Here is a 56,885-nt window from a genome sequence, read left to right on the forward strand (position 1 = left end):
GTGTATTGAATTTCTTTTTTCAAGTTTTCTTATTGTTATTAGGGACTTCGTTTTCAAATAAACAAAGATAATTCTTATTTAAAAATTGAACTGAAGACATATATTTAATATTTTGTTTTTCGATTATCAAACCAAAATCTGATTGCTGCATTGTTACCTGGTGTAAGACCATCTACCGTGTAGATGATTTTCCTTTATACTTTAATTTTTTATTTTTATTTGTAATTTTAAATTTGGAAAATAGACAAAACCGAAACATTAGACAGTACGCATGAGAAGTGCTTTACGATATAGAAATAAGAAGATGTGGTAGGATTGCCAATGAGATAACTATATCTCAGAGACCAAATGACGTAGAAATAAACAACAACATGTATGGGCCGTACGTTCTTCAACAATGCGCAATACCCATACCATATAGTAAGCTATAAAAGGCTCCGTTGTGACAAATTGCGATATAGAAAATCAACGGCCTGAATTTATATGTTTAACACAATAAACGATAAAAAAAATATGACAGACAAAAATATACCATGATCCTTGTACTGGTTGTTTCTGATAAGCGTCAAGGTTTGAAATGCAAATTAGTACACCGGATCATACTGTAATCATTTCAGATCCCCGGACGAAGATAGAAAACAACGGGAGCTAGATGGACTTCAAAATTAAGCAATACAATGTGTTTTTTCTATTATATATACTTCAAATGAAACGTAATTAAAAACCAATCCAGTAGTAAGTAGTATAGGACATGTAGGATCTATGAAAGTGGCCAGATACAGTTACTGATGTCAAATAGTGAAGAAAATGAGTAGTAATGTATTTCATATCCAGAATGCGCACAATTTTAAACGTTGTATTCTATTAAATGCTTCTGCGGGTTTTTTTTCAAAACACCTTTATATAGTAAGTTACTTACTTGATGCTGGGCTGTGACAGATTTTTGTGCTTTCTATAATTGAGGAACACATGTAAAAGTTGTAAAACTGCGAAAATACATTAATTCAGCGACGATTATAATAATGAGAAAATAAGAAATAAATGCCATCACTTTTGAAAATTTTAGTAATTATTTTTCCAATCAGGAAGTTTGATAGCCAATACAAAAATATATGTTGTGTTTGGAAAGTTAATGATGCGTGTTCATAATTTAGTATCATAGTATCAATTCAATCAAAGAAAAACAAATGGCTTCATTTTCTCATGCTATATTACATACAATTATTAATCATGAACATGGACAAATATTCCTTAAGTAATGTTGAATTTATATGCGTATTCTTACTCAGACGGATTTAATTTCATATAGAAATGATTGCATCATGGAATTATAATGTAAGCTTTCTTATTATCGTCTGTTGCCTCATGAAAAGCTACATAAAAAATGTGCTACCTACATTATTCTTACATATTGGGTATTTTTAAAAGCCTTCTATGTCCAAAAACATGCCACGGTAAGTTTCAACGAGAGATAACTAACTGTTCAAATCAAGCTATCTATTTAAACAAACGCTTACCTGTATTATTGATGGTTAGTACTATTCCTGTAAAAGGTAAGATAAACTTTGAGAATGCTGTACTTTACACAGAAACATATTACATTAAGGAGCAGCAGTACTGACAGAATTATAAGTATATAAACGTTAAATACTCAATCCCGCGCAAGACAAAATCTTTTATGTTCACGCTTGAAAATATACAAATTATAAATCTTCGAAAAGCATTAAAACAAAATTCACACTAAGTCAATACCATAATTGATAACCTTTTCAAGAAAGCATCTTACACTGGGTACAAAGCATCTTACACTGGGTACAAAGCATCTTACACTGGGTACAAAGCTCCTATCCAAACAATCATCATTCTTTGATAATGTATTATATTGTATAGTATTATCTTCTTCTCTTACGTTTGTTTTTTAATCTATCAAAACATTATTTTAAAGTGCTTTTCTATACTTTTTTCTTAAATTTTATTTTCTTTTGTTCGTCCATTGATCGAAATTGAAGATGGAAGATTGATTCTTATTAGATAAACCCTGCAAATGGTCATGTACCTGTCCGAATTTAAAGTTAGTGGTTGTATAATGTCAAACCTGAACTTTTATTTATGTTTTTCTTCAATTTTTTATTGCTATTTAGAGAATTTGGTGTTGATGGCATACTTTTTATTGCACAAATGGGTTTTTTTTTTTTGCATATTTTGTTTGTTTTTTGGTTGTTGTTTTTTTGCCATGTGGCATTCTCAGTTTGTTTTCGACTTATGGGTTTGAATATCCCTTTAGTATCCTTCGCCTTTCTTTTGGAAGTTTCTGTTTAAGTTACCCAAATGTTTCTTTTGACTTGTGACGATGTAGATCCAGGTATTTATTATTGTAAAGACTCCTGTCTATTGTTAAATATAAAATAAATACTAATAGATGTAGAATTGCCAAATTGGCAATAACACAATTATTCACCAAAGGACGAGGAAATAAACAACTACACGTCATCGATTGACCTTTTGTTTTACAATGCTCTTCAACTTCGTATTTGATTTGAGTTTTAGGTAGACGAAACGCTCGTCTGGTGTACCAAATTATAAACTTGGTATATTTGGTGAGATTTTACAACTACTATGTCGATGCCAATGCTGGTGGACGTTTCTTCTCCGAGGGTATCAATTGTCGAGTAGTCAACACTTCTGTTTGTAATGAAATTTTATTGATACGGTCATTACTGTTACTGTTTTTACATTGTTGTAAAACACTAAGGATTTTCTTCTCTAAGGCATAGACTACCTTAGCCGTATTTGGCACAAATTGTTGGAATTTTTTGTTTTAAAAAAAAAATATTAAAGAAAAACAATTATGACAAACATAAACCAACGACAGCCACTGTGTTATAGTCTTCAGGCTTGGGACCTGCACTTAAAAAATTTCCCTAAAATTAGACTGTGGTCGAAAAGCACAGCATACATCAAACTGTACAAATCAGTTGGAAAGGGCTTGACTCATCAGAACGGTAATGAACACAAAAAAGGCTCTCAAAATGAGCATAGCTATCAGATTACTGTGTCTTCTCTCAGTAACTGAAAGCTATTTCAAATCCAATTCTAACTAACTAATGAACCTTTTTTCCTAGACTAGATATCAATCTGCACTTCCCTATGAATTAAGTGTACAAACGTCATAAGCAGCCTAAGCTACCCATGGCATTGTGCAAAGCAAGTTGTAATTATCAAGAGTTGGCTTTCTTATTAATCTAAATTATATATCCATTTATATTTGTTAAAAATAAAACTTACAAACCTATAAACCATAGCGTACACAGTTTCATAAGTATCTCCATTGTATTCTTGTTTGTCAAGATTCTATCTACATTCTACACATACACAGTCAATAAGGTTACTTGTATGACGAAGAAATACCAAGATAAGAGAACAGATAAACGTAAACATGTTAAATGATTCATTTCAGCCAGATGACTAAATTTGGACTTTCAAAAAAAAAGTAGATACCAAGGTATTATAAAAAAAAACATAAGATGAAGAAAAATGGACAAAATCATGAAAATTAGAAACATCACGAAACGACGAACAACAATCCATAAAAAATCTATGAATACAAAAGTTCGAGAAACACGGACCACACCATAATCCCGGGGTGTATACGCTGGAAGGTTCAGCAGTTCCTGTTTATTCCACTACATGCGTTAAATTGTTTAAACACGTTTTAAGTATATTGATCTCTAGATGTCTTTTCCTTTGTTTTTGTTAAGTGTTGTTTTTGTTCAGTGTTGTTTTTATTAATTTGTTTTTGTTAAGTGTTGTTTTTGTTAAGTTGTTTTTGTTAAGTGTTGTTTTTGTTAAGTTGTTTTTGTTAAGTGTTGCTTTTGTTAAGTTGTTTTTGTTAAGTGTTGGTGGATTCTGTAATATTGACGTATCTCCCACATCTCCTTTATTTAAAAACACAGAAGGAAAGGCATGATTTAACGCATGATTTAACAACAATCAATGAAAGATACAGATTGCTTGGAGTCTTATTCCCTTAAACTGTAGGTACACATTATCTGATCTATGAACTGAACAAGCAGAAACTATTCGACTTCTATTAGAAATTTATAATTTTATTTTCACATTGTGTTTTGTTAAAATATGGATATAAGTTGTATTTCGTTCATTGTTTCGTACATAAATCAGGCCGTTAGTTTTCTTGTTTTAATTGTTTTACATTTGTCATTTCGGGGCCTTTTATAGCTGACTATGCGGTATGGGTTTTACTCATTGTTGAAGGCCGTACGGTGACCTATAGTTGTTAATTTCTGTGTCATTTGGTCTCTTGTGGAGAGTTGTCTCATTGGCAATCATACCACATCTTTTTATTTTTATATAGACATTGTATCTGGAAGTTTTTATGCTTCATTAATTACATATAACAGGTGAATTGTTTCTTTTTTATGCAATTTCGATAAACAGTTGAAAATGGTTCTTTTCATAACACAATTAGCCCGAGAACACATTTCATTTCGTAGTGCATTTCTTTTAGACAATAAAGTCAAATTAAAAAAATCGCACCTGCTCTATCTCAAAAAGATTTTTACAGTGTAGTGTTCTACTATTGGGACAAATAATATCAAAATTATAGAAAAGTCTACCAGCTCTAACTCAAAATATTGACAATTCTATGTTAAGGGGGTCTAAAATTCAGTTTGACAGCTTCGGACATACTAGTTTTTTACATTTTTTAACTGGACCAAATCACTACTTAACATAAAGATTCAGCAACCTAATTTTTTAAACATATAATTCCATCCCCTTACTTAATATTTCATACATAAAATATAAAGAAATAAATTTGGAATGTGTATGAAACAAAATTGCAAGTTATACACTGTCCACACTAGGGACTCTATTAGTAGACAACGAAACCAGATATAATAAGAGGGGTATTAGTACATGTTTAATCACATCTTCAGAACTCTCATATAATTCTCAAAACCGGGAAGCACATTCTAATGATATCTCATTTATAAAAATATAATTGTGGTATGATTGTCAATAAAACAACTATCACCAGAGACATGACGTAGATGTAAGCAATTATAGGTCATCGTACGGCCTGCAACAATGAGCAAACCCCATACATAGCAAGTTATAAAAGTCTCCGACATGACAAAATGCAATTCTATTCAAACGTGAAAACCAACGGCCTCAGTTATGTGCAAAACAATAAACGACAAACAGATATGATAGACACCAAGGAGCGACAACTACTGAATTACAGGCTCCTGACTTGGGACAGGCAAGTATAAAAATGTTGCGGGGTTAAACATCTTTGCGATTGTTCAATCCTTCCTTTACCTAAGACACTGGTTTGACAGTACAACATAAACACAAGTAATCAAAGTACTGAAGTACTGAACATCGGATGACCGCAGGTTCTTGTGGATGGTCAAAAGCACATGTCACAGAAATAGATCACATCTCTATACCTGAAACTGAGGTTAATTTACAGAGATATATTTTTTTCTGATACAAGTTCGTGCATGGATGATGAATAAATGACAGGAAATTCAACCGCACCGTAATAACTATTATATTGTAGTGATACAAATCAGTATACCTGGGACTATTATACTAATATAATTATAGTCCCAGAGTATACTCTGGTTTGTTGTTATATATTATATTAATATTACGGTTGCATGTATATATAATTTTCATCTATTTGTATATCATTCTATTCTACTATTCTAATTATAGTGCAGTGCAAGTGCATGGTGGACACTCCTCTGTAAAAAAATCGATTTTTCTAAAAGATTGGATATGAGAAGCCATTCATATTGTCCCGCAAAACAATAACAGAGTTATCGGTCCTTGCCGGGAGTGTCGCAAAACGTTCTTGAGATATTCTTCCGTAAGCTTTAACACAATTTTTCGGTACGTGTGCATAGATATCATCAATGATTTTTTACTTTTATATATATAACTAACGACAACACATTTTCATATTATTAATTTGTGTTTTAATAAAAATATTTATAGGAGTATCCATTGAAAAAATGAATTTGAAACAAGCGATATGTAATGTTCTTTTGCACTAGATAATGACCGCGGATCTATAATTTCTATAGATCGGTTGAAAACCCAAAACTAATTTGCATAATGGAAATTTAGGCGATAGCAATACATCGAAATGACCTCACGGTCATCGCGATGTAAAAACTGTAAAAAATAAAAGGGAGTAACTCATCAGATTGACACAGCACAAAAATAACTAACAAAAAGATTACAGACATAAAGTACGGTCTACCGATCTAAGACAGTAACTAATTCAAATGCAATTACAAATAATAAATAAATCACTTTTCTCCTTATTAAAGTACACATCCAATGGATCTAGTGTAAAGACGTTATAACAGTCTGAAAAAACTTCATTTCAAGTGAGCCCGATGAAGGTTAATCATAAAAGTGCCTTAATTTATAAGCAGTAAAGTAAGAACCTTCGACTTTCAAAATTATGAAATATGAAGAGGTCTGAATTCCGAAGAAAAGCCTTCTGTCGGAAATTATTGTTATTTGTAAACTCCATTATTTATAACCTCTAAGACTTAATGCTTTATTTTAGTCCAATTCAAATTATTACAGATTTAACACAACATAACAAATCTATTTTAGTGTATATATTTTGGTGTGTTTCGTATTCTTTTAGGTCATGATTGTGTGATTGTTGTTTCTTTAATACTGGATAATAAAATCAGATCTTTGTATGTTCTCCCATACCTTAATTAATTTATAATTCAATGTTTGAAATATAAATGCAAACATATTTGATACGATGTTTCGATTGCAAAATAGAACAATGTACGCATTGTGTCATCAGATTCAAAACACAGAAGTCTTTGGTCGCCTTCGGTAGCTTGAATTTGGAATATGATCCGATTCATGGAGCTTTCTATACAGGTACGAGTGATATTTGTGTAAATGTAAGCTTGCAGCAGTTGGAGCAGGTGTGTGCGATAATCTATCTGTTGTTTCGTCGATTTGGTCTCTTGTTGCTAATTTCCATGTTCCCGGATAATGTTTTCGAAGTGACGGGTATTCATGTTTCATATAAGGCTGATTTCTAAATTCCTCCACTTCAAATTTATTTCGTTCTTCGTACAATTTCCGGTCACGTGCCCATATGACGGAATGACGAGCACTTGAAACAGTCGGTCTACGAACTGAGGTATCCAGACCAATGAATGTCATTTCACTTATAGGTTTACCAAAAACGTGTTTCCGTATGTCTTCTTCGTTTACTTCCGGCTGCAAAATATAAAAAAGATTTAAAAATATGTGGGATAGAATAAATAATAATACTAGTATAAGCCCCTCCCCTAAGCATCGATGTTGATGCATATAAGGCAATCGGTCAATACATATAGTATAGGGAATATTGTCGCAGTGCAACTTGCAGCAAGCTTTGGATTGTACTCGGGGTCGTGAAAATCCATGAAAATTACCAGCATTTTTTTCTATATCTTTCCTATTTGAGTCAAATGTCTCTTAAGAGCTCATGGTAAAAAAAACTCCAGCATCCTTTCTCCTAGTAATATATGTTTTATCATTTTGAATTGTGCATATATTTTTTTTTAATATGACATGAAACTGAAAATCAACTGAAAAATAAATGCAAATTTAAAGATATGAAAGGCAATATACTGGCCTTAAAAAATCATCTCTGATTTTTAACGATTTATCCTCATTTATGATTTATTTCAGTTGTGAAAAAAAACTTACAAACATATTATTAGCAACTGCCGTAAATAATTTAAAGCTTATCGAAAGATGATTAGGGTTGTGTCCAGTCATGAAATATTCAAAGTTGTTCCATCAGAATTAATTACAATACTGTATCATTGAAATACGTGATGAATGGATGATATGTTTTTCATGATGTATATTTAAATTTTTAATGAAAACATACCAAATCAGAATCTTTTATTTCTGCTTCAAGTACTGGATTCGGGAACTGGTATTTGATTGACTGTCTTCTAAACTGGTCGTATGAATCTCGTCTATCGTGCTGGATACTATATGACCTTGAACCTCGTCGTCGGTCAAGGACAATATCACCTCCAAAGGATACAGTTGCTGGTCTTTGTATTGCAGATGCCGCCATTGTAAAAATAATACTTAACTTGTATGCTAAGATTGTTCTGCAAAATAATAAGAATACTGCAATTGTTTGCACCTGTCTTACGTCAGGAATCTGATGTACAGTAGTTGGTGTGGTTCATAAGTGTTTCTCGTTTCTCTTTTTTATATAGATTAGACCGTTGGTTTTCCCGTTTGAATGGTTTTACACTAGTAATTTTTGGGGCCCTTTATAGCTTACTGTTCGGTGTGAGCCAAGGCTCCGTGTTGAAGACCGTACTTTGACCTATAATGGTTTACTTTTATAAATTTTGACTTGGATGGAGAGTTGTCTGATTGGCACTCATACCACATCTTCTTATATCTATTGAGTTTTTCCGTGGAGATGAATCATGTTCAGAAGTTTTTTTTAATGAGATTATTTGATTGGTTATTGCATAATTTTTGTGGCAAAACATATTTTAGAGAAAAAAAAACAGGTTGGATTCGATGAATGCTTTATACAAAACTTTTTCCTAAATTCAACGATTTTTTTTACAGTTTTCTATTTGATAAATTACATATTTACCGATTAAAGCTAAGTTTGAATATTAAATAGATTTTATAATAAATTGTGCTTAATTTAGTAAAAATCACAATGTATTTTTGACCGTACAAGAAGTAAATATAGAGGAGTTTGAATTTAACTTTTTTGAATAAATTTGCACTGTAAATGATTTACGAAATACTGAACATTTATAACAAAAACTTACCGACGTCTCTTGAAACTAAGACAAATTGAATATAATGGTTCACACTTCTTCACTTAATTAGTAATTATATTGCGATGGTCCTAGTCTTCCTATAAATAATGAAGTGGAACAATGAACGATTTTATCTTTAAAATGTTGAAATAAAGCACCAAATTGTTAAAGATTTACATAATTAGATATAAATTATCTAGTGCTTAATCATATTAAATGTTTACTGTAAATATGCATACTCATATGAAAAAGATCGTCACTGATGAAACATTTAATAAAAATAAATCATTCACAATTGAGTGCCAAAACGGCGTGATTTAGACTAATATGTCTGTCCTTGTTGACAATGTACTTTGATTATAGAATAATTAAGTCACTTGGTTAATCAAATCTATTGATAAATCTATCTCCCCCCACAATCACACGCCTATACACACACCATCACCCACCCCTCCCCTTTCCCCACAAAAAAAACATTATGAAGGTAGGTCAAAGAGATCGTTGATTTTTTTCTATTTTATTTATTCACAACTTTAGAGACTCGGTAGTTTTGGAGTTTAACTTATTGCTAGGACGCCTGTATATTCTTAAATAAAATTGAGAATGGAAACGGGGAATGTGTCAAAGAGACAACAACCCGACCAAAGAGCAGAAAACAGCCCAAGGCCATCAATGGGTCTTCAACACAGCGAGAAAATCCCGCACCCGGAGGCGGGCTTCAGTTGGCCCCTAAACAAAAATGTGTACTAGTTCATATAAAATGGACGTCACACTAAACTCCGAAACATATAAATGAACCGAAATTAAAAAAAAACATACAAGACTAACAATGGCCAGAGGTTCCTGACTTCGGACAGGCGCAAAAATGCGGCGGGGTTAAACATGTTATGTGATATCTCAACCCTCCCCCTATACCTCTAGCCTGTATGTTCCCGTCTAGGTGGCTTTTACTTGTTTTTGTCGTTGGGCTGCTGTCTCATTGACGTATACCCCACTTTTCCTTTTATTCATTTAATTGACCCATTGAATAACAAATAAGAAACAAAGTGTCCTACAAGTTATTTTAGTCAAGATACATTATGGATAATACAACAACCTCCCTACAAAAATAATTCAACTTGACCTATATGTGTTGCCAATAGACTTTAGTTAAGTTTTATGTTTTTATGGCTTACGGTTTTAGTATATCTTAAAACCATTATTAAACGTATAGGAATGTATCTACGGTAGTATAGAAAGCTTAACAGATAAGTAAAAGAGAGAGCTAAGCTCTGACGATCCTATAGCTAAGTGTTTTGTTTTATGTAAATAAGATAGCATAACAACCTACTAAATTTATAGTTCACTCTTCAACTTTCTTCATTGACTCTGGTATAAACTAGCATATTATATAACAGCATCATAAATCCCGTCAAATACAGATCTATATGTTATACTAAGGTAAATTTACTCCCAATTCAAGTTTGATTATTGAATTATTATATAAGAAGAAAGAAACGATTTGGGGACCAGAAGAATTTTGTAATCGTAATTTACCCATGTCTGATATGTTTAAATATTTAGACAATGAAAAATGCTAGTAACATATCCCATGCAAGTCATCAAGTTGCAGACTCAGACTTCGATTGAGAGCATTTTATATCGATGTCTGGCTATGTACACTTAACTACCTCGATGACTTGCACCGTTACATTTGGCACATGTTAAAATGTTGATCGTCTTTAGTTCTATTTATACAGGGAGTGTAAACAGCATGCATATTATCTGATCGTAGATGTATCGGAGTGTGCAATCTTAAAGGACGCCGTGCCAACAGACAGTTGATATGTCCGATAAATATAGAGGGCGTGTAAACATAAATACTTTTTATATGTTAGGATGGGAAAAACAAAAATATAGTAATTTTGTAAAAAAAATATTAGATAAATATTTTGCTTGTAATTGCGTATTTCTTATCTTACGCCATTAGTATAGAGTTAAGAGCTTTTCCTATACGGATTTTAATGGTGTGTTCTTTTATGTACAGTACTATTTGTCATTCAAAGGATTTAGATTAAAAAGGGGAAGATTTTTAAATCCCGAAGAATTAAATTAATCACACCACATGTTCATGAATTTGTGTGTCTTTCTTATGCAAGAATCTCTTCAGTGGTTACCATGGTTACCTTTTTTATATCTTAGTGTTCTTGACTTTTTTGAGAATTTAGCGTTGGTGTCGAATCAAGAAGTAACTTAATATTCATATTTGTTTTAGACATGCGAATTTAGAGCGTGGCATATTGTAAAAGGGCCAGTAATTTCTACAGATATGTTTCAATATGACTATTTGAGTATGAGTTATTTCCCTTGGCCGCCATTTCGTAGGAGTAAATTATTGATTTTCTTATTTGACTAACCAAATTGAAGCAATTCTGATAAAAGATCGTAGTGATGAATCAAGCAAGGCTAAAAGAAATTAAAATTGTTCAGAAAACAACTTTTTCGAAAATCTAGCAATCAGTATAACAAGTTAATTTTGGCTGATTTATGAAGGAGTTTGTGAACTAATACTTCCAACATGGCGACACAAGTTAAGTAGCTCTTGCTCAAATTGTGTCGATCGAAACCTATCTATTGTTGAGGACCGTTTGTTGATCCTCCTGATTGTCCTTGTTGGCTATTTGTTTTGTTGGTTGTTGTTGGGTTGTTGTCTCAGTGACGTATAAATCACATCTCATTTAGTTATTTCTTAAAACACTATATAAAAATAAGGAGATGTGGTATGATTGCCAATGAGACTACTATTAACCAAAGTTCAAATGAAGCAATTATAGCCAAAAGTACAGCCTTCAACAATGAGAAAAATCTGTACCGTATAGTCGGCTATAAAAAGCTCCGACATGAAAAATATGAAACAATTCATTTGAGAAAACTAATGGCCTAATTCATAACAAAACAATTGGCGAAAACAAATATGACAGACATAAACCAACGACAACCTCTGAACTACAGGCTCCTGACTTAGGACAGGCACGGAAATAATGTGGCGGGGTAAAACATGTTTGAAGGCGCCAACCCTCCCCTTCACCTGGGATAGTGGTATAACAGTACAACATAAGAACAAATAATAAAAATCAGTAAAAAAGTGCTTTTCTCATCAGATCGATACAAAGCAGAAAGAAATCTAACAAAGACACAGACCGGACGCGGTAGGGTATTTATACATCCCTTACAGCAACAAAAATAAAACACAAAGTATATATTCATATCAAATTATTTTCAGTGTCTTTAGACATTATTCATGCCTTTAAGATAAGTATAAAGGCAGCCGCACACAGTTGTCTATGATCACTGATGATCATTTGCTATGAATTGGTTAACCAGTTTTAGTTATTGTTTAAGAACAATATCTGTCTGAATGATTAAAATGTCGCCATAATCAATCTACAAGTGAAATGCTGCATGTTATTGCCTTAAAAGGGGAATTGTGCCTTTATTTTTTAATGTATTTCTACGCAGAGGTAAAAGAGGTCTCCCACCATAAGCATATTTGAATTTACATCTAGATTGTTTTATATAACTTGCAGGAATATAAAATTGAACGATTTGTACAAATATCTAGTATTAAAAATTTGACATCAATACTTGAATTTTCTCCCATAAATTACAGTTCATTTCAAAAAAGTAAAGAAAGAAAGATACTATAGAGACCAAGCATACAATGGAAACAATGAAAAAAATGATTACTCAAATACTTCTATACTCACTCACCGTTAATCTTTTCTAAAAGTAAGAGTATTTTTTTCTTCAAATTGTACCTTTAAAATTTAGTATGCGTGAATGGTTTATATCACTCTTCCTGACATTTGACGTGTTAATGAATACAGGTCTAAATTGTTAATTGGATAATTAGCTCATCCTCAGTATGGCAATCAAAAACGAATAACACTTCTATTTTTTGCAGACGATCATTGTACACGGGGGTCTTAACATGGATCTTGTGTACAGACGTGCGGCTGGGATTTCAAAAACACCCCTATTCGGTTTTCAGCATTTTTGTTTCAAAATTTTGTGTACAAAAAAAAAACATAGAATTTACTGGTAATTTTATCATAATATAGATGAAGAAAAGTTCAGAGAATTACAAATAATTTTACAATAACATCTGACTGATGAATTTACGCAGTACAATCGGAAACATAAAAAAAAATATTTCCATTATGCATTGCCCAGCGTAGATCAGCGTAGCCCTTTAATTAAGCAGTACATCCTGTTTAGTATTTTCATATCTATTCCTTTCTGATTGAGGATAATTGATATATATACGTCAATTGATAGTACATTTTGACGATCCTTCATTAAAAAAATAGGCACGTAAACACTGAGACTACTATATAATAATACTATTCTTTGAGCTAGGCATCGACCATTCATCTTTTGATCCTTAAACCTTCACTCTCCCCGGCCACACAAACACATATACATGTACACACACAGTCGATGCCTAAAGAAGCCAGAAGTTCGGTTCTGTTCATACTATCTAACAAAATTCAAGACTGAATTCATTTTTTCTGATATCCTGTACTGTAAAATTCCTACCTAAGGAATTTGAATAATTATGGTCATTACACATTGATCTGGAGAGTACTCGAAGTTACTTAAAGCTAGCTAATTGATTAATTGATTGCTAAACGTCCAGTGGCAAATTGTTTGTGCATTTGAAGGACAAAAAAAAATTTATAATTAATACAACAGGTATGTCCTGTAATAGGGGTCGTCCAGGATGAAGGTCTGGAAATTTGGAAATGCCATTGGAAAATTAGGGTTTATTGGATAGGGACAGAAATTTTGCCTTTCAGCAGACAACCTACAGACCCTCAATGAGATGTTGCAAGTGTTCTTAACGTACAGAGAGCGTGGCATTCTCTCTACACTAGGCATCGGATTTAACATCCCCATTCTGTCCAGACGTGACTGCGTATTTATACATCCCGCACAACCAAACGGACGCCCCACTTGCCATGGGTTTTATCGTAGGTCGGATGAAGACCAAGTTGAAAGCTAGTTGAAAGCCAACAACAACTAATAAAAAAATCATGCATCTAAGAATAAAATGTCAGGGTTTTGAGCATGTTGAGGTTCATTCATGAATTTGTTGATAGAAGTGAAATGATCTGAACCAAAGTTCTAATATAATGTACATACAATTCTACCCAATACTCCATTGAATAAGGATGATAGACTAGTATACAAATGACATTTGATCAGTAAAGAGGTTTGACGACTTCGCGTGCATCTACTTGTCATTAATTTTTTTTAATAAAGAAAAATATTTGTGAAAAAATTATGTGTAGGCACGTGCCTAAAGTGCCTAACGGCAGCTACGCCCCTTATTTAATATAATAATAATAATAACTACCCATTGACATTTTACATGTACCTTGGTGAAATTGAAACCCATTGACATATTTGACATATAAAAAAGGGACCCATTCCAGCGGTACGTCTGTGTATACATTTATACAGGAAAAGCCCCCCCCCCCCCCCCAATTATTTAATTATGTGTTTTTATCAGTTGAAAACTAAACGATTGCCATATAAATTATTTGATGCAGATGAAATGTAACACTGTCCCTGTCCAGTAATTAAAATTTCATAACATTGATTTTTTTATAAATATTTGGCGATATGAGTTCGCCTCTCTCTCTCTCTCTCTCTCTCTCTCTCTCTCTCTCTCTTTCTCTCTCTCTCTCTCTCTCTCTCTCTCTCTCTCATTCTTTATGTATCTGAAGCATTGATTCGATACCATATTGTTACTCTAAAGTAAAATGTTTACTCCTCCGAGGCACCAAGTTATTTGTATTTTGTATTGCCGTAATATTTAGGGCTTTGTGAGTTTTCAAGGTGATGATGAGGTAATACCTTGCCGGTGAAAACGGCAGAATGAGACGACGACGTAATCGTTGATAACTATAGGAAGCCTCGTCAGAAACAACATAGTGGGATAGTAAGATAAGAGGTGGAAGATTTCGATGGCACAATCAAAATTCATCAGTCGGAGAGAAACCGACAAAAACATGGCAATAACACGACAAAAAGACAAACAACAGATACAAAAAACATTAGTTCATAGAAACTAAAGGCTGAGTGAGCAACACGGACCATCACGAGTTATGACAATAAAATGGGGTCCCATTTGATATGCAATTCTACTAATACAGGGTCTTCGGGCGTCTTCAGATACATACATGCATGCAGACGCTGGTCAACAATAGGCAACTGGTTTACTTTACGGCGTTGAATTAATTTCAGTGGTCATAGACAAATACGCAGTATACTCATAACTAAAACGAAAAAATATGTTGGCAGGCGAATAATCAACAGCTGATCTGGCACGTCTGACCAGATGAAATGACTAGGACTTGATGACCCGAATGATTATGCATGTTTTCATTGTTCGTTTTCTGTCATGTTTTCAATTGTCACTGTTATTTTGATTGGTCGTGTTATGATGTCCTCTGGATTTTAATTTTCTTACGACCCTTTTTTTATCATAGTTTGGTAATTTTAATTGTGTTATAGTGCTTGGCAATACCATCATTATGGTCTAGAATATTTGTTCCCCAATAGAAATTGAAGATAAAATAATCATTCGTGTGAAATTAACAATATCTAGAACCTTGTAAAAGCTTTTAACAATGATTTTTTTTGGAATTTGTTTTGTTTTATTCTATTGAAAACTTAATGTGTCCATCCATAGTCAGTGCTTCTTGTATTGTCTTGTTGGTTTTTATTTATTTGATATGAAGATATTTTTCTATTTGTGTTTTTTTGTTTGTGTGTGTGTTTGATGTTGGTATTGTTGAGTTGCTGCCTCATTGCCATTTACCCTCACGTGTGTAACTTAGATTACAAGATATGAGTTACTGACTGTCTGTGCGAAGTGTTAAATTAGTGTTCAACATATTTCAAATAATTAAAGTCTTAAAATCGATTTTTTACATCTGTACTGACCTAATTAGTGAAAGTACAAGCAATAATTTAATTTACAAAATTTTATCAATAGGCAACCATATAAATCTACAAATATAGTTTTGTTTATAGGTTCGTCATTAAGTTATATGTCCTTCTTACCGTGAGCCATGTAGCAGTAGGCTTTCCCAGGTTTCAAGATGTTATTCCTAATAGAGATAAGTTACCACACTCATGTAAACCAAATTATACATGGCATAGCGTTGGGCATAGAGCAGACAGAGGCGATGGGCCATTGAACGATTTCGGTAAAGATTCCTTCGACTAGGAAAGGTTGGTGTAGATTATTAATTAATAATAACATTATATATATGTTTCACAAGAATCCGTAAGTTTAATTGGCTAACAACAATCGCGCGTCATTCAAAAATTAACCTTCATGAAATTTTACTTTCGTAATGACACGTGCTTCCACAAAAAAGTGCACTGGTAAATAAAAGAAAAGCTTGATAAAACTTTTTGTTTCATAGTCTTAGCATAAAAATGTAATTATAAGAAATGAATGATTCTTTTCGTAATTTGATAGGGTTGTAAAAGTGTTGATCGTGCATATATTTTTAGAATGAAGAGCAAATGTGATTCGGTCAACATTTTTAAACCCCAATAAATTTACAAACAGAAGCATTCATTTCTTAAAAGAACTTTTTTTCCGGTGTTATCATACTACACATATTAATGAATATTCTTTATGAGGTTATTTATGATAATGAACATTCTTTAAAAGAGAGGCAAAAGATATACAAAGGAGCTCTGGAAGCTTTAATAGGTTATTTATTTTACTAAACCTTCTTTAAGAGGAACCAAGTTCTCAAAATTTTGTGCTTGATCGAATTATTCTTAGAAATATTTTCAGGATAGTTGGAAACTATATTCCTTTTCTCATAAATAGAGAAGTACCCCCATTTCTCTCAAATAAAGAGTACAAATATCCCGTATCTTTATAAACAATATAAATAAAGGCTAAGACATATTTTGATTCATATTCATTTCATCACCGGTAATATATTCTTCTCTTGGTATACATGTAATACTTTAATTACCAATCCATCCATCCATCTATAAAATTTTGGCTTCAACGATACCAACATGTAACTTATACAACATTTGTTTATGCCATACAAAATTATTAAAAGAAAATTATGTTGTTAACTTATATTCTAATTTAGGTATGCATAAGAGCTGATATCGTGTAAAACTCTTTTTCTTTGGTGAACAACACACTTACCAGCAATCCCTTTGATAAAATCTGTATTGGGGAATTTCAAATATAAATTATGATATCCTCATCGATTCCCAGATACCATATGCATGTATATATGACATTCTATTCACAAATGTTATTAATCATATTCTTAAATTCATAACAGTCAACACAAAGATATTTTGTCAAAAGTGTTTTATTTTCAATACAAGTACTTACAAACCTTCATAACAAGCTTTTTATAGCTTACCATACTGTATGTGTTTTGTTAATTTCTGAAGGTCACACGGTGTTAAATTTCTGAAGGTCACACGGTGACCTGTAGTTGTTTACATTCACGTTCTTTGGTCCCTGGTGGATTTTCCTCTCATTGGCAATCATACCACTTCTTCTTAATTTTTTATATAAATCTGATTCATTATTATCCTTCTTAAAAACATTTCCAGAAGTGGAATAAATCTTTATGCCAGCTTGATTCTGACAAAGATGGAAAGAGTAATGGAGAAGAACTTGGTGACCCGGATTGCGTTTGGACACCAGAGACTATTCCGCAGAGACAAAATAAAATAACATATCCAGGTTGGTTCTCTCTAAAACAGCACTATATGAAATATTTGAAAAATTGTGCATATGATCATGATGGCTTAACTATCGTCAAACGCCTTTCAAATACATTTAGAATATATCTTAGATTTTGCAACGTCGAATTCGATATTAGAATAACGATATGTTCATTAGAAATGTGGTATTTAACCGTAAATCATGCTCTTTTTAATTTATTGTTCAAAGTTAACATGATTTTAACTATATAGAGACAGAGGTGAATTAAATAATAAAATTGAAAATATTAACAAAAGCCAAATGCAATGTATTTAAAACAGGTGTTTGTTATCCTTGGGAAAGTGAGAAATGCAAGAAACAAAATGCATGGGTGGACTGTGATATAGACGAACTCAAATGTGCAGCCATTCATGATAAAAGTGAGTATTATCTCAGCATAGATGTCCTGATTCTATAAGTTACGAACACTCATAGTTACGGTGTTTTTTTTAAGTCGTCCTGTTTTTATTTGTGTTTTGATTGTCAATTATATGAATGTCAGAGATGAGTGTGCTGATCTGGACTTAATTATATTTTGTCCTAGTATGTTCTTGTGTTTTTCTTGTCTCTTATACCGGTATCATTGATTTAACTGCTTATCTGATTTTTGTTGTTTTTTTCTTGTGTGCTCTCCTTGTGCTCTTGTTTATTCGCTTATCAATATAAAAAAAATTGCTCTGAAATTAGTTTTACGATTCCCGAGCCTAATTTAGAGGTTCTCTGTAGCAATATGCAAATGAATTTTGTCCTTTGGTGAATAAGGTGAACGATAGTCTATGTATAAAATGTATTTACAACTTCTCAAGACTTAAAGACACTTGTCTTTAATTGTTGTCTAACACCGTATGTTGACCTTTCAGTTAGATGACCCTTATTATATGTACTAGTAATCCTTATCAGTATATTGTAGGATATTATTAGTTAAGCAGTGTGCAAGTGACCTAATAAGATATACATGCGGTCAGTAAATTCCATATGGAGTGAGAGCTGACCCCATATATATCGTATTAGGTCACTAGCAATCTGTGTAACGAATTAATCTTACCGACTATCTTAACATGTGGCATTAACACTAGTGGCCTATCAGAGTGATCACGTCTTCAATATTTTAAGAACCTACTTATATTGATCGATACAAAAACAAATGCCAACAATAACAAGGTGTTAACTTTAATGTGTTTTCTGCATTTATTTTCACTCGTTCATCATCAATTTCTTCATCTGTTGTTTGGCGAAACGTTTCAGATTTTTCTTAAACATTATGTTGTTTTTATAAAGAGACGTAACACTGCTACTTACCGTGTTTTAAAATAAAACACGCCCACTAACCCCATATCCAATATACAGGGTCTCCACGTGTTTGCTTGTAACTAATGATATTCATAGAAATGCATAGGAGGTAAGATGAATATATACATATTGTCAGAACTATGTCAATTACAAATTTCTACATTTGAATAATTCTGTAAAACATCAGTTATCTTTAGCTTTAAAAACATAACACACAAGTACTATGAAGCTCAAAATTCCAAATTACAAACCTTTTTTTTCTTATCATTTCAGTTTAATATTTTAAGCAAGGACTGGCTTTTGTGTGTCTGTTTACGAATTCCTGAGTACACGCTCTCAACCTCTAAAGCACGAAGAGTTCTATATTTTGCTTTATTCATAGGATCACTATAAACAGTGATTGCGGAATACACGACTATGAGACAGCAACCCAATGTCACAAATAATTTAAAAAAGAAATACACAAAAAAGTAAATAGTAGGTTAAATTTTCAAAGATATTTTTTTATAATTACATTACATGTATGTTTCATTATAATTCATATGTTGTTGTTTCGGTGTAAAGATAAAAGTAAAATAACTCATATGTTGTTGTTTCGGTGTAAAGATAAGAGTAAAATAACTCATATGTTGTTGTTTAGGTGTGAAGATACAGGTAAACTAATTCATATGTTGTTGTTTCGGTGTAAAGGTAAAAGTAAAATAACTCATATGTTGTTGTTTCGGTGTAAAGATAAAAGTAAAATAGCTCATATGTTGTTGTTTAGGTGTGAAGATACAGGTAAAATAACTCCAATTTCGTTTTATATGAACCGGGCCCCCCCTTTCGTGGGAAAAATTTGGTTGATTATATAGGGAATCACTGAAGCATGACTGGAGCGGGCCCCCCTTAGGTCAGTCAGCGGGCCCCCCTTATGAAAAGTTCTGGATCCGCCACTGAATTACACGATCATAAATTCGAAAAATGAAGATTGGAATCCAAGTCCAAATCTAAATCTAGATAGCAACCCAACGACACAGAACAACCAAATAACACACCCATAGGTCGACATACAGGCGTCAGCAGTAGAAAGGTCCCATCCTATAGCGTGTGTCTAAAAAGTCGTGAATAAATTGAACATACACTATACATATCTGCCATCAACATCCAATTCACAAATACTAGTAGGCAACAATCATCAATATATAACAAAGGAACCATTGAGACAGGGGCATTAACATGTGGCGTAGTTTATCTAGTTGATTTTGAATCGCTCCCTCTTTTAATCTTTCTCAGAGGAATAACGAAGTTTTCATTACAGATAAAAATCAATACAGAAAATATATATTCTGATTAAATAACTGTTTTGTTTTATTTTACGTTTTCTTATCTAATTTGCATAAATTGTTGTTTGGGTTTTTCTTTCTTGAAAATGATAAACCTTTGCCAAACAGAAATATGAAATGTATTTTATTTTGCACAGACGAAATCAAAAGAATCGGACTTGTATACAGAATATAGACTTTAAGTGATGCGATTGTTAATGTTTCTTACTCCATAACTACGCCTTATATAAGTATCATTGATTTTGATTGGTTGATACCTAGTGCATGTTACTCTATTTCTTTTTTAGTCTGTGATTAGACAATTATTGCATATAAAATAGATAAACAAATACATTTTTCATGATTAATAAAGTTTCTAAATTTGCACAAATTATTTTTATATTTACCCGAATGTATGCTTGTTTGTAAATGCATCAGCTGAGTAATGTTCATATTACACCACCGATATGTAATGCATACATATAAGAATGTATGATGTTTTAAAGGAAAATTAACATCGGTGAAAGTTTGATATATCAACACTTGTTTTTGAGCTCATTGGAATTACCCAGAGTTGAAAGATGGTTATGTCGATAGCTCTTGTCATACGCTTTATTACACAAGTAAACTAAGACCAGATGATGCCGCAGTTATGCGGGTTGGCAGTAGCAGTTTTGAATTGCAACCAGGAAGATCGGAAGTTGAAGTTGTTGGAACATGCTCTAATCAATGTATCAAAGAGCAGTTAAAAGGTCCCATTTATGTCACTACTGCAGGAAATCATATGCATTATTTGGGTGAGTTTTTTTGTTGGCGATTATTTATTTTTGATAATTTCATACCTATATTATTTCTATTTATATGTAACGATTTAACATCCACTTGCGTAAATATGGGGAATTCAGAAATCTATATATTATTATTTCAAAACTTGGTCAAATTATCCAATTGTTTATTATTTCGTATACTTAACCGAAAGAAGTTCAGTCTGATTATAGATGTTTTAGGATTTCATATACTTAAATACTTTTTACAAGATTCTTAGGCTGCGTTTTGATGTTTCTGTTTCTTGTACATATTTTCAGCTAGGATTTTTTTTTAAATTGTCTTTCAGAAAGGAGATTAAACCCTCTGCATGCATATTCTTAATTAAAAAAAATCACCAGAAAGTTTGGAGGAAATTGAATTAAAATTATCATTCCTTCGGTCAGTCTTAGTTTTAGCCTTTTATATTTATTAATTCGCGTTCAATTGAGAAAAAAAGGTATATATATGTCATATATAGAGACGCATGGTTGATGTTAATAAAAGAGATGTAAAACAAAGGTAAAAAAAACCCAGAAAAACACAACAGCACAACACAACTTAACAAAAACTGAGGTTCTAAAGAGCCTGTGTCGCTCACCTGCATCTTCAACAATGGCAACTTTTCAGTAAAAATCATCAATAAAAGAGAATTACTCTATTAAGAGTTAACTGACAATTTTATTCATGTTGACATATTTGTAGAAATTATCCTGCTGTTTCTTTTTCTAAGTTTCCTTTTATCTATTATAGTTTTTAAGATAAAAGGAAAAAAAATATCATTAAAGGGTAATAACTCCAATAATGAGTCGACTGAAGATTTCAGCAATACGGCTTATTTGTGAATCTTGTCTTGCTAATCATTTAAAGTTTCTATCTATCTATTACACTTTTCAAGATAATAGGCAAAAATGTCAAAAAAATGTGCAAAATCGTCATTAAAGGGAAATACCTTCAATTAGGAAAGAATTAACGATTTTTGTCACGTTGAATTATTTATTTGTAGATCTTGTCTTGATGATCATTTTTGCATTTTAAAGTTTTTATCTATCTATATATACAGTCCGCCAAAAGTTAAGCACCACCTAAATATAAATGGCAATATTTTTTTAACTATTGCGAAAAAATTGTTAATGTTTGGTGCTATGAATTGCCTTTAACATACACTAAGAAAATTCATTTCGATTATAAAGATTGAACTCCGATAAACCCGTCAAGCAACTTTTTATTAAAGGTCATCTGTACTTTTACAAATACACTGTTTCGAAACCTTTAAATCATTTTCCTACCGTCCCGCGTACAGGTGAAATTTGACCTTCATCAAGTCATTATGTAATATGGCAAGGCGTAAGTTATCTGTGGCTGAACGTTGGCAAGAAATTGGCATGTCAAATGCCGGTAGGAGCACTAGGGTCATAGGTAACCATTTCAATGTTAATCACACCGTCATTGTCATACTTTTACAACGTCATGTTGACACAGGAACTGTAAATGATAAACTAAGGTCCGGAAGACCCCGTTTAACTACCCGTCGTGATGACAGACTGCTTATTCGTCGTGCTAAAGCTAGCCCATTTACTCCTGTCCCGCAGCTTAGACACCACTGGCCTTCGTGTGGTCGTGTTAATGTTCGAACATTGGTCCGTCGACTTCATAGAGGCAACTTAAGAGCACGTCGTATTGTCAAGAGACCTGCCCTAACAGCCAGGTACGGTATAATCAGGTTTCAATGGGCTAATGACCATTAACGCTGGAACATGAGAAGCTAGCAAAAATTCATTGGTGAGATGAGAGTCGGTTTCTGTTACAACCAGTATATGGCAGAATACGAGTTTGGCGGGAAAAGAAAACTGCCTATGACCAACACAACATTTGCCCAACGACTGCATTTGGTGCTGGTGGTGTCACAGTATAGGGTTGCTTCTCATATCGTTGTATGCTTGGTATGCGTATTCTGCAGGGTAACATGTACGGACAGACATACAGGGATTTGTTGCTTAGAAACATTGTAGTCCCTCATTTTGATAATCACCCACTTGTGTGAAGACCCGTGAACATGGACGACAACGCTAGACCACACAGGACAAGGATTGTAATCGAGTACAAAGAGCAAGAAGCTATTCACACTATCTTTTGGCCTTCCATGTCTCCACCCATGAACCCTATTGAACATGTCTGGGATGCCATTGGCAGAAATCTCAATTGCAGAGATCTACCTTTGCAAAATCGTGATGATTTAACAGTGGAAATTGTAGATGAATGGAATGGATTTCCTCAACTAACGTTCAGAAGTCTTGTACAGAATATGAGACGCCGTGTTATGGAACTGTACCGGAAGACAGGTGGTTACACATCCTATTGACTCAAATATTGACATTTTATTTGCCGAACATACCAAAGATTATTTGTAGAGACTTTTAATGATATTGTGTCATTACTTGTTGTAAAAAAATAAAGTCACAGTAAAACTTAAATTCCGTTTCTGATTTGTGTAATTTGCACTATTTCTATGAACGCAAAATTTAAATGCATAGAACCTGCATCAGTGATCAAACTTAAGTTTATGGTTTGTTTATGGTATATGTTAGAAAAATTGCTACATAAATGTTTTCTCTTTTTCGAGGAATAACTGATTTTTTTAAAATTTAAAAATTTCGATGCAATAAAAACAGGTGGTGCTTAACTTTTAGCGGACTGTATATTATAGTTTTAAAGATATTAGCCAAAACGCCAAAAAAAAATGGTAAAAATCTTCATTAAAGGGCAATATATCGAACAAGGAGCCGACTGAAGATTTCAACTATTTGACTTATTTGTAGATCCTGTCCTGCTGGTCAATTTTGCTATTTAAAGATTCTATCTATCTATTATAGTATTAAAGATATTAGGCAATTACGATAAAAATCATCATTTAAGGGCAATAATTCAAATGAGGAGTCGTCTGACAATTTTGGTCATGATGACTTATATGTAGATCTTGTCTTGCTGATCCGTTTTGCTATATAAAGTTGATGTTTTTCATTTATAATTTTCGAGATATATGCAAAAATTACAACCAAATGGTACAATTTGTCATTTAAGGGCGATAACTCCTATAAGAAGTCATCTGAAAGTTTTGACGTAAATGACAATGGTTAGAGCTCAACATTCTGAACATTTTTGCCTGTCAGATTTTCACTATTTATAGCTTTTTTCAAAACGATAGGCAAAACTTGCATTTTACCCCTATGTTCATTTTTTAGCCTTGTCGGCCATCTTGGTTGACAGGCGGGGTCATCTGACACATTTTTTAAAATGCATACCCCAATTATGAGTATGGCCAATATAAATAAGAAGATGTGGTTTGAGTGCCAATGAGACAACTTTCCATCCAAGTCACAATGTATGAAAAGTTAACAATTATAGGTCAAAGTACAGCCTTCAACACTGAGCCTTGGCTCACACCGAACAGCAAGCTATAAAGGGCCCCAAAATTACTAGTGTAAAACAATTCAAACAGGAAAACCAACGGTCTAATCTATATAAAAAAACGAGAAACACCTATGAACCAAACCAACAAATGACAACCACTGAACAACAGGCTCCTGAAAAGTTTAGTTAAATTTGGCCTAGTTGTTTCAGAGGAGAAGTTTTTTTGTAAAAGTTAACAACGACGACGACGACGGACGACGGACGCCAAGTGATGAGAAAAAGATATCAAGATATCAGTACTTGACTTCATTATCCTTCACCTAGCAATCAAATGAAATGGCGAGGTATTAGTTGATGAATTGTAAACGATTTCAACATGGAAAGAGAAACGGAAGATACCAAAGGGATATTCAAACTGATAATGCAATGGCATAAAACGAAAAACGATCAAAGGACAACCAGTTTTACAAATCACAACATAGAAAACTGAAGAACACGGATCCCATCGAAATCGGAGGGTGATCTCTGGTGCTCCGGAAGGATAAGCAGACCCTGCTCCACATGTTGCATCCGCTGTGTTGCTCATGTAAGTAAATTTTTAAGTCTAATTTGATGATGTTACATTCAAGGAAATATATTGCACACTTATATGGAGAAATCAATTATCCCTGACAAGATGCATTCCTTTGGACAGATGACAGAGGCATAAATTTGAAAACATATGATGGTATAAACTTGTTCAGTGAGTAATCAAGTCACTCTCTTTCGTCACAAATAAATAATTATTTGGAAAATTTACCCCAAAAACAAAGTTCATACAATAATGATAATTCAAATTATTAGTTTAGCAAAAAAAAAGGAAGCGACATGGACAATCACTGTACGCGCGCGCGTGTTAACGTTACATCGGAAAACCAACGGTCTAGTCTATATAAAAATCGAGAAACGAGAAACACCTATGAACTACATCATCAAACGACAACTACTGAACATCAGATTCCTGACTTAGGACAGGTGCAAACATTTGCAGCGGGTTTAAACGTTTTAGTGGTACCAAACCTTCACCCTTATCTAAAACAATAGTGTAACATCACAACATAGATTGATTGTTGGTTTCTCAACGTCCAGTGGCAAATATTTCATGCATATTCAGGACGAGAACAAATTAACAATAAATACAATAGGTAGGTCCTGTAATAGAGGTGTCCGGGATTAAGGTCAGAGAAATTTATACTGCCACAGGAAATGAGGGTATATTGGATAGGGACAGAAATTTAACCTTGCAACAGATCACCTACGGACCCCTCAAAGAGTTGTTGCAAGGGTTCTTAACGTGCAAAGAGTGTTTCACTCTGCTACACGATGCATCGGATTTAACGTCCCCATTCTGACCGGACGTATATTCACATGAAGGATACTTTAAGTTTAAAAGTTGGAACAGTAATTTTCTTTAAGTAGGACGCAATAAGTAATTGCCTACTCAGGTATAATTCGCAGCTTCCTTTCGATATTATTATAAGGATGATTATGATGATAACTCGTTTATGGGTGGAACATATAACTTTTAATTAAGTTTTCACAATGATCTATTTCCGGTTGTCGCTTTATGAAGTGTAAACTACCACTTTTTGGTTATCCTCGATGCATTATGGACAAAATATTGAATTGGTAAGTGTATTATTATTATGAATTGTTTTATCTTTGAAGTAGCACCGTCGCCAACTTTATGCATCTTAAGCACAAGTTGATATACGTCAGCGATTCGATATAATGCTGCTATTCTAAAGTAACATGTTTTCTCTTCCGGGGCACCTAGTTGTAGTTTGTATTGCCCAAACATTCATTGCTTTGTGGGTTTTCATAATGATGATGATAATATCATGTCGGTGAAAACAGCAGAGCGAGACGACGATAAAGTCGTTGATAACTATAGGAAGCCTGGTCAGGAACAAAATCGTGGGACAGTAAAATAAGAGGCAGAAGATTCCGAAGGCACTATCAAATTTCATAGTCGAAGAGAAAGCGACAAAACCATGACAAAAAAATACATGGCCGTCACGATATAACCAAGAGTGCTGAAAGTGGCGTTACAACACCAACAATCAATCAATCAGTTAATCGAACACACGGATGGATATAGGCGATTGGTTTACTGTTCGGCGTTGAATAAATTTCGGTGATCATAGAAAAATATGTAGTAAACTCATAGCCAATACAAAAATCTTATGACAGGTGGATAAACAGGATTTCGATCGTTTTCTCCTTGACAATCATACCGTATCTCCTTGACAATCATACCGTATCTCCTTGACAATCATACCGTATCTCCTTGACAATCATACCGTATCTCCTTGACAATCATACCGTATCTCCTTGACAATCATACCGTATCTCCTTGACAATCATACCGTATCTCCTTGACAATCATACCGTATCTCCTTGACAATCATACCGTATCTCCTTACTTTAACATTAGTGCTGATTTGGCACGACTGACTAGATGTAATGACTTGGACGTGATGATCCGAATGATGATGCGTATTGTCACTGTTCGTTGTCTTGTGTTTTATCAGTCTCTGTTATTTTATTGGTTTTGTTGTAAATTTCATGTCCTCTGAATTAAGGTTTTCTTACGACTCCTTTTTATCATAGTTATTTAGTAACTTTAATTTGTAAATTAGGTGACCTTTTTGTTATGTATGGTGTTTGGCAATACCCTCGTTATGGCCTTGACTATTCGTTGCCCAATAGAAATAGAAGAAATAGTAGTCATCTGAATGAAATAAACATTATCTAGAACATTGTAAAAGCTTTTTATAATATTTATTTTAGAAATTTGTTTTATCCTATTGAAAACTTAATGTGTCCGTCAATATCTCCTTGTATTGTCTTGTTGGTTTTTTATTTATATCATTCTTAGATCTTTGTCTATTTGGGTTTTTGTGTTTGTTTGTTTGTATTTGTTGTTGTTGTTTTTTTTTTTTTTCTATATAACTTAAGAATGTTGTATTCTTCGGTTGTTTTGGTTTGACTCAGGGAAAACTTACTATACCCACAGTGCTTTAAATCTCGCTCTCTTAAATGTTCGTATTGTTGAGTTGCTGCCTTATTGCCATTCACCTTGACATGTGTAACTTAAATTATAAAATACGAATTGCCGACTGTCTGTGCGTAGGGTTAAATTTACGTTCAGTATATTTTGAATAATTAAATCTTAAAATCGATTTATTTTATCTGTACTGACCATTTATGAAAGTACTAGCATTAATTTCCCTAACAAAACCTTTTGAAATTTTACGTCCTCAATGCTCTTCAACCAAGTACTTTATTATAACTTTTTAACTTTTTTATTTAGAGCGTCACTGTTGAGTCACTTGTAGATGAAACGCGCGTCTAACGTACAAAATTTTAATCCTAGTATCTATAACGAGTTTATTTACTTTACAGTAGTCTTTTAATAGGAAACCAGAGTTTTCTACAAATAAGGTTAAGTTTTGATTATAGGTTGGTCATTAAGTTGTGTGTTCTTATTACCGTGAGTCATGTAGCAGTAGCCTTTCCCAGGTTTCAAGATGTGATTCCTAATGGAGATAAGTTACCACATCCATGTAAACCGAATTACATATGGCACGGCGTTGGACATAGAGCAGACAGAGGGGAGGGCCCACTGAACGATTTCGGAAAGGATTTTCTTCGACTTGGAAAGGTTGGTGTAGATTATCATTTATTATTGGACCTTCTTTTCGGTGTTATCATATTAATGAATATTCATTATGAAGTCATTTATAATAATGGACATTTTTTAAAAGAGAAGCGAAATATATACCAAAAGGGATATTCAAACTCATAAGTCGAAAACAAACTGACAATGCCATGGTAAAAAAAACGAAAAAAGACGAAAACACTACACAAAACACAACAAAGAAAACAAAAACTGAACAACACGAACACAACCAAACACCGGGGGGATCTCGGGACTTCGGAGGCTTTGAGGGGTTATTTTGTTTACTAAACCTTCTCTTGGTACCAAAGTTTTCAAAATTTTGTGTATGAATTAATTTTAGAAAAATTTCCCGGATATTTAGAAACTGTATTCTTTTTCTCATAAACAAAGAAGTACCCCCATTTCCCTAAAATAAAAAGTACACATATCCCATATTCATTTAAACCTCATAAAACATCTGGCCAAGTCTATAACATATGTTGGTTCATATTCATTTAAACCTCATAAAACATCTGGCCAAGTCTATAACATATGTTGGTTCATATTCATTTAAACCTCATAAAACATCTGGCCAAGTCTATAACATATGTTGGTTCATATTCATTTAAACCTCATAAAACATCTGGCCAAGTCTATAACATATGTTGGTTCATATTCATTTAAACCTCATAAAACATCTGGCCAAGTCTATAACATATGTTGGTTCATATTCATTTAAACCTCATAAAACATCTGGCCAAGTCTATAACATATGTTGGTTCATATTCATTTAAACCTCATAAAACATCTGGCCAAGTCTATAACATATGTTGGTTCATATTCATTTAAACCTCATAAAACATCTGGCCAAGTCTATAACATATGTTGGTTCAAGTCTATAACATATGTTGGTTCATATTCATATCGCATTAATATATTTGTCTCCTAATATGCATGTAATATTTGCCACCAATAACACCAATCCATCCGTCAATCTATAAAATATTGGCATCAACGATACCAACACGTAACTTATACAACATTGTGTAATGCAACAGAAAATAATTAAAAGAAAATCATGTTGTCAACTTATATTTTTATTTAGATATACATAGCAACGATCAAGTAAACAATTGCGATCATGTAAAACTCTTTTCGTTGGTGTGCAATTAACAACACACTTACCAGCAATCCTTCGGATAAAATCTATATTGGTGAAATATCAATAATGATATCCTCATCATCGATTCTCATATGCATGTATGTACTACATTCTATTTCGAAATGTTATTAATCATATTGATCTCAAATTCATAACAATCAACACAAAAAGATCTGGACGAAAGTGTTTCATTTTCAAATCATGCTACTTTTTATTATGCCAGGCAATGGGTTAAACGCGAGAAAGAAGACGTAGATACTCTTTCCGAATGGACAAAGCCTGTGAGGTCATTGATACAAATCAGAATTAGAAAACTTAATGGGTCTATGAATACCCATGCTTCATCAATCTTTAAAGATCCAAATGTTGCAAAACACCTATCCTACCTCCATGACAAATATGTTGTTGTCCCCGCAGATAAGGCCCCAAACAACATCGTTTTGGTGTGTAAATCACATTACATAAACTGCTTGATAAATCAATTAGGTATTGACGATTCACTTGGAAACTCAACATATATCCCACGACACTTACCAAGGATAATAATCCTGGATATTCATAGGTCTGTTCACTGTTCCTTACGAACTGGATCTTCCTTCATTGTATTAGATACCTTAACTACATAAGCGTCCTTACAAACAACGCTATATTGTTGGGTCTTCCAAGTGCTCCACGAAACCTCTTTCTAAATTATTAACATCAATTTTATCAGCAATCAAAACCGGGCTTCAAAGTTATTGTGAAACTACCTATTCTAGAGGTGGTGTGAATCAGATGTTGATACTAAAACAATCCAAAGATCTTTTAGAGTACATACAATCTAAGACTATTTCATCTTGCAATAGTATTAAAAAATTTGACTTTTCTTCACTTTACACAAGTATTCCCCATTTCAAAATAAAAGACAATTTGAAAGAGCTGGTCCTGCTTTGTTTCATAAAAAAGAATGGCCAACGTAGATACAAGTATCTTGTCTTAGGGAGGGATATATCGTACTTTAAAAAAAATTACTCTGATTCAAACAAAACATTCTCTGAAACTGACGCATCAAGATGCTTGATTTTTTTTATTTACAACATATTTGTTACGTTTCGAGGACGTGTTTTTCGACAAACAATCGGCATTCCCATGGAAACCAACTAACCTCATCTTCTTGCCAACTCGTTCGTTTATTCATATGAGGCTAACTTCATACAGGAACTTCTTAGGAAGAAAGAAAAGAAGTTAGCAGTATCCTTTAACTTCACTCTCCTCTATAAAGATGATGTTCTCTCTCTCACTAAATAATTCAAAATTTGGTGACTATGCTGAACTCATCTATCCCAACGAACTTGAGACAAAGATACAACAGATACAGTTAAGTCGGCCTCATATCTTGACTTACATCTAGAAATTGACAATGAGGTGCAGTTGAAAACAAAAATTTACGACAAAAGAATTGATTTCTGTTTCCCAATAGTAAACTTTTCATTTCTATGTGGCAACATTATATCAGCGCCCGCATTCCATTTTTTATATTCTTGTCATGGTTACAAAATACATAAAATAACACCATTACAAACTCTATCCCAATTTAATATTCTTGTACGTGTCTAAAAATAAAACAAATCTGTTTTATTTTTTAGAAATTTACCTGTGATAATATTAATGTCACAAGATATACGTCACTTTTTGTGACGTTGATCCATTCATTTGACGCACAGTTTATAATTCGTTTGTGGTGTCCTGGTGTGCTGTCGTAAATTCATGGGAGGTGTCCGTTGTAACTAGTATTCTTCGGTTTACATGTATATACTATTTTATTATTTATTTATGTATTTCTCTGTGCTGAGTCTTCTTGAGTTTGTTTGTAATGTATTCTTGTCACGTCGTGTTGTCATTTTAGCGGTATTTTTAACATTGCCATATAAGCGGGAGGTTTGGCTAGCCACAAAAACCCGGTTCAACCCACCATTTATTTCTTAAAATGTCCTGTACCAAGTCATGAATATGGCAATTGTTATCAGACAGTCCGTTTCTATGAATGTTGGCGTTTGCTTTTGCTGTAGTTCGGTGTTTCTGTTGTTCCGTTGATTTCCTCTTATAATTGATGTGTTTCCCTGGGTTTTAGTTTCTTACCCGGATCTGCTTTTGCTTAGTGGAATTATGACTATCGAACAGCGGTATACTACTGTTGCCTTTTTTGTATATATCTCCCAGTTAATACGATATTCCAGGTTTTGTATTTCCTATCATGATTTCCTTGATAGAGGGTTGCTGCTCACAAGGAAGCTATTAAACCAAAAGTTCCAGGTTGTGAAGTTGAAATCATCCCTTCGTAGATTTTACTGACGCCATCACGAGTTGGTTGATCGTTATGGAATATCCGTTTCACAGATGACAACTGATATGTTCCTATAGTCGTAACAACAATCCCGTCCACTTTTGCCCGAATGTGACCTACCGAATTAAACTTATCACCGGGTTTGTTTGTACTAACATGAGCAACACGACGGGTACCACATGTGGAGCAGGATCTGCTCACCCTTCCGGAGCACCTGATATCACAACCAGTTTTGGTGGGGTTCGTGTTGCTCAGGCTTTAGTTTTCTATGTTGGGTTTTGTGCACTGTTGTTTGTCTGTTGTTTTTTTTTTTCCCATGGTGTTGTCGGTTTACTTTCGGCTGATGAGTTTGAATGTCCCCTCTTTTATTTCTTTTTTTTTATATATAAATCTGATTCATAACATTTGCAGAAGTGGAATAAATCTTTATGCCAGCTTGATTCTGACAAAGATGGAATAAGTAATGGAGAAGAACTTGGTGACCCTGATTGTGTTTGGACACCAGAGACGATTCCGCAGAGACAAAATAAAATAAAACATCCAGGTTGGTTCTCTCTGGAGTATCTTTAGTATTTCAAAAAGGATCTTAAACTACAGCATTATATAAATATTTGAAAAATTTGTCATTTGATGTCTTAATCCTCATCAAACTCCTATCAAATTTACATAGAATACCTTTAGATTTGCAACGGCGAATTCGAATTAGAATATAGATTGGTTAATTAAAATGTGGTATTTAAATGAAAATTATACTCTTTTAAATTTTATTCTTCAAAGTTTATATTTTTAACTAGAGTCAGAGGCGAATTAAATACTGAAATTGAAAATATTAACATAAGCCAAATGCAATGTTTTTAAAACAGGTGTTTGTGATCCTTGGGAAAGTGAGAAATGCAAGAAACAAAATGCATGGGTGGACTGTGATATAGACGAACTCAAATGTGCAGCCATTCACGATGAAAGTCAGTATTATCTTAGCATGGATGACTTCATTCTGTAAACAGCTAATCCTTACGCAACTTTTATATCCTTCGGCCATTGATTTCATTTGTAAATGAAAAACAGCTTCCATTATTGCTAACAGAAATCTATAACCTTGTAACGAAAATGAAAGAAAAGATCAAGGGCCAATCAAAAATGATAAGCAAAAAAAAAAAAGACAGACAACACCATTAAAAGAAAAATATAATACAGAAAGAAAAATTCAATAGCAGACGAAATTCTATTCAGAATACTAGAAACCTAAAGATTGGGCAACCCTGACCAACCAAGAATCGGGGGTGCTGTGAAAGAATCAACATTCCCGGCTACACATTGAAGTGACATCCGTCATGTTACTCCTGTTGAAATCTGTTGGTAATTTTCAAAAATACAAAGCACCAATACTCTGTAGCTAACAAAAATACAACACGTCGACGCCAAGTTTAAAAAAAAAATTACAAAACGTCAGTACTATATCACGGTAGCTACTAACAATTTACAACATACCAGTTGTCTGTAGCATAAAACCCCAGCCATACACCCAAAATACAAGTACATTGTAGTTTTAAAAAAGTACACCAGTATTCTGTCTAGATAACAAAGTACAATACGCTAGTACTCAGTATACTTTCACAGTACCATATTCCAAGTTAATTGGTTCAATATGCGCATGTTTGCAGTGAAGTCATATGATAAACTCAATAATTAAGGAATGAGATATCATAAATATGTTGATGTTACATTTATCACAAAAAATGGAGTAATATGTCAAAAAGGTTGCATTTCATATATTCTTATCATGACTGTTTGTCTTAACTGACTTTTTTGATAAGATTGTAATTTTATACTAGTGTTATTTAAAAATTCCGCCCACACGTGTGTAGATAAACGTTCTTTTTTATAGTTTAAAGCAAGAATTAAATGGGTAATTCTGAATAAATACTTTGGGTTTCATACACATATTCGTTATTTTGTACAGTCTAATAGAGTAACGTGTTCTTATCTGGACTATTTGATCTGATTTTGTTGTATTTCATTACATTTCTTGTGCCTTTTGTGTATCGACTAATTGATATTAAAAAATTACTCTGAAATAAGTTTCTACAAACCCCTAGCCTAATTCAGAAACCTCTTCAGAGATTATCTGAAGCAATATGTAAATGAATTTTGTCATTTGGTGAATAAGGTTAACGATAGTTTATTCAAAATGTATTTACAACTACTCAAGACTTAAAAACACTTGTCTTTAATTGTTGTCAAACATCGTAGGTTGACCTTTAGATGACCTTTATTAAGTGTAATCCTTATCAGTATAGGGTAGTATATACATACATGTACATATATAGTCAGAACTATGTAGGTTACAAAATTAAACATATAAATGATGTTGTACAAACTCAGTTTTCTTTAGCTTACAATAAAAAAAATAGCACGCAAGTACTTTAAAGCTAAAAATTCAAATATCAAACCATTTTTTCTTTATAAATTCAATTTATATTTCGGATTGAAAGCAAGGACTGACTTTTGTGTGTCTTTTTACGAATTCCTGAATACATGCTTATCAATCTCTAAAGCTTGAATAGTTCAATATTTTGATTCATACTTAGGATCATTATAAACAGTGATTAAGATATATAAAAGGAGTTGTGGACTACACGACTATGAGACAGTAACCCAAATTCATAAATATATATTTTTTAAATACACAGAAAACTATTATGCTTGTCTAACTTCTACAAAAATTCTATAGATTTAGTAATTTTCATTTCTTTAGATGTAATGAATATCACAATTCGAATGCCCGAGACCAAGGTACCGAGCACCGAGACAAACTACATGTGTACTATGTTTGATTTACCAAGCGATGGAGACTTCCACATGATTGCCAGTGTACCTTACATTGTAAACAATTATGTCATGCATCATATGTTGTTGTTTGGGTGTGAAGATACAGGTACAATACCTCATTTATTGCTGTTTGGGTTTGAAAATACAGGGGAAAAAATCTCATATGTTGTTGTTTGGGTGTGAACTATAGGTAAAATAACGGTTAAATAACTCATATGTTGTTGTTTTGGTGTGAAAATACGGGCAAAATAACTCATATGTTGTTGTTTTGGTGAAAATACAGGTAAAATAACTCATGTGGTGTTGTTTTGGGTGTGAATATACAGGTCAAACTAATCAAATGGTGTTGTTTTGGTGTAAAGAGACGGGTAAAATAACTCAAATATTGTTTTATGAACTTTAATTTAAAAACAAGGAGAAGTGGTATGATTACTATTGAGACAATTATCCAACAGAGTCCAAATGACGTAGATGTTTCTTAGAACTCAGATTGGTATAGAATCAAAGCAGAAAAGCTATCAACAGTTGGGTAAACCGGTAACTAGAATTATCTCCCTTTCAAAGTAGAATTTTTCAATGCTTCCCAAATTATCTGCCATCGTTAAAATCACCAAAAAAACTGTAAAATTAAAACGTTAAAATGAACATGCGAAACTTTTGCGTTTTCATGCAACCCGCTCGTTGTCCTAACGGATGGCCTCTCCACAAGGACCCTACTGCAGACAAGACGAGAGCATAACCATGTTTCTATAGCGCATCAGCATTTAGGTTTTAAAAACATTGTGTGTTTATAGTACCTTCCGTTTTCACATCTATTTCAAATATAAACAAAGTTTAAATGGATTTTTTTCAGTCATAATTTCAAAATAACTTTAAATCAGTTTTATTCTATTGATTTTTTTTGTCTTGTCCTTAAGAAGACGAAATTGATTTTATTGAAAAACAAAAAGTTGCATTTGCATTCATACACCTCTTTAGTTGGTACAAAAGATTTATGCAAAAACTTTGAAATTGATTTATATAGATGATGTCAGACAGATTGATCCAAATAAACCTAAGTTATGTAAGATGGGAGGAAAAGGTTGCAGTGACATCATAGGTGCATGGACTGTGGGATCTGCTGGACAGTGTGCTCCAAAAGAGTTTGGATATAGAATTGGTATGAAGGGATATAAACGTGTGCTGCTTCAGGTAAGTGCGTGCACGCGGGATCTGCCGAATAGTGTGCACTAAAAGAGTTTGGATAAAGAATTGGTGTGAAAGGATATAAACGTGCGCTACCCTTGGTAATGAATACATATCTTGGTATGCATAGAATTTTTTTAATACAAATCTGAAATCCGCGGAGGAATCCGAATCCAGAGGAACACCTAATGAAAAATACAAACAGTGGGGAAGTTAAACTGGATCCGATTCCCACGGAGAATTATAATCCTCCGTGGGAATCTGATGCAGATTTTATTTCCCCGCCGATTGTATTTTTCATTAATTGCGGGATTCGGATTACTCCACGGATTTCGGATCGGGATACCCATGCGATTAGATGATTAACAAAGGTTTCATAAAAGATAAAAGTCAATACAGAAAAGTTACTATATTCAGATTGTAATAATTGTTTTGTTTTATTTGACTTTTAGTTTTTTAACTAAGAATACATATATTCTGGTTGGTTTTTGTTTTTGTTTTTCTTCCGTTTTACACTTAAAATGATAAACCTTTGCCAAACAAAAATACGAAATGTATACAGACAAAAACAAAAACGGTCTCATGGAAAGGATCAGTTTTGTTTACAGAATATTAACTTTCAAAGAGGGACGAAAGATACCAGAGGGTCAGTCAAACTCATAGATCGAAAACAAACTCAAAACGCCATGGCCAAAAATAAAAAGACAAACAGACAAATAATAGTACAGATGACACAACATAGAAAACTAAAGACTAAGCAACACAAACCCCACCAAAAACTAGGCGAGGTCTAAGGTGCTCCGGAAAGGTAAGCAGATCCTGCTCCATATGTGGCACCCGTCGTGTTGCTTATGTTATTACAAATCCGGTAAATAGTCTAAGTCGGTAGGTCACATTCGTGAAAAGGGAAGGGTATTGTTGTTACGACATAAAGAACATATCCGATATCATCTGTGAAAAGGTTATTCCATAACGGTCAACCAACTCGTGATGGAGTCCGTAAAATTTACGAAGGGATGTGGTAGTCAAGTTCTTTTACTCCAGAAACAAGCCTTATTATAAGTATCATGGATTTTGATCGGTTGGTAGCTAGTGCATTTACTCTATTTCTTTCTTAGCCTGCTATTAGACAATTATTGTATAAATAATAGAAATAAAAATATGATTTTGCTTGATTTGTACAGTTTTTAAATTTGCACACAATTAATTTGATATTTCCGAGAATGCACGCTTGTTTGGTATATTAATCAGCTGAGTAATGTTCATATTTCACCACTCTTATTTAATATATACATAAGAAAGTATGAAGTTTTGAAGAGAAAATAATATCGGGTAAAGTGTGATACATCAACATTTTGTTTTAGGCTCACTGGAATAACCCAGAGTTGAAAGAGGATTATGTCGATAGCTCTGGTCTTACGCTTTATTATACAAGTAAACTTAGACAAAATGATGCCGCAGTTATGATGGTTGGCAGTAGTAGTTTTGAATTGCCACCAGGAAGATCAGATGTTGAAGTTGTTGGAACATGCTCTAAAAAATGTAGCAAAGAAAAATTAAAAGGTCCCATTTATGTCACTGCCGCAATAAATCATATGCATTATTTGGGTGAGTTTTTGTTGGCGATCACTTATTCTTGATGATTTTATCGGCGGAGGACATTTTAGCGCATTGACAGGACATTATAGCGAAAAAATTCGGACGTTTTATGGCCGTATAACCCATTTGAGTGAAGTTTTTCTAACCATATTAGCGCAAAAATTTAAACCCCTTTTTAGCGAAAAGCGAAATTATCAAGTGCGACAGAAATTATAAAATAATAAATAATAAATTTCAATAGAATCAATAAAGCACAATATAAAAAATATCATGTCCATTACAATACAGCACTAAAAGTCTAAAGGTTAACACAAATGTTACAAGCCTGCAATTTATTTCCTAGAGAACGTACGTAATGGGCTCTTGGTATACACAACAGTCCTTGTGGATTTTGCTTATTCCACTTGCCCACAGTTTACAGCCCACCTGTGCCCACTCTAGCTATATTCTCTTTTTTTTTGTGTGTAAAAATATTGATTTCAATTGCTTATCTGCTTTTGTCAATTGATTGTACTTGCAAGTCTTTCGATTCACAAAAGAAATTGCATGCCCACTCCTATGGGTGGGCAGAGTGGACAAGCTAGAAATTTTGCCCACCCGGTGCCCACTCCAACTGTGGGCGGGTGGACAAAGCAAAATCCACCTGAGCTGTAGTGTTTCCCCTGTGCAATGCTGTTCAGAAAAGTATAGTAGGAACTGCTCCTTCTCTTTATCTTGTTTAGATTTAGGTGCAAATTCATCTATACTTCTTATTTTGCTAAATGTTGTTGTTTGCAATTTTATGAACGTGTCCAGAAAAACGTAAATGGCTTGGTGACAACTAGAAAATTTCCCATTACAATAGGCATGAAACGACTCCGGACCATTACTTGTTCAGTTTGAATTACATGGAACTTCTGTTCAAAGCTTAGATGGAAACATAAAATCTTCAGTTACATAGTATTCGGTCAGATATTCTTTCTATCCTATAATAGTTCCCATCACATATTATACTTTTCTTTCTTCTGTTTGTTTCAACAACATTTATTTTCATGATGAACCAAAGTGTAAATGCAAACAACTTAAACATTAAGCCAGCATAAATTACATGGTTTTAGTATGGTGGGTACTATTCAACCAAAAAGTTTGCGCTAAAATGGGCTATCGAAAATACAGGTGAACGGATTAATCCTGCGCTAAAATGGGCTATAATGTCTGCGCTAAAATATCCTGCGCCCGATTTCATACCTATATTATTTCTATTTATATGTGCATTAACATTTTAACATTCACTTTCGTAAATATGGTTAATTCACAAATCATCCAATTGTTTTATATATTATTTAGAATGCTTAACCGAAAAAAGTTTAGCCTGATTATAGATGTTTAAGAATTGTATAGATTTAAACACTTTTACGACAATATTTTTTACAAGATTCATAGGGTGCGTTTAATGTTGATGTTACTTGTACATATGTTCGACTATTTAAAAATAATTAAAGTGTCTTTCAACAAGGTTTTGTCGTCTGCTTGTTCTAACTGTGGCGATTTACTCGCAGACGCATACTTTTAAATAAAACATCACCAGAAAGTTTGGATGAAATTGAATCAAAATTATGATTTCTTCGGTCAGTTTTAGTTAGACATGTTGTTGAAGCCTTTTACATTGGTTAATCTGCGTTACGTTGAGAGAAAAAAAACAGGTATATAGATCGATGTCATAACTAGAGACAAATAGTTGAGGTAAGTAAAACAGATGTGAAATATAGGTTAAAAAAATAACAATAACACAACACAAAACAAAACAACACAAATTTACAAAAAAAAATGATATCAAGATATCAGCAATTGCCTTCATCATCCTGCAGCAAGCCAAAAAAAATGAGATGGCAAGGTATGAGTCAATGAATTGTAAACGATTTCAACATAAAAAGAGAGGCTGAAGATAACAAACAGCTATTCAAGCTCATAAGTGGAAGACAAACTGACAATGCTAGGCAACAATTAAAAACTACTGTCTTTTACAAACAGTCTATAAAACTCAACATTAAAAACTAAAGACTAAGCATTAGGAACCTGCCATAAACCGGGGTGATCTCAGGTGCTTCGGAAGGATAAGCAGACCCTGCTCCATATGTGGCATCCGATGTGTTGGTCATGTAAGATTGTAAGTAAAAATTCGGTGATAAGTCTAATTTTGTGATGTTACATTAACGAAACAGAGGACAGGATTGTGATAACGACAATTGGAACATATGCGTTGTCATCGGTGAAAACGGATATTTCATTGCAATGGTCAACAAACTCGTGATGGCGTCCGTAAAAAAAAATGTTTAAACAAAAAAAATACAAATTGGACGTATGTCGGCGCGCATATATGGAGAAATCAACAATCCTTGACCAAATAGATGACAGATGCATAAACATGTAAGCATACGATAGTGTTAAACATGGTCATTGAGTAATCAATTCATTCTCTTTCATCTCAAACAGTTGCAAATCAAATAATTAATTTGAAAATTTATCATAAAAACCAGTTCATAAAATAATAATAAATCGAATTATTAGTATCACAGAAAAAGACAGCAACATAGACAATTACTATACGGGCGTGTCAGAGACGAGGATACTAGACAGCCAATATATGGCAATTTAGAAATATAGCTCTATCAGGAAGTTTGGTTACAGAATGTTGGTTTATTTACAGGTAAAAAACAGAAGATAGAGTTGATACGTAATGGCAGAAAAATTCGGGATATTACAAACGAAGAAAATTTTGATTATGATAAACCAGTCACGCGCAGGTATACAGTTTGTCTCTTATTTTACATCTTTTTATCCTGTAATCTCTATCGTTTATTTTTATGGTTATTTGTTGGTTGTTGTTTTATTTTGAGGGGGATTGCTTCTCTCTTTTCTTCCTTTTTTTGTGTAGAGTGTGTGTTCCAGGTTTTCTTGAATATATATAAGTACACTTATTATGGAAATCACACAAATTCGACAATAAAAGTGACTCATTTCACCAAGGATTTGTGCAGTAAAAACAGACAAAAAGGTCATTTTAAGCTGCAATAAACATAATTTCCAAACGCATATTATTTAATTCGAACAAACTCAGTGTAACCGGAGAGCATGAATTTCATTACAAAATTGCTAGTCTCCACCGGGACTCGAACCCGGGACCTCTGTTTTACAAGGGAAAAAGTAAATTTAAACACCTTACTCATAAGTTTACCAAAACATGAGATGCTTTTACATGTTTTCGTCACTTTCTACAAATGCGTAATGGTCATCATCATATTGCTACTTGAGTAAATCAAATGAACAAAAATCAAGGACGACAATTTGGAAAGTCTTTTTAAACGTTGAATTGAAAAAGACCGGTTTGATCTCATGAAAACAAGACTTCAAAGGTTTTTTTTCTAAAAAATTACAGTAAAAAAAAAATAATGCTACACGATTTTGTTTCTTCAATAAGTTTTTTCTATTGTAGTTTTAACATCCCAATCGAAATAAAACCTGGAGATGAACTGAAAACCACCTGTGTGTTTAAAACCACATCTAAACTTAATTATACTCACTTTGGACGAGGTACAAATGACGAAATGTGCTTTGGATTTTTAACATTTTATCCTGCAAAGAATGTGAAACGAAAATTTTGTACATCTTGGAAAAGCATTCCAGTTTGTGAACTTATAGCACCGATTGTCAGAGGTTGCCAGTCAACAAAATTTACAAATCTATCAAATCCAGAATTTACTGAAATGAGAAATGCTGTGAAAGATCATTGTTCTACAAACGATACCTGTTTAGAGAAATGTGAAGAGCATCTAACAATCATTAACAGTCATCCATGCATGAACGGAGATGTAGGAATATACATAAAGTACAGATTAAAAAGGTTAGGTGACTCTAGTGTTACAGATTTCTATAATGGAATTGAATCATGTTCTCTAAAGCATGCAACTCTTTTATCCCAACCAAACACAGGGAATTCGATCAGTATTCTTCAGTTTCGCGTTGTAGTCATTTTTGGTTTTATTGTCATGTTTATCACATAAATCAATGTAAACACAGTTATCATGTTTATCATATAAATCAATGTAAATACTGTTATCATGTTGATCAAATACATCAAAATAAACACAGTTATGTTTATCACATACATGAGTACATAAATGTTAACACAGTTATTGATATTTTGCAGCGAGTACAATACAATTATTTGATCGAACTATGTTCTTGTAAATAGTATTATGAAACATTAGAACATACTCACCCATTCTCGTCCAATGAAAAATCTGTATGTTCCCTTCTATGTTTCATAGTACATGGCTATCCAATAACGATGTATATATGTCCATAATCGTTTTTGTTGCTATATACTCAACTTGGGTAAAACTGTACCAATTTCGTTCTTATGTAGAAAATGTAGAATTGTTAAATACTGGTTGCATCTAATTCATGACCAACCAAATATTGTTTACGATGTATATAAAATTTTATGTATTGATGCTTCTAATGACAAAAAAAATCGGGCATCCAATGTAAGAGACCTTTTTTTAGTTTAGGTTTGAGTTAAATATGGATTAACCAAGATAACACAAATATATCATTTGACTTTATTAAATCTCGTATCAACGATCAATATTATCAATGCTGGTATGCTAATATTAATGCTAGTAAAAAACTATCTATCTATAAATGTTTTAAATTAGATTTTTGTATGGAGAATTATTTACAATATGATTTTAATACCAATATACTAACCAAATTACGTAGTGAAAGCTTGAAATTATATTTAGAAACTGGTCGCTATGACAATATTCCTAGAAACAATCGTATTTGTAGTTGCTGTAAAATGAATAATATTGAAGATGAATACCATTTTGTGTTCATTTGTCCTGCATATAGAACACTTAGATGTAACTTTTTGCCAAAATATTATTGTTCATGGCCAAATACACGAAAGCTAAATTTTTTATTACAAGCTGGGTCAAAAAGCTTAACTAAGAAACTATGTAGTTATCTAAAGGCTGCATTGAAATGAAGATCGCAAATTATCAGTTAATATATTGTACACATGTATGTGTTGTTATAGGTTATCTCTGCATTATTTAATTGTTCTCTGTATTCTGTCATATTTGTCATATATGTATATACCTTGTTATTTTGCTAAAGCAAGTTTGTTGCTAATGCTATAAAGATTTATTCATATAAAATGCTATACATGAATGACTTTTCATTGTAAATTAATTATAAAACTGAACTCTTAAAAACTGCACTAACGAAGTGTCCAATCCCCCAAGGCAATTTCCTAGGGAAATGAACAAAAGAAAAAAATCTGGAGTACTGTTTGTTTGTATAATTATTATAAATGAAATCTGGAGAATAGAACTATAAAATCATTTTGAGTTGAAATTTCAACATTGTAAATGTTATTTAATGGTACATACATAGACCCCCAAAAAAATGAATTGAAAAGGGGGAAAAGGTGTAGGTCAAATACATGTAATATTTAAACTTATTTTTATACGAGACCTTAAAATCAATGCATCTGATGTTGAAACGATTGTAAATTAGTAAAATTTTATTGATGAAGTTTTGTCATTATTTAAAAATATATTATACAATTTTAGAAAAACTGATTTTTATAACAGTGCTAGTTTTTAAAAATGAGGGAATTTTAAATATACAAGATTAAACTGTACCTGAAGCAGAAAATTCTCCATTTTAATAATTCATCCTTTTTTTGGTATCACAAAACTATGTCATCCCTTTTACTAACCATTTTAACAATTAAAGTGAGCCAATATCAAAGTTTGATCATTACAATAAGAGGCTTATTTGATTATGTCACTCGAAGGTGTAAATAAGTTCTAAATTGGTCAGACAATACTTGGTCATGTTTTATCTAACCTATGTCTAGGTTAGTCTATGGAAAGGTATATACTATGAAATTTAGAGCGAGGGGCTTGCCCCGAGCTCTTAATTTCATAGTCTATACCTTTCCATAGACTATCCAATTTAGCACATACTTACAACTCGAGTAATCTTTTAATTGGTCTATTGATAGTTTATTTTGGCTGACTACTTGTATCACAGGTGTTTGTAAAACGGAGCTTATTAACGAATTTTGTAAATCTACTCACTAGTATCGTTGTAAAATATGTGATTTCAAAAGGCCCTTCACTCCAGAATGAAAAGATGGTAGCTGCTGGTGTAAGTATGTATACTGATATAAAGCGGTGTTTTACTATACATGTTCTTCTTACAAGGTAAGATGACAAAATAAATTGACCAAAAGCAGGCCATTATTAAATTGCAGTGGAAGCTTTACATGTTTTGAAAACATTTTTTTAATTTCACAGTAAAACTAAAGCTATAATAAATTTGAAACATATAGATAGTTTGTCCCCAAAGATATAGTCTAGCAGATAGGCATTAAAAAGCAACTATAAATAGATCAGAGATTATAGGTTTTGTGTTTTTTTTTTATTAGTTCAAAGTAAAAACAAAGATTTATCAGAATATGTTTATATATATAAATAATATAGGTGGCACATTATCTTCAGACATAATCACAGTTTTTCAATTCATGACATCGTCCTGAACATGCATGAAATATTTGCCACTGGACATTAAGCAACCAATAATCAATAAATCAATCAATTCATAACGAAATAGATCACTTTCCTTAAGAAAGTTTAAAAAATTATCACCAAGGTGCTTTAATTTGCCTTCACAAGGTTTCATAGTACACACTTTTCTGTGTACAAAGTAATAGAAGTGGGACATTTAAAGACGTATCGTATCCGTATCTGATACGTTGACGTATCTGAACGTATCTATGGGTTATTGATCAAAATTGATTATTTACATGTTTAAATAGTACATGTTTATGTGGATTTTTTTTGTTATGTTAGATGTCTTTCGGTCATTAATACACTCTCTTTTTAACACGATAGTTTTCAACTTATGTTTACTCGTTTATATCTAAACACTCGATATTTAAACCATCGATCATCACTTTTCAGGCATGAATTTAAATGATACTAATGCAGATATAGTTAATGATTGAGTCAAAAACTGTGATGATAATTTCGAGAACAAGGATAAGAGAGGGAACAAATAGGGAAAGGGTGATGAAAATTTTGTTCTCTTTCATTTTTACTCTTTGAAAAAAAAGTATTGCCTGCTAAATGTATTAAAATTGGTAGCAGTCACCAATCCTACTCTGCTGATGTTGAATGATTCATTTATTAGCAAATTTAAAGTACGCGTATAGATATTGTCAACGTAAACTTGAAGACCCATTGGTGGCCTTCGGCTGTTGTCTGCTCTATGGTTGGGTTGTTGTCTCTTTGACACATTCCCCATTTCCATTCTCAATTTTATTTAATTGTTAAATATAATTCAACTTCACGCCTGGGTAGTTCTAATGATTTAAATATCGAGTGCTAAAACATATACAAGTATATAGATTGACACGACAAACAAGTGATTGTTAAATGTGTGTAGATGTTAGCTTCTGCTGTCGTCCATGCTTTCATAATTGTATTGTTAGTTTCTGTAAATATATATCGTAGAAACATCAACTTTAGGGCAACAAATGTAACAATAGATAAAAGAAGTCATGATTTTGACATACAAGAAGCAAGTATATAAACACATTTTAAATACATCTTTTAAAAAATTATTAAAAAACCATTCAGGTATTAAAATTGATAGAGACCAAAAATAGTCATCAACCTTTCACTTTTTTTCCAACTCTTTTCCCTATTCTCGATTGCTACATGTATTTTAACAATAACCAATAGATACGTTCCTATACGTCAACGTATCAGATACAGATACGATACGTCTTTAAGTGTCCCACTTCTAATTGCATGGATGATACATTATCATAATTTTAAGATATCGTTGTACTCTAATCAAGGTATAAAGAACCATATGTATTACCCTTTATTTAAATGATAAAATTTGCAATTGTCAAAAACATTTTTTAGATCCAAAGATTTTAATAGCAGGATATTTAAAAATCAATGTGAAAACTAATTACAAACTATTTAATTTAATTTGGAACACAGCATTTTATTTCAAAATAGCCAATGGCAATTTTTGTTTTAAATATCTTGATTACGATACAATGAAATCTACCCTTGTGGTCATTCATGCGTAGTTACTTAGTACACAGGAAAAGTATGTACTATGAAAATTAGAAGGCAAATATAAGCAATTTGATTGGACGAGAAGTTGTAAGTATGTGCTAAATAATTATAAACCAGTTGCACAAAACAAACTTGATAATAATGGGATTGATTAATCTTTGGCTGTCACGGAAGCTTCAAATCTGTTCACGTTAAGTATTAGATCAATACAAAGGTAACAAAGAAACAGGCTGGTAACAACTGTTGCCGGACAATTTTTTCTGCACGAGTATTCAGGTGAAGGTCCGAGGCGATATCTTATTTTGTCATCTGCTTGACAACAATATATTTTTTCTCATAAAATTGGGGAATCAGAATATTTTTTATGGAAAAACCTTAACCCCCTTTTGAAGAAGTGTACTGATATGAATAATAATATACTGGAATTGATTGAAAAAAATATAGTTATTGATGCCAACGTAAATATTTTAATAAAAAAGACAGGAAATATGTCGGTGAAATAAAAAGTTCAAATCTAATTGAAATTTAAAGTGCCCATGAAGAGTGTCCGTGTAACAACTAAAAAGTGTCCGTGTATCATCCAAAAAGTGTCCGTATAACACCCGTTAATGTACTGTTTTTCTATAGCTCTGCTGGGGGCAAAGTCGTACAAACAACAGAAACTGCCACAGGAATAGATTACCTTACCTGTATTTGGCAAAACCTTTCTGAATTTTGGGTCCTCAATGCTCTTCAACTACGCACTTTATTTGGCGATTTTTATTTGTTTGGTTCGAGCATCACTGATGAGTCTTTTGTAGACGAAACGCGCGTCTGGCTTACAATATGTTAATCCTGGTACCTGATGAGTTTATTAGTATTGATGGTAATCATTCTATAAATTTAGCATTAAACTCTGCTTATCTAGATGCACATACTAATACTTTTACTATATTGTAGCTACAGACTCTGCTTTTTTCTCATGTTGAAGACCGTACGGTTGCCTACAAATGGTTACATCCATTTCATTTGAAATTTGGTGGATAGTTGTCTGATTAGCAATCACACCACATCTCCTTATTTTTATATCAAACATGACCAAAATCAATAACTATGAAAGGAAAACCAAAATCAACAAAACTTTAAATGAAAAAAACTAGAAAAAAAGATCGAGCAAAACGAATGCCACTAAAAACACAGGGGTGAATAAAGGAGCTCTGGAAGTGTTAGTAGTTCTTGCTTAAGTAATTGAATTGATTACTGAAACATTGTTTTGTTGTATTATATAGACTCCAGAAGAACAAAACGTTACGGAATTTAAAAAATACTATAAGTATATGCGAACGTGGTATATTTTGTTTATTTATCTATATTTTCATGGAGATATGGTAACCACATCACCATTGCATAGGCATACTCGTGCATTTACACATTCCAATTAAATCAGTGGTCATCTTAGTTACTTTTGATTGTTTTCTTTTTCTGTCTGTTTTGTTTTCCTATTATCTTCTTCTTTCATTTTATTTACTTTTCCCGATTTTTCATCAGATCTTCTGTTGTCTGTTCCTATGTGAAGAATGAAATAAACTTCTGTCCGTGTTAACATAGAATAAGCGAAAAATATCAAACATTGTTGAAAGGTAAACAATAATTCAGTAGCTTAAAAAAATATAGATTAAGAAATTAAAATTGCGCAATGTCAAATTATCGAAAAGGTATCGTTGTACCATCAAACCACCTCGGTGAATACAATTTTATAATAACCCATTTGCTATATTGTTTAACTTTAAGTTATAAAAAACCCATTTGCCCACTATAATTGTCCCTCTGACTATATTACTGGTTTTGTCAAGTTTGTCAAGTTCCTAACCGCAACTCTTTCTTTTGGGTATGACTATGAAGTTGCATGACGGGAGATACCCCCAAACAGCAGGAGATGGTTTAATCTGTTGACACTTCGTTTAGAGGCCATATGCGATTATTCGTATTTAAAAAAAAATGTATATAGGCAGTATAAAGGAAGTATGTGCGGATTTTATTTTTTATTTTAAAATTATAAATTATATTCATTCGTGATACAGAATAGAAATGCTCGACCAGTTTTGCGTACCAATACAGTTAAAATTTCAATGTCTAAACAAAGACTGCATACTAAGTTTTAGTATTGAAAAAGGTCGTGCTTTCCCAGCGTGTTTATGACGTCTTTGCACTAAATCCGTTGGATGTGTACTGATTGATACGTTAGTCTGGGAGAACATAATTCATTTATTTATTGTTACTTGTTACACCACTGTCCCGCGTTATGGGGTGAGAGCTCAAAGACATGTTTAACCCACCAAATTCTAAAAGTGCTGGTCCCAAGTCAAGAACCACAGGGACTCCACTCCGTTAGCAGATTAAAAAAAATAATCTTTTTTTTTTTCTTTTTTTTTCCGTATTTCCTGTCTATTTGTATTACTTTATTAAAGTATTTAACGTTGGCATCAATATTCTTTCTTTTCTAGCAATGTGCAGTTTACTATTCATATCCGTATACTGAAAAATCTTCTAAACAAAGAAATATTTATGCCAGCGTTTGATACGTTAATAAAGTAATACAAATAGACAGGAAATACGACAAAAAACATTGATTAAAACATTTTATAATCTGCTATAGCGTGTGATGAGATTTTGTGAGTGAATTCGATGTTTGCTATACCATGGTTCACTTAAACGCACTTCATGACAATACCACTGAATAAATCAGAATCAAATTTTTTGCGATATTTTCAAAAATGATTTTGCTATGTATCCGTGTATTATATATTAAACGCTTTAAGAAGGTTAATTTTCTGTATAAAGTCAATAATTGTGTTGACGTTTGAAGCACAAACTTTCTATTGCTTTAAATACGCTAATGAATGAGCGAAAAAACGATGCCAATGCAGACATATATGTTTTTGAACTTCTAACAAAAAGTTTTGGTGTTGAGTGTTTTGTAGTATTAACAAGAAATTGCATTGAAGAATCATTTTTTTCTCTCATTTTCTCCCAACCCAATTTACCCCAAGTACTTAATTTGATATGGACTGGTCATTGTTATTAAATCTCAAGCAATTCGATTGGACGAAGTAATAATTTCTTCACCTTTACCTGTTCACCTGTTCAAATTTGTCCTGTGGTGTATTCTGCAGGCAAGCGAAATTTTATTACGTAAAAATAATTATTGTTCATGAAGACAAGGATGGCAACTCTAGATCCTAAGTTAGAAAATCTTTAAGAAATTATAAGAATACTCTTGTTTGTGGATTATAGTAATGGTTTGTCTTTTAATTAGTTTTCTGTCCTAATATTTCTAAAGGGTCAAGTCGATTTTTTTTTTATGAATACGACTAAACCAATGTTCTTTTACTAGAGAGTCTGGATATGTTACAGTCAGTCTTGAGAATAATGGGCACCATAAGTAAAGAATAGAGAAAAAATAGTTAAATAATATAGAATATAGAAATGAAGATCCGCATCCAGACCCTCATACTTAATCATACACAATTTAACTTTGCTGGACGTTCCTATTCTGAATGCATTTAAAGTATACTTATATTCTGTATATCAGAAAACAAGTTAATTTGCATTTCTTTTTACACACACTTGTGCTTCAATTGACCATCAAACTGAACACTGAACGAGTTCATGATGTTATTACAAATGAAACAAAAAGGTATGAAAGGTTTGAATTTGCAGTTCTTACCTTTTTACGAAATTTTCGAAATACAGTGATTTATTACAATAATGAAATAGCGCGTTGTTTAGAAATTTGAGAAACTTTAAAGATCATGCGTTATGATTCTTTGAAAAATATAGTATTTTGAAGAAAAACATTGAAATACATTTCACGCACGTCTACGCAAGGTAAAAAGCTTGCATGTCTTAACAGAAAATAGCATTTTTCAGCCTCATTAAGCTGTTATCAGTCCAATTTAATCCAAATGAAAGCAGTGAGTTAATGAAGTCAAAATATGACCGATCTGCCTATTTTTGTACATAAAAAGTCAATTTGATCATTTTAACGCCGGTTTCGTCTACCTCACAAAATCATGTTAGGCACAATAACAGAGTCCCTGTGGTCAAAAACATGTAATTCATTGGTTGTCCGTTGCTGTCATATTTGATTTTCGTTTATTGTTTTGTCATAAGTCAGGCGTTGTTTTTTATGCCCCCGCAACAAAAAGTTGGGGGCATATTGTTTTACCCCTGTCCGTCCGTCTGTCCGTCCGTCCGTCTGTCTGTCCTTCCGTCCGTCCGTCCCATTATAGGTATATAGTTATTCCATCCTACAGTTTAGATACTAGGAAGTTTTCACTTTGCTGGCTGTTTGTACATATATTGAAGGTGTGCATGTGGTCAGGGTTTTGATTTTTATTAATATTTGCTCTTTTGGGAGATAGTTGAACTTTGTCATTTTTGGAGTATTTACCTGCATAGGAGGTGCATAGCGTTTCCGGATACCTCCTCCAACAGTAAACCATAGACCTATGTGCTCCCATGCTCAACTTTGCATCTGCGGGGCCTTATTTGTGTCTCCCAGACCAATGGTATTTCAAATAAAGTCCTACAATGACTTCAGAGTGGAGTGCGGGGCATCACTTTGTCTAGTTTTTAATTATGTCACATTTAGCCATATTAGGGCCTTTTATAGCTGACTATACGGTATGGGTTTTGTTCATTATTGAAGACTGAAAGGTCACATATAGTTAATTAAATCCTTCGCTTCCTTTGGACTCTGTTGGATAGTTGTTCCATTATCAATCATATCACCTCTCCTTATTTTATATACAAATGTGAACAGAATAATGAAATGTCTTCAAATTATAATTGAAACTAAGATTAATGTTAATTTGTGTTTGTATTAGCTGATCTATACTTATACTATGCAATACTGGAACGTACCTTGATTCTTTATCATCATTTCCATTTCATGCAAAAACACTGCATCTATACAAATTTTAAAATTTGGGTATAACAGAAGACCATGAATATAGCTTTCCTTAACATTTCTTACAGCTTTTCTATAAAAGCATGCAAAGCAAACCTTTGATCAACTTGCTTGCTATGTTTGTTTGGATGTTTGTAAACAACAGGTAGGTAATCTTTTTCAGTCTGTTTACTATATACTGGAATTTGAATGGACAATAAACATTAACTCCATTTAAATGTTAAGTTTCACATTGTATGTCAATTTTTATTGTCCAATCAAAGACCAGTATGTATTAAACAGACTGACACTCCGCCTACTCTTTTGTTTACAAACATCGAAGCAAACATAGCAAGCAAGTCGATCAAAGGTTTGCTTTGCATGCTTTTATAGAAAAGCTGTTATGGTAAATTAAAGTTCGAAACTAGATCTTGCTTTGTGTCATCCGTTATGAGTACAATAATCATTTGTGTGTTTATTTAACGCATGTTATCATGTAATACGTATTACATTAAAGATCATCTCTTCAGGATAGACATTTCTTCAAGATAGACATTTTGGCTGTGTTTGGATATACGCCAGAGGTGGCCTATGGTTATTCATAGGTACCTTTGGTTTGATATTCTATATATCAAAATATCAAACCATGGGTACCCAAATATACCTATGGGTAACCATAGGCTGCCTTAGGCGTATATCCAAACACAGCCTTTATCTCGAGGAACATCCCTTATAATCCCATATGCGGCTGCGTTGAAAAATCCCGATTTGTAACACAACAAAAGCTGGCCAAATGTACGGGGTACCATTTTGGTCAACATTATACTTATATATATTATTTTTGTTTATAGCTACTATATATATAGTTGATATTCCAGTACCTCTCGTCTTTTGCAAATTTGAGAGGTATTTGGTGTTTCTGTCATTGATTGAGGCTGTCATTTATCTTAGGAGGGTCGATAGTTTTCCTTGGCATTCTGATTTGCTCCCATAATAACAGGGACTGTCATTAAATACAAATGTATAATAAAAACCATGCAAAAATTGATCCCTTAAAAAATTTATTGTGATAAAAACGATTATCTTTCTACGATTTTACCTGTATGAAAAGACGATTTTACCTGTATGAAAACCAGTCAGGTGATCGTATGTCAAATCTTTTGGGTCATAAACATCCTCTTCTAAGTTTTTATTCTACAAAAGTTTATATAGGAAGTAAACTTTTTTATTTAGATTTGAGCAAACATGCTTAGTAAAATACTGTATGTTTAAATTTTGTAATATGAAGTTATAAGATTTCTATATGATTATCAAAACATCGCTGATGAAAACAACTATAGATTAAAAAAAAAGAAATTATATGATCATCCAGAAATAATATCTTCGTCCATTAAAGCCTTTGGTCCTGCCTTACAGCTACCAACCTGACGAAAGTTTGGACGAGGATCCAAGGCTGTACGCAATTTTAACTACTATTACCTTTTTTGGTTCCCACTTCTTTGATTTCAAGCCCTCTGAAAAGTAAACATCTTTCAAGATTAATTTATAATATGGATTTTCTGATTACCTGATCAAACAAAAAACGTTCAACCACTAGACAGACAATACCAAAAGCAAAAGGGCAGCGTTAACACCTTTTATTGTTGTTCTTCATCTGAATACCACAACATTGTTCATGGTCCGTTTCATTTAGTAACTTGTGTTATTTCCTTGGTGGGCATTATCTGAAGGCCAAAGTGAACTATAATTTTGTATTTCATTTTTGTAACTTGTGTCACTTCCTAGGTTATAATGTCCTCCACCATATGTATTATTGGTATTATGTATTGTCTGCGCCATCGTACAGGATTTTCATACCATTATCAAATTGTACATAATCTCGATTGCACACTTCATAAACTGAACTTTCTTCATTTTATAGAGGTTTGAGTGAGAAGATTACTCATACGTATACACTGGCTTGTTTTATAAAGTGGCTATAAAACTTAATGTAAATTTGGTGCGTTTGAAGAGTTGTTCTGGTTTACCTTCATCGGGAACACTTAAATCCATGATGCGAGCTCGATACTTAATGATATGATTCAGCATGTCGACGAGCTTACAACATGATGCCGCAAATAAACTCAGATATTGATATATAAGTCGTAAAGATAATTGTATGGCCATTTAACCAATTAAAGTTCTAAAATTTAGCCATTTTTACACCTTAGCGAAATTTAGACATAATTACATCTTAGCGAAATTAGACATTATTAAACCTTAGCGAAATTTAGTCCAATTATTACACTTAGCGATATTTAGACATTTTTACACCTTAGCGAAATTTAGACCTAAGCCGCTAACCTTGATAAATCTTAATTTAGAACGCACAGGTTATATAGACTTGGAAAACTATGTGTAAATGGACAAATCGGCAGCAGTATTTTCAAGGGTAGGGTTAAAAGATTTAACAAACCGTCTCTTGTTTTCTCTCCGGTAGTAAACTAATACCTTTGATTTACAAACAAATCAAAATTCATCGCCTGTTAACGTAGAATATAAGAAATCAAAGCATATAATTTATCGTGATACGGGTTGATACCTTACCTTGAAATTTAGGGAAATCTGTATGAGAATACGCAACAATGATTCCAACAAAGGAAAATGCACACAAAAGAAAATACTGAATTTTCATTATTTTGTTCAACTGAAGAATCCGAAGAATTTACAGCCGCTAGATTCTACAATTGGAAATCTAATAGCAAATTATTAGCAAATCACAGCAATATTAATGATATATTGGTTGATCTGTATTTGATGATAACAGCACCACATGTTATTTTACTACCATAATTATTATATATTTAATTTATACTAATTTAGTATACATTTTTTCCGATGGTTGTATCACTTCTCTATAACTTTTGAAGAAATTATATTTATAATCCGTTTAAGCTAAGCAATCAATACGAACAATATATAATTAAAATTATAAATATAGTTAAAATTAATGACTATCGACATATTTGTTTTGAATTATCTTAACATTTACCCTTGTTAAATGTAAATTAAATGCGCGCAAATATATTGTGTAAAAACAAACAATCCCCAAATGCGCACCAAATGACCGCATTGCTAATGACATTGTAATGGAATAAGAATTCAAAAGTAGCTCAGAAGACTTTCAAATAAACATGATCTGATGCAAAATCATAAACTGAATTGAATTGACCGGGCTGAAGTACGTTCACTATTCACTATTCACTTTTCACTATTCAAAATTCATGAATAGTGAACTGTGTTATTTTGCACTATTCACTATTCAAGTTTATTAAATTGTCATGAATAACTGTAGTATCTACTTGTATATATAAAAATTAGAAAAAATTGGTATGATTGCCAATGACACAGACATTACAAGCTTTAGGTCACCGTACGGCTTCAGCAATGTGCAAATCCCATACCGCATAAATCATAAATGTAAAAGGAATTCAAAAGAGAAAACTAACGGGATAATTGTTATTCTTCTAAACGAGTGCAAAAATATCCATGATTTTTTACTTATATTATATATATATATTTCTAACGACACAATATTTTCATATTATCAATCTATATCATAAAATAAAATATTTTTATGAGTTGAGTAATCATTTAATAAATAAATATTATTTTGCAAACGATAATTTAGATAGGTTTGCAGCCAAAAACTAAAATAACGTAAGTAGAAATCTCTATGGAATTATATAGTATTAAGGTATAACGAGAAAAGATATTTGTTAGGCCTATTCCTTTTTAATATTTAGACTGAATTATTTATTTTTTACGTAACATTACATTTGATCATGCATCTAAAACCAACTTATGCATATATCTAGAAGTTTACGGTACAATTGTCGCACTCAGTTTGTTGCGTATATTTCTAGGGGTGGGGTCTACTTTTATTCATAAAGCATTAAAGTGAGCATTCGTTTCAGACTCATTTCACTATCAAGATGTCCACACTTAACGCAATCTACCGACTGAACGGTACACCTTGTGTCAGGGGAGTGAAAAAAAAATACGTCTTTGAGTGCCAATAATTCTTTTCAAATTCTCAAAAATTTACACATTTATATATAAAAAATATTATCAATATGAAAAGTCTAGAACAGGTAATATACACAAGTAATGAAAGTTTCGTATAAAAAACTAGGGTGTTTTCCTAAAAAAAAAATCTAATAATAGCACTAATAGGAGATCTATGTAATACTACGCCCGAATACCAAAAACATCTCCGACAATGACGAACCGAACCTAAGAAAAAATACACCACAGATCACGTTACGATCGAGTTTTGAACCCCCGTATCCCCTAATTACAGGTATATCCTATATATCACAAGAAAGGTAATAGAATGAGGAACAAAAGCTATATAGTGAATATGTGGCACAGATGCGATTTAAGGGGTAACGAGCGACCGAAAACCGAAAACGGCCGAACCTAAGAAAAAATACACCACAGATCACGTTACGATCGAGTTTTGAACCCCCGTATCCCCTAATTACAGGTATATCCTATATATCACAAGAAAGGTAATAGAATGAGGAACAAAAGCTATATAGTGAATATGTGGCACAGATGCGATTTAAGGGGTAACGAGCGACCGAAAACCGAAAACGGCCGAACCTAAGAAAAAATACACCACAGATCACGTTACGATCGAGTTTTGAACCCCCGTATCCCCTAATTACAGGTATATCCTATATATCACAAGAAAGGTAATAGAATGAGGAACAAAAGCTATATAGTGAATATGTGGCACAGATGCGATTTAAGGGGTAACGAGCGACCGAAAACCGAAAACGGCCGAACCTAAGAAAAAATACACCACAGATCACGTTACGATCGAGTTTTGAACCCCCGTATCCCCTAATTACAGGTATATCCTATATATCACAAGAAAGGTAATAGAATGAGGAACAAAAGCTATATAGTGAATATGTGGCACAGATGCGATTTAAGGGGTAACGAGCGACCGAAAACCGAAAACGGCCGAACCTAAGAAAAAATACACCACAGATCACGTTACGATCGAGTTTTGAACCCCCGTATCCCCTAATTACAGGTATATCCTATATATCACAAGAAAGGTAATAAAATGAGGAACAAAAGATCTATAGTGAATATGTGGCACCGATGCGATTTAAGGGGTAACGAGGGACCGAAAACCATAACCCCTTAAACCGAATATATAACTGTTCCCTATATTCACTATATAGGTTTTGTTCCCCATTCTATTAGCTTTCTTAGGGTATATAGGATATACCCGTAATTAGGGGATTCAACGGTTCAAAAATCGATCGTAACGTGCTTGTTGAAGTATTTTTTCTTAGGTTCGGCCGTTTTTGGTATTCGGGTGCTCCATTACCTCTTAAACCGAATCTGTGCCCTATATTCACTATATAGGTTTTGTTTCCCATTCTATTAGCTTTCTTAGGATATATAGGATATACCCGTAATTAGGGGATTCAACGGTTCAAAAATCGATCGTAACGTGCTTGTTGAAGTATTTTTTCTTAGGTTCGGCCGTTTTTGGTATTCGGGTGCTCCATTACCCCTTAAACCGAATCTGTGCCCTATATTCACTATATAGGTTTTGTTCCCCATTCTATTAGCTTTCTTAGGATATATAGGATATACCCGTAATTAGGGGATTCAACGGTTCAAAAATCGATCGTAACGTGCTTGTTGAAGTATTTTTTCTTAGGTTCGGCCGTTTTTGGTATTCGGGTGCTCCATTACCTCTTAAACCGAATCTGTGCCCTATATTCACTATATAGGTTTTGTTTCCCATTCTATTAGCTTTCTTAGGATATATAGGATATACCCGTAATTAGGGGATTCAACGGTTCAAAAATCGATCGTAACGTGCTTGTTGAAGTATTTTTTCTTAGGTTCGGCCGTTTTTGGTATTCGGGTGCTCCATTACCCCTTAAACCGAATCTGTGCCCTATATTCACTATATAGGTTTTGTTCCCCATTCTATTAGCTTTCTTAGGATATATAGGATATACCCGTAATTAGGGGATTCAACGGTTCAAAAATCGATCGTAACGTGCTTGTTGAAGTATTTTTTCTTAGGTTCGGCCGTTTTTATTATCCGGGCGTTCTATAACATAGATCTTCTATATGCTAGCCTAGTGCTTTTTTAGATTTTTCTTGAGAAAAACACCCCTAGTTTTTATACGAAACTTTCGTTACTAGTGTATATCAATTTTTATAGCCTTTTCATATTTTTGTTTGTTTTTTATGTTTAAGTGTGTAAATATGTGAGTAATATTAATTGGAAAATGAGATTTAGAAAAGAATTATTGTCACTTTGAAACATAATTAATATAGTTCTTTTACCCTCCCCTGGCACAACGTGTACCGTTTAGCCGGCGGATTTCATTTAGTATGGACAACCCGATATATGAATGCTGGAAGAAATGAATGCTCACTTTAAAGCTTGATGAATAAAAGTTGGACCCCACCCCCTTGAAATATATGTAACACATT

General features: G+C 33.0%; 1 protein-coding gene and 2 long non-coding RNA genes across 3 annotated transcripts; 1 reads left to right on the forward strand and 2 right to left on the reverse strand.

The window, feature by feature from the left end:
* Positions 1-8,138: 8,138 nt before the first annotated feature.
* Positions 8,139-10,553, reverse strand: LOC127729161 (uncharacterized). Its single transcript, XR_007994533.1, has 3 exons — positions 10,401-10,553; positions 8,874-8,962; positions 8,139-8,183 (listed from the first exon to the last, which is right to left on the reverse strand). It is a non-coding gene; the product is annotated as an uncharacterized LOC127729161 (long non-coding RNA).
* A 15,530-nt stretch (positions 10,554-26,083) lies between these two features.
* LOC127729162 (tyramine beta-hydroxylase-like) lies at positions 26,084-42,500 on the forward strand. Its single transcript, XM_052236835.1, has 9 exons — positions 26,084-26,153; positions 27,990-28,191; positions 32,085-32,217; positions 32,537-32,635; positions 34,429-34,608; positions 35,527-35,693; positions 37,052-37,295; positions 39,973-40,069; positions 40,759-42,500. Exons 1-9 carry the CDS (start codon positions 26,092-26,094, stop codon positions 41,324-41,326), a joined length of 1,752 nt encoding a protein of 583 aa, XP_052092795.1. The 5' UTR covers positions 26,084-26,091; the 3' UTR covers positions 41,327-42,500.
* A 4,211-nt stretch (positions 42,501-46,711) lies between these two features.
* On the reverse strand, positions 46,712-51,539 carry LOC127728759 (uncharacterized). The gene is made up of 3 exons (XR_007994360.1): positions 51,488-51,539; positions 50,342-50,386; positions 46,712-46,981 (listed from the first exon to the last, which is right to left on the reverse strand). It is a non-coding gene; the product is annotated as an uncharacterized LOC127728759 (long non-coding RNA).
* Positions 51,540-56,885: the final 5,346 nt, after the last annotated feature.

The sequence above is a fragment of the Mytilus californianus genome, unplaced genomic scaffold, assembly GCF_021869535.1.
Source record: "Mytilus californianus isolate M0D057914Y unplaced genomic scaffold, xbMytCali1.0.p SCAF_2, whole genome shotgun sequence".
Lineage (NCBI taxonomy): Eukaryota > Metazoa > Mollusca > Bivalvia > Mytilida > Mytilidae > Mytilus > Mytilus californianus.

What these genes read in the sequence shown, in the direction of transcription:
- LOC127729162 (XM_052236835.1), top strand. Translation starts at nt 26,092, where the DNA reads ATGAAGTGTAAACTACCACTTTTTGGTTATCCTCGATGCATTATGGAC. An exon ending in AAATAAAATAAAACATCCAG is followed by an intron (nt 32,218 to 32,536) that starts GTTGGTTCTCTC and finishes TTTTTAAAACAG; the next exon opens with GTGTTTGTGATCCTTGGGAA. An exon ending in TGCAGCCATTCACGATGAAA is followed by an intron (nt 32,636 to 34,428) that starts GTCAGTATTATC and finishes TCATTTCTTTAG; the next exon opens with ATGTAATGAATATCACAATT.